Below are 72,089 nucleotides of genomic sequence, written 5' to 3'. Positions count from 1 at the left end.
TACATCTGCCACTGATGCTTTGTGTTGGCCACTGCCCCTATGTGTGATGACATGAGCAGAAGGGTATGTCGACTGAATACTATGTTTGCCTGAGCCCTAGCCTGCATATCTCCCCCAAAACAGTGAATGTCTGTTCAACATTATTCCGTCTACCCCTGAGCTGAGTCTACAGACATTGTGCATGTGACTGTACACACATGTTTGACATGGCTGTCCCTACTTTGCAATGGTGCCACAGACCAGCACAGGTTTACAGTACACCAGCCTGATGTGTGGTGTATGACCTTGCCAATCACATGCAGTATGATATATCTTCTGCTGATGTGTTGAATGACATGCATACATGTGTAACACAATGGTGTCCTTTCCAATTTACAGTACAGTAATGGTGTTGCAGTGCAGGGAAGTGTTATACTAACATGGGCCTTCAGCTGACGCAGTGTTGTCTGTCCACCCTACAAATATGTAGTGACATACTGCACATTGAGCTGATGTGCATAGCCATGACTGTGTTCACATACAATACATGTCTAATGTGGAATGTGACCCACGTCACTGAGGGGTATACACTCTAAACCCTAATGTGGAATGTGTGACACAGGTCACAGAAGGGTATACAGATGACACCCCTGAACATCTGCAACCATATTACGGATGCCTGGCAACTATGCTAACACATGGCTAACTTAGCAGTACTCTATGTCACACATGTCATTTGTGTACCTCACACATATGAGGAGCAGGCATGAAAGTGATGTCTGACACCAAGGTGAATGTACTGTATCTGTGGCCTTATGTGGTTGTATGTGTACGTTGTGCAACACATATATGTATTTGGACACTGTATAGGTGAATGCTTTCATGTCATGACTCACTCAAGATGTTCAAGACATGTTATGTGGTGGTGTCATGTTATGCCTACACAAGCTGTGCACAGGCCCGTATGATGGTTAGTGTTTCACATCTGCAATATCACCATTACACAAAGGCCATAGTTGTATTGTGTCGAGCCAATGTACAACAGGGTGTACACACAAATGTACATCACTTCTACTGTGTGTGTTGCTTCATGTCTCTGGCCATCCTCCATGGCCATGTGTACACATGTTCTGTCCAATGGTTGTGATGGCCATCTATTTAACATATCAGTGTTATCCCATATGACATACACCCATAGATGTCATATGCTCCACTGAGGACATGGTTAGGCAGACAAATGGTGGTATGTATGGGTTGTGAGATATGTTTTGCAGTATAGTTGAGCAGTGTTGCAGTCAGCCCACTACATGCCATGGACATGTCAGATAGCACATGACATTGTGTGACATTCATAGCAAGGGTATAATCCACAAGGGTGTATCCTGTGGGCTGGTCATACTCCAGCTCCAACACATTTAGAGTGTGTGCACACATATGCTCTCTGTACAGTACTGTTTGTATTCCCAACATGTGTAATGCTGATCTGTAGTACCTGTCCCTACAGCGAACCACACCTCCACCATTGTATTCACAGTTGTCCACACATCTGCAATGACAGTTTGGAAGGTTTAGTGTAGGTGTCCCATATAGTCTTCAATTGTTTCACATGGGTAACCACTGTGATGCATTGCAGGTCTGACCAGTGTCTATTAACAGGATCCCCATACATTATGTGTACGTGTGTTATGGCAGATAGCATGCAATTAATATGATATGTGCATTATCAAGCCTGGTAAATAATAACAATCTCACCTGACACAGGCTGCTGTCACTGCAAAATGCCAGAGGTACCTAAACAGGAGTGTCACAGCAGTAAGATCATTATCCACACCTGTGTGATAGCTACAGGGTGCATTATCCATGTTAGCACATAAGCCAGTACAATACTCTATACTATGGAGTATGCACATCTGTGCATACATAGAGTAGCAGACTGTAGTATGTGGCATATCTGCATACATGCCTTGCATATGATGTTACATTAAATATTGTACAGTAACACATGTAAATATAGTTGTGTTATATGTGCAGTACTGACTTACCAGGCAACTCCAGGCTCGGTGGTTGAGAGACACCCACCTCAACAATACCAGCTAAAGCTTGTGGATGGAGGTCTGCAGGTGTCCCCAAGTTGGCCAGTAGCTCCTTGGTATGTGTGAGTGGGGGCTGGGTGAGTGGCCCCCCACCTGTTGCACCTTGTTCCCTGGCGAATGCATTAGCATGCTGTTTCACCCATCTTATGAGGTCAGTGCAGTGTCGGTGCACCTGCTGATAGGTGCGATTGTGACTGCCAACATCATTTACCCTCCTGCGGAGTTTCTCCCACAGGGCATCCCACTGCTGTGTATCCTGTGGCACATGGCTGAAGAGTGTTAAATGGTTGTCGAGGAGGTATGGGATGAGGATCTCATCCTCCAAGCGGGTGTATGCTGGCAGCCTGTCACCTGGAATACCTGGAAGACATAATGATGGAGACAGGTCACAGTAACTCACAGAGAAGTATAGAAGTATAGCTTTACATACATGTGTATCACATTTATTGAGATTACAAATAAGTCTTTGCAAATCTACATGACACTAACACCACTGACATGTTTAAGTCACACACATTTAACACTTACTGGTGATGTGATGTTCTCACCATATATGTGTGTGTCATGTGATGACATTGCTCATACTCCATGTGGATGTTGTCTTGACGTGGGCATGTCTGTTTGCCTGTACTGGTATCTTTACCTATTACATGCCTGGATATGTATACATTAATACAGTAGACCTTAATGCTGTGTATATGTCACATATATAGTCATACACAGCCTTTAGGGGCATGACCTGTGACCCTGCAGACTTGCTTAAAGAATGTTTTACATGTATTTGTTTTGCCATATACATCTACATGGCACTGTACAGCTGTGTAGCATCCTGTCATGTATTGCCTGTGTTGCACATGTGAAACACATAGGACAATAGCTAGCCGGATGGTATTTGCAGGGTTGGATATCAACTATAGCATGTATGGTCATAGTGAACTAGTAGGCTATATGCTCTGGGCCATTTATGAGCCTAGGCAGAAAGGTTACCTAGCTGTAGCCAACAGACAGGTAAGTTTCAGTGGCCAGTTCAAGCAGTGCTACAGAACTGATATATTTGGTATGCGGTCATCACAACATGTCTTAGAGAGGGGCGATGTGCAGCTTCACTGGACAGGGATGCATAGTATGGCAAGAGTATGTAATGTGTATGGGACAGAGATCTGTCAGGCATGTTGTGATCCTTATACTAGAAAGGTGGATGTTCATGAAGTATGTGTTTATTTTGAATCTGGGTTGGACATGGCTTTATTCAAGGTAGGTTGCATGCAACACAGTGGAGCTAAGGATTGGGAAGGACAGTGTAGGCCATCTGCACATGGTCAATAACCCTTAAAGGAAATATGTGATCTATTATGGGTCACATGAGTGTTGAGTATGGCTGAACAATTATTTCTATATTCATGGATTGCACCCTGTCATGATTAGGGGTGCCACATATGACTACCTGACTGGTGTGGTGAAGTAACTATCAAAGGAAAGACTACTGTCCAGCTGCATCCCATACACACACAGTTGCCAGTATGTTGACCACTGCCTAGGTGGTAGTTCATGGGTACAGGGTTTTTAACATAGGGGATGACAGTGCAATACTTAGCTGTCAGATTGTGGCCCTACATCACACACCACACGTCTAACACACAAAGGACCTTCTGTATGTTGAACGCAGCACACATTGAGTCAACTATTGCTCCTAGTTCATAGTCATTTGCAAACATCAATAGGCAGATGCCTTCTGTGTTAGTCTGTGTGGTATAGATAACAAAGAGGGGGAGTACCAGGAATGAACCCTGTATTACTGCGGCTGGCACTAGTTTGATGTGTGTGTATTAGTCAGACACCTTCTGTAGTGTTGGTTCTGCCAGCAGTCCAGTTGCCAACCACTCCTGTGACATAGGAATATACACCTAGTTTATTGAGTGTAGCTGGAACACAGTATGGGTGATGGTGTCCTAAGACCTGGCAAGGTTATGATATGCTGTGTGAATCAACCTTACTGTCATCTACATTTGTACTGAGTACATCAAATAAGTTTATCACGGTTCATGGCCTTACAGACCAGACTCATCAGGGTAGTAGTGCACTATTTCCCATTATCAATGGTGTCTCCCCCTTTGCGGGGTGTGATAACTGTTGCTGTGCACCGTTCAGTGTGTACACAGCCTGACATGGAGCTATGATTGAACATGATGTGTATGTGAAGAGCTGATTGTTCTTACATTTGTGTAGGATGCGCCCTGGGATGTTGACAGGTCCCATGAAAGCTGTATGTATGGCTTTAGAGAGTGCAGCTTGTACCTGCATAGTTGTTATTACAGGGGATCTGTAGTGTACATGGATATATAACTATGTGTACCTGTTGGGCGGAGGTGGGAGTGGGTTTACATTCTCCAAGACCCTATCTGGATGAACAGGTGCTATTTCTGTAGGTGCAGTACTTCCAATGCCATAGTGCTGTGCAGCACAGCAGGTCTTGTCATTGCCATTACGACTACTGACATAGCTATAGAATGCTCTGTGGTTGACCTCATAATATGTGGCTTATTAGTTTCACAGTAGCTTTGCGTGATTTTATATGGTGTATCTGCATTTTACTGAGGCTGACCAGGGATCACCTACACTCATGTGTGTTCACTCTTGCAACAGTTACTACCTTCTGTGGTACAGTTTAAAGCATGGTACCACCAGTTTGCCTTCTTGTTTGTGTTTGGTTGAATCTTGGTTCTGTATCAATGGCACAATCACTGCATGTAAGTGACTGCTTAAAGTTAATTTGTATAGGATTCAGCATTTGCACATGCATTGTCCATCTGCATAGGTGCTATGACAGTCACCACGTTGCTCTTAGGAAGCATAACATTGGAATTGAAGACTGACTATGTGTAGCATACTGTTAGCCCTGTTTGTGTGACTATTGTGATCCAGGTTATTGGGGTTGATGGAATCCAACATGCATTGAGCGCAGGTGTTGGTACATGAGGAGTCTTCCCAGTTTATAATGGAATAGTTGAGAGTAGCCATTATCATGGTTTTCTGTCTCAAACCTAATCTTCCCCATTACAGCACATTATGACAGTTGGGAAATCTGTGGCATGGTGGGTGATCTGTCGCAAGGTGCAATTTGAATTCCACTTTGGCACAAAGGTAGTTGCTCAGCATAATGCATCTGAAGTTATGCAAGTGCAACTAGCATGGGGTGTACATATCCTTCAGGAATATGGACACACCTGCAGCCTATGTGTTCCAATAAAGGATAATGGGCAAGAGGTGAGGTATGTGTTATAACATGGTCATGCAGGTGTGCTCTCCAGAGCATTGAAACATGTCTCAGCCACTGCACAGATATGTTCTCCATGTTAGGGATTGACATATGTGAGTCCATATAGTGTTGCTGACATGTATCATTGAGTAGTGAGACCCGCAGTCTATTGCTTGGCTATCCCTGTAACAGCAGTGGATCTTCACTTGAACTGTGCATGATGAAGGCACTATAGGGGAAGCATGAGCCCTAGCCAGTATCCAGATTCCCAGGGATGACAGGTGCAGGCCCTGTCTGGCAAAGCATCATGGTCTTTCAACCATGTTATCCCAGGCAGACAGATACTGGGTACCCTTTGGCTTGCACAACTACATTAGATAATTGTGGAATACAATCCTTTTGTCACTGTACGGCAGTATCATACTGGCCAATGGCAGAATGCTACCCAGACCTTGGGACATACCTGCATGGCCTACAAGACCTGACAGTTCCTACATGTGTGTCCATGCAGTCCAGGCTACTGCATCACAGGTCCTAAACAACAACATGGAATATGCCAGAGCTATGTTAACATGCCCTCTTTAGATCATTAAGTGCACCTATCACCCTCCACCACCCCAGTCTTCAACAGATTCTGGCAACTGCTTCATTGGCTATGCTTGACAGAGGCTCAGTTACTTCATCAATGATGCGGAAAAATCTAACACACTGTAGCTATGCTTCTAATTGCCCTTGGGTAGATAGGTAGTAGGCTATCTGTGAACCTCTAAAGTGCAGGCCATCACAGCCATAATATGTGAATAAACAGACTTTCAGATCACAATATACAGTGAGAAAACACCATGTAGTCAGAAAACAGTTAAGTCAGCAAGAACATACAGAACACTGATAATTAATCACTCCAAAAGCCTATCTTGGAAGCTAGAAGACTTGTATAAGTTTAAGGCTTTCTATTGCTTACCAGTAGGTTACCTACAGGAAAGATGAGAAACAGGCACAGATGGGAAACATGCATGCAACAATAGCATACCGGCTTATGTGTCAGCCTTAGGCTTTGGAATACTGGCTAAGACTATTGACGCCCCCATGGTGCCTTTTTTTGGAGAGTCTCAAAGGTGAATACCAGCTCCTTAAACAGCACAATAGAAGAATCAATGAGGGTTATGCTACTCAACACCAGGGGTTGTGATCACAACATGCATGCACTTACAGAACTCCTCAGGATGGACAATGTCAACATCTGTGCAATAACTGAGACCTGTCTTAAGGCTCCTGAGAGCACACCAGCACTACCAGATTATAATCCATACCACACATTTCGGCCACAGAACATGGACTGACACAGACATGGAGGGGGTGTATCCATATTCATCAGGGATACCTACACCTCCAGGTTCGTGGGGCAGCATGATACCTCTGAGATCATCCATGTGCAGCTAATATCAGCCAAAACTGCACTGTAAACTGTGGCCTGCTACAGATCACCCTCCATGACCCAGGACCATGACTCCACCTACCTGTAGACAGTGGAAAATATGACAGTCCTACCGCACACTCTGTCATTGGTCAATGTCAACTACCCTACCATTAACTGGGAAACTTATTCAAGTACTCACTTTCAGGCCCAGCGCTGCCTGGAATTAATCACCTCATATGCCCTGTATCAGGTGGTAGCCTCCCTAACGAGGGGTGGAAACATAATAGAAGTGGTCATCACCAACACGGGCAACAGGTGCACCACAGCAGAGGTTAACCGGTCACTGGTTAGATCTGCCCATGAACTAGTCACTGTTTCCACACCCAAACATCTCCCCCACCCATGGAAACCAGTGTATACCTTTCCTACAGCTAAATTTACACTACTAGAGACAGGGGTGGGGGGTTTTGCAGCCCCCATGCTAAGGGGAAGCACTGCTCAAGATACAGACAGATTTACAAATGCAATCTATAAGCACCTACACAGATGTATGGATTGTGCCAACACTGGTAAACCAAGACTCACTCGTCCTAGACAAGGACACCAGTTTGCTGGACCCCTGCAATAAACAGGCTATACTACAGAAGTAGGACATTGTTCCAGACAAACAGCAAATCCCATGAAGGGCAGACATCCGTGACCACTATTAGTATGATACGTAGGTCCCTCATGAAATCATCCAAGGCTAACATCAACAGGAAAATACGCAAGGATTTGAAAGATAACCACAAAGCCATCTTTGGCTATGTCTAGGATCTAAGTGATGACACACCGATGTGCACTGTGCCGGTGACATATAGCACAAAATATGCTGATCCTACTGATATCACCAACATCCTTGAAGATATATTCAGTGCATACTTCACCCCCTAAAGAGCCCACAACACAACCCAAAAGGTACAGTATCCCACACATCAGAGACACACAGGTGGAAATGACCCTCTCTAACAGCAGAAAACAGCGTCAATGGAGGCAGATGTTGTCCCAGACTGCATCTTGCAAACTGTACAAGACAACCTGACCCCCCCCCACCTAATTAAGTTTTCAACCTCAGCCTCTCCACAGGCTACATGCCTATACAATGATGTGCACTCCAACAAGGTGGAATCACAACTGACTATGGTAATTACCACCCCATAAGCCTGACTAGCCTGGTCAGCAAAGCTATGGAGCGCATCCACATGGCACTCATTAACAAAGACATTGGTAACCTTCAAACACGTGACCCAACCCAGGTCAGCTTGGTTGAGTGCAGTTCATGCCTACTGAACCTGTGTGATGTCTTACATACAGTCATCAAGACGTTAGATGAGGGGAGAGGTGGTTCACACATACTACCTGGACCTTGCCAAGGCTTTTGACACCATGCCCAACTCATGTATTATTGATAAACACACCAACCTGTACATACACCCATACATCACAGGTTGGGTTGCCAACGGGCTTACACACAGAACCCACATGGTATGACTAGCGGTCTCCAGGTCCAACTCTTGAGCAGTCACGACTGGTGTCCCACAGGACTCAGTCCTGGGAGCCCTACTGTTTGGCATATACTTCTCAGAGGTACAGGCAAACACAGATGGACTACGGCAGACCACATTTGGCAATGACTGTGTACTGGGAGCCCTGTTTGATAGTCCAGCTGACACAGACATCCCGCAAGGGGCCTCACAGAGACCGACACAGGGTGTCAAAGTCATGGCCTCCAGCTAAGTGCCACTAACTGCTTGGTCATTCCATTGTGGAATATTAAGCACCCACATATTAACACATAAGTGGCAGCCACTTTAATATGGATGAGGTAATGGGGTAGCTGGGGACTAAGGTAGATAGTGATCTCTCCTTTGACAATCATATCTCCAAAGTAGTTAGGACATTCTTCTATGTAGGCCATCTGATTACTAAAGGGTTCCCATCTAGACATACTGGGGTTATAGTGCCCCTTTACTCATCACTCATCAATCCCATCATAGGGTATAATAACCCATGTGGGATGTACCTCAGAAGACACTTCTAACAGCTGGGAGGTCCACGAATATACTTCGCCAAGGGGATTACTGGCCTCAAATGTATGCCCTATGCAGCCAGACTGAATAAACTCCTGCTTTACTCAGTGGTGTCTCGTTTACCTAGAGATGATCTCTGCTGGCCAGCACAACCATGTTGAACTCAGGCTTAATGGATATGCTCTATCTATGGGACTCCATGTCACAGTGAGCCACACACTGTAGTGAGCTGAACCTTGCCACAACAATAACTGGAAGATGCTGAAGGGACGGAGTCCTGTCACAGACACTCCTCATACTTTGGAACAACATCCCTAACTACATTATACAGAACCCCTCACTAACACTCTTCAATAGAAACCTTGAAGAGTGGATGGGGAACAATAGATACACCTCAGGGATCCCGTCATTGGCTTTGCACCACAGAGGAACAGTTAATGAATCAATGGGGTGGCAAAAGCTGACACATTTTGGCTAGGCTTATGAATGGCCTCTGGCAGTTGGCCAAGTACCTACCTATGAACTTATACATACAGTATCAGCACATGCTGATAGCTAAATTTACTGTTCAGGTGTTGACTTACCTTGTGCCAATGGCAGTTGTGTGCACAATAGTTGACGGCTGCCCATGTTGGATGTACACAGTAGACTGCCTATACATGACAATTTACAGGTAGTCTTGTGTGTGTGTGCCATCCATTTTTACTGTGTGTGCAGGTGGAGAAAGGTGTCAGTCCCTAGGTGCCTACACTGTCAGTGTGTGTGCTATACATTCCCTCCTTACCAAGGCATGGGCATACTGGGCACGCCTCCGTCTGCCTACTGGGACTGGCTCAGGGTGTTCATGGTCTGAGTACCTCTGTGCCTGTGGGGCCCTTGGCAATGGTGATGGGCTGTGAGGGCCTTCACCATTCTGCCCTTGCTGCAGCTGTTTCCGCAGGATCATATTGTATAGCATGGCACATACTATGAAGATGTGGGCACATGTGCCTGCAGAGTACTGCAGGGCTCCACCAGATATGTCCAAGCAATGGAACCATGATTTCAGCATCTCAAACACATGCTCTATGATGATTCTGGTTTGTGCGTGTGCCTCATTATGGCATTCCTGCATGGGTGTGTGTGCATTTCTGATGGGAGTCATCATCCACGCTTCCAGTGTATAGCCAGCATCCCCTACCAGGTGGCCATTTGGGATGTCCCCCCTGGCAAATACCTGATACAGCTGTAAGGCATGCCAGATGTGTGAGTCGTGATAGCTTCCAGGCTGCCAGTACACACATCCATGATAATGCCCTGGGCATTGCACATGACCATGCAGTTGATGGAGGGGTATCCCTTGCAACTTATGTAGCGCCTACCCTGCTCACCGGGTGGTGACTTGATGTGTATGTGCGTGCAGTCTATTGCACCCAGTACCTCCAGGTATTCTGCCACATGGTGGAAGAGACGCATATTGCTGGCCAACTCTTCCTGCATTCGGGGGAAGTATATGTGCTCGTTGGCATGTGTTAACATGGCATCCAGGAACTGGTGTAGCACCCTGGATGCTGATGCCTGTGAGATACCCATGATATCCCCAGTTGGTCTTTGAAAGGTACCTGTAGCTAGTATTCTCAGACTTACACATACCTTTGTATCCACGAGGATGGGTTCCCCTCTGTTTGATCTGGCTCTGAGGCATGGCCAGCACAGCTCCACAAGTTGCTGTAGGATGTCTCTGTCCACCCTGTAATGCTCTACTATCTCCAGATCATGTAGCCCCTGGTAGGTTAGCCTGGGTCTGAACACTCTCCTCCTCCTCTGGTGCCTGAGGTGGTCGTGTGCATCATCCTCCACACCACCTTCAGTCTCCAACACATGCTGGTGGATCAAAGCTAAGGCAGCCCCTAACATACATACTAAAAGTTCCCCGTCAGTATACACCACTGGTGCAGAGTGTATGGGAATACACAAATGTGTGTGAGGTGCTTTCACACTTTATACTATTGTGCTATGGATGCTGCTGATGTCATTGGATGTGTATGAGCTATTCCAGCTGCAGAGAATCTTAATTATGAGTTTTACAATGAGTACTGCAAGTGCGGGGCCTTTACTGTGGAGCTATTCTTGCCTGCCTTCATTAATCTGTTGCCTTTTAATTCACTTTTAAACCTGGATCCCCTCCCATTATCAGGCATGCATCCACCTGCCATCTTTCTTGTTTTGTACTTTCCCTACACAGTCATGGTGATATGTGTCTTGTAGCTGATATACTGCAAATCGGCTTTGTTCTGCTTTGACACTTTACTGTTTTCTTTGCAGTACATCCCCTCCTCTTTCCTGTTCTGCAGGTAGTTGCTTGCAGCCTTGTTAGCTGTTGTCAATGGCTCACTGTAGGCTCCTAGGTGTTAATCAGTCATTTGTACTCCAATTTCCCTGCTGTAGCACTTCCTTATTTCTTTCCTATATCCCTCCTGTTTCAGCTGCAGTGCATGCTGCGCATACCCATTTACCGGGTTTACATGCATTTTCATCTTCGTTCACATGCATACTCTGTTACCTTGTATACTCTCATCTAAGCAAAGCTATGGCCAGTTCAACACACCCCTATCCTGCAGCTTTGCCTAGCTAGGGGCAAACCGGTTTAGCAATGCTCCAATGTGCTTACAGCAATGGCGACACACCCCTCTCTTGATGTCATCTTTATCTCAAGGGCACACCTCAGTGTTATAACGCTACGCTGTGAGGTGCGTCCTTACACCAGTGTGGAATCTGTAATTCACTATTACTCCTCTCATTTGCATGGCATTGCCTACTAATTCCTAGCTACTGCACATAACACTGTCACTGCCCCTTAGCAACCCTTGCGCCATAGTATGGTGTAGCATGCCTGCCATTGACTATTATGGGGAAATCATGATATGTGTTACATTGCAGTTTTATTCTATATTTTTATATTTTCCTTGCGATCCCCTTTGCACGCCGCTGCCCTGCGCTTCCACGTCGTGATAGTGCAACTATATATATTAAATGTTAATTTTATATTTTGTACATGTTTTTTTATGCCAATGGGTATATATTTAGCCATTGGCATATATTAACAATATAATACATGTGTTTGGTTGGCTGTCATGGCTCCAATTTTAGCATACAGGGCCCGGGAGCTGTGCGGGCATAGCGTACGCAGGTAGTGCACATGAGAACAGCTCATACCTGGATCGCTTGGCTGCCATATTTGGTGTTGAAATGCCGATGCTACGCATGCACCTGGCGCAAGCTTTATGAATCCTGGGGCATGTGTTTTTGAAATGCAAGAAGGATGAGGAATTTGGGGAAATTTATAACAGCAAGTTTAAATAGGAATGTTTTAAGGAAATATATATGGATATTATAGGAATATACAATAACAGAAGGGAAAGTTATGTGGGTAAGCTGGATAAAATATTGTTTACAATAATATGTTTGTATGGAAATCAAGATATGAGGAATTAAAATATATATAAAATGTGGAAAAGTGGCGTGCTGTATAATGTAAAGAAATGGATGTGGCACAAAATATGAATGGCAGAGATGTGAAAAAATGTCTTAAGATATATAGGTAATTATATATACAAATAAATTATGTATAAAAGAGGTAAACAGATGGATAACAATAAAGCACACAGACTGTTGTGTATGTGGATATGTGTGTGTGTGTGTGTGTTTGTATGTTTGTGTGCATTTCTTTTGGGGAGGGACTCAGCCCAGGTGGCTGTCTTTGCATTCTTTATGAAACAAGTGTTCCTTTAGCATCTTATCCAAAGTAAGACAAAGTAAGAGTTGTATACTTAACAAGTTGTACAACTCTAAAAATGAACACTAGTTTTAACAGAAATATGACACAATCCAAACTCACTGTGATGCAGTTAAAGCATTTTTTCCCTAGGATTCTGCAGCCGCTAACATATAAGGCTGTGTCTCCCCACACAAACATACACACTAATCACTGTACCTCTGAGAAGGAGGAACTCCACAACCTTGGACTTAGTACATATCCTACACATTCGTACATACATTCTCACTGTTCCAAGGAACACAACTTAATTCCTCAGATTCTCTTAATGGTCAGGCATAAGCTGCCAGTCAGCTGAGGTGGGTGACAGGAAAGTAGTTCTTGGGCCTTTGCCTGCAGGGGTTGGAGTTGAGGATTTTAGGTATACTCTGCCCCTTCTCTCTTTACTAGCACACAGACACAGTGCAAGCCTGTTGTGCCAGAACCATGGCGATGCGTGCTTCTACAGAGCAGCTATGCCTTACTGAAGTGCTGGAACATTCCTAGGTTGCTGATTTTCCACCCATGAGCTCCCATTTAGATATGCTGCCTGCAGCTTTTTATCACCTGCTGCATCCTCAGCAGCACCCTGTTATCAACCATCCCACCCCACTTCAAGATAGGTAAACGGACTATCCCATGCAGCCTGATGTACAAGTTGATTCTGGGTCTCTGAGGATGTATTTATGGCTGCTTCCCTCTGCACTGTGAAGCTTATCATTTATATGTTTTAAACTTACTGCTGATAGCCATTTTTTACCATTAAATCATATGGAATGCCTCTTTGCTATGAAAATTGTCCTTTTAATTTATTTATTTATATATTTATTTTTTTCATTCATTTGTACATACTTTTTCCTCCTGACTTTATAATCTCCTGAATTCTATTCAAAATAATTTTAACATGCAATGTTATTACCTGCTCAGCAAAAGGAAACATTTTCAAGTGATTTTTCCAGCCATGGTTTGTTTGTATTCCACAGTGAACTCTGTACCATTTTATGCTATGCTTAGGACATATGCATAGGTAACTTCTCTAGCAGCAGCAAATGAGTGCCTCATTTTGGACAAAAGGAAGTAGAGAATCATTTAAAAATAAAGGTAAAAACACTGGCAGTAAGAGTCCCAAGAAGCACCAGGCACAAGATGCTATGTAGAAAACTGTAGTTTAATGTTGAATAAAACCAAAAAGTAAAATCCGTGAGTGCTTTCATTAAAACAACGTTAACTTCATCAGACGTCATTTAAAAATGACATAGCACACATCAGTTAGACTTTTGTGAATGAATTAAACTACTGCTTAGCTACACAAATGCATTTTAATTCAATTTGTCTATCCTTGCTAATCAGACAGATATTTCGTTAGGTGAAGCAGAAAGTTCACTATCCTGTTTATAGATTCAAAGGTTCGTAGGTGTTTACTAGGCTAATGACCACAAGGGCCTTTTTAAGCCTATCCATGCATCCCAAATCTCTGACAAGTTCTGATACCCTTGATAAGTCTAAACAGGGGCTTGGGAGATGAAACATTTACAAGTAGGGCCCGGGCAATGAACCATTTACAAGCTGTGTTGTGTCCATTAGAGACATAGGTGCCAAACCAGGAATGAATTTCCGGTTTCCCATCCAATTGTCCAAGTTGCACTTGAATTGGGTATAGGAATGGTAATAGGGAGGAACTGTGTTCAAATGGATGGGAAACCTGTTCCAAAGAAGGGGTAGTCTGTGGGATACATACCTATCTCTCCAGCAGGTCCTATTTATATTACAGGCAAGGTTTAAGTTCTTAAAATGGATACTTTTGGTACTGTTTGATTTGTGGATATGCAGGAGATTCATCAGAGTGGGATCTGACAGTGCCCTGTATGCCAGACATAGATCTCCCCTCAAAAGCCTGTAGGAGACAGAATACAGGGATATAGCCTTGAGGGAGTCTGCATAGGACATATTACTTACACCCTGTATTCTTTTAGTGAGGAACCTCTGTGGAGGTTCCAGTTGTTGATTATGCTTGGTTAGGTACATACCAAAGGGTGCATTGTACTCAATGATAGGTCTGATGAATGCCAAATACAGTGGAACAATGATTTCCTTGGACTTAGATGCCATACTTTTGTTTATAAGTTGCGCAAGTTAGAATGATTTCCTCACCACTGTAGACACAATGATCAAAGGGTAGATTACTATGTGTGTGTGTCCCTAAGTCTCTGACTATTGAGTCAACTCTTAGGGGTAGGGTTGTGTTGTTAATATGATAGTTACCAGGGATGGATAACTTCCCAAAGGATACTATTATGCATTTCTTGGCATTTAGACCATGGCTGTGACACCAGTTATTTGTCTGTGTCAGCCCCTCCTGGAGAACATTTATGTCAGTGTGAGATTCAAAGACAGCTCCTAATTTGCAATCATCTGCAAATTTAGTCAGCCAGAGACCACTGACATTGACTGTGACGTCTGAGAAGTAAATGCCAAAAGGGAGCGGTCCAAAGACTGATCCCTGAGGGACTGCAGTTGTGACTGGCCTCTTTGTAGTGATGGACTCCATAATTCTAACTTCCTAGGTCCTGTCTGTGAGCCATTTGGCTATCTACCAGGTGACTAGACGTTAGGTACAAACCCATATGTCACCTGGCTATCTACCAGGTGACATATGGGTTTGTACCTACCGTCTAGTCATTTAGACATCATATTTGATGTCTTTGATTCTTATGATTTTAGCAGGAGGTCCAGTGGTCTTTTTCGGAATCCTGTCATGTCTTTCTTGTAATCCAGGACTACAGAGGTTACAAAAATTAGTTATTTCGTAGGTTCATAGATTGGTACTTTCATTCATCTTGTTGCATTACACTTTGCAGATGAAAGAACTGCGTTAAGTCAACTAACATGCATTATGCTTCCTGCTGAATCTTAACCTCTTCCCTGTTTGGCAGTGTAGTATGAGTCACAAATCAAGATATTTTTTCAATTCTCATGCATCATGTAAATGATACATCATCAATGCAAAAACTACCCCCCCAAAAGAGGCACACAGAAACAAATGTTTGCATTATATGTGTTTTTTGAAGTGAAACAGTTTAAAACAAAAATGATTCACCTTCAGTTTCTGGAAAAGTGAGTCAAGTAGTCATCGTATCACATCACACAGCTCCTAGTGAACCTAACAAAGTTGCTATGTCCACCCTAATTCTAGCCCTTTTCTTCACTTTTGTGTTTTCAGATCTTGCCTTCCTGTTGGACATATCTGCCCATACAGACTTCCCTGCACAATCCCAAGGAGAAATTCCCTGACATTCAGTGGCTCGTAGGGAAAAAATCAAATGACAAGGCTGAACACTTTTCTCCATAGGAAATCATTGCAAGTGCAATTTCAAATTGTGCTCCCAGTAATAATTCACTATTTATAGAACTTTCTCCATTCCTTGAGTAAATGCAATTGTGGAGCTGGTATATATGTTTTTTTTTCTCTTGTATTTATGCATTTTTTTTCTTTCTGTTGAAACTTCAATTCAGGAATTTGGCATTTCGTACTAAAAACCTTCATCTAATGCCTGTTTTTTTTTTTTTTTTGCCATGGCCAGAATGCACATCCTGTTCTAAGCAACTTTGTCTAACTAATTATCGAAAGCTGTAATGCTTGATGTGACCACAACCCAAACCATTTCCTAACAATTTCATTTTAACTAGTTTCTAGCAAACTGTAGACTTATGTGGATATATTTGCTTTCCAATCCTATTTTCATATATACCAATATGGTAAGGTGCCTTAATTGTTAGGATCTCCTTTATTTGTTATTGTAATAATCCAGTAACAGCCCTTCTCTGGCAAATGCTGACTGGCTGTACAGCACACCCTCACTGCTTCTCTGTTTAACACTCATATTTAATGCTTTAGTGCGCACCTGGAAACTATGCTGGTAGTGATTTCCTATGGAAAACAATAATCAGGTAGGTCAACATCTCAACGTGAACAATTCCAGTTTTCACTCAACAATGTGTAGGGGGCCTTCACTGTTGCAACTGATGAATTTTCACTGAATACTGCTTCACTTTTGTGATATGTAATGAATTCAGGCACCCAGAGAGAAAATTCTTCTGCATCAGTCACCAAGCAAAGTCTTGTCAGTCCAGAAGCTTGGATTACCTTCAAATGGTAATTTCAAGAGACTCTTTGAGTTAGTAATAATACCCAGTGAAGAATTTGCATGACAAGAAAGAGAAAAGGTATACAATGTGCAAAACGAATAGATGACAAAGCTGAAAAATTATGCATTTATTCTAAACGCATTAGTTAATTTGAATTCCCTAAGTCACCTGAATAGGCTTAATTCAATTAAATAGGTTTTACAAAACTAAAACAAGTGTACACAGGAGTGACCAACAGAGCTGGGTATAAAATAAAGCACGTGTAGTATCCATATGTAAAACCAGCATCAAAGTTTATTAACAAAATGTGTTAACCCAAAGCTTTTGTTCAATTAATTATTATGGACTTCCTTCAGAATAAATCCCTTTGTGACAGTTATTGATAGGTTACTGAAACCCCTGTAATATCAAGGTATACATATGCTTAAGGACGTTTGACATTTTTAAGGGAGAATGAAATCACACTTGTAGAGCAGATTCCCAAGGGCCTTCGGACATGGAAATATCTGACTGGGCTTATTAAGGACTCCCAGTTACACCGAGACTTAAAGAACTTTTTCAATAAGCAAGGTTGTGAGTTGTTAAACATTTTTATTACTGATAATAAGAAAATGGCTGCTATTTTAAAGGACATTAACAAACCTGATACTGAAATTAAGTGTGATTTATTATTTGAACACAGGTTGGTTGAATTTAACAGTTTATTTAAAAGTGTTGATAATGACTTGGTGCAATTGTAAAAAAGGAAAGAAAGAAAGCTGCTCAGGGATAAAACTGATTATGATGAGGGGAGGGCATACCCTGACTCACCCCTGGGCCAACAAGCTAGGTGGGCTGAAAGATGTGAAGAGGTTAATGTAATTAATGAAGATGATGATGTGGTAGATTCAGTGGATGACAATGCTCCTTTAGAACCACCGCCTCTGAGAAGATCCCAGCGATTGATGAATCGGGGGGGGGGACAAGGGAACGGAGAGTATGGACAAGTGAATTATCAGAATCAATGGAGGAGGGGGAGACAACAGTAACAGTATTGGAGGTGATGAATGATACGAATGAAAGGGATGGGATGTATGAATGCACCATTGTGAAGAAACTTGAGCATGATTTCAGCATTTACAATTATAGTAGAACAACTGTGAGTTCTGATTGGGCAGAACGGTTCTCAAAAGGGCTCAACTTTGTGCCAACAACTGGTAGTGACATTGTCAGTACTATTTTGTAGTTTAAATTATTCACTAGGAAGTTGAATTTGGAACTCTTTTTTTCACAAGAGGGGGCTGGACAATGCATGTTGCAGGGGAATCTAGGCCGATTAAATAGACCAAGTACTTTCATTCCCCCTATGCACATGACAGTACAAATGTATGAGACCCTTTGTGAAAATCAAGTCAGAAAAGTGGTTGCCAAAAATAATAACAAAAACCTTCTTGACATTAATGGGTCCAATAATTTAACGAGGCAAGGAATTACATTGCTCCGTGATATTTTGGAGAATGATGAAATCAGGATTATGAAACCAGATAAGGGGGGAGGAATTGTTATCATGGATGTGTTTGATTACAATAATAAAATGAGTGACTTATTCTACAGTGACACATAACAGAGGTTTCCAAAAACGAGTTGAATATATCCTACAGGCGTATAGATTTAGACATTGAACAACTTTTACTCAATGAGCAAATTACTGTAGAAACTTCTAGATTTTTGGAAACTAAGCATCCTAAGATTCCTACCATTTTTGGAATCCTTAAAATACATAAGAGTACCTCTGACCCCCCCCCTTACGACTGATTGTCGATGCAAAAGCTTCTGAAACCTTCAGTTTGGCTAAATATATTGACAACACTGTTAAGCACACCCTCGATAACAGAGACCTGGTGATCAAGGATTCCTGGGACATTCTGTTTAAAGTTAAGAACAGTATGTACCACGAGGACTTGATCTTGGTCACCATTGACATGTTCTTCGTGTTTCACTGTTGCAATCATTGCACTTGGGTTATCCTGCTGGCAGGCTACCCTCAGTCGGCCTGAATTCCAAAGTCTAGGTCCAGCGTTAGTTGCTGTCGCCTCTTCCCTGACATCAGTACGCCAGCGGTATAAAAGATGCAGCCAACGCCATTTTCTTCAGTCTTTCTTGCCGCGCGGTGCCCGAAGCATAAGCAGTTCGCAAGTGCCGGTCGGCTGACTCCTGAGATTTTCGTGTTCGAATTTCAGATCCGAAGTCTTCATTAAAAGCTAAGTACCCCGTTGGGGAAACTTTTTTCTTGCTCCAGACCGATGTCAGAAAAAGTTAACAATTGTATTTCTTGTGGGAAGCAAATACCTCATAAGGACTTTCATTCTTACTGTATTCCTTGCCTAGGCCCTGACCACAATGTTGCTAGTTGTCGGTTTTGTGCTAGATTTAACCAACGCACTATTAAGTGTCGGTATGATTTTGAATTACACTATTTTGGCAGAAGATTTAATTATATGATGTTGCTGGACAGCCATCCGACTACCGGAATTCACAAGAAATGCAAAGAAAAAGAAAAGGACAGGCATCCGAGGTCCAAAACCAACGACAGGGCTTCTTCTAACCCAGTCGCTGGTTCGCCGGTTCTCAGTGAGGTGCCTTCGCAGCCCCTGACACCTGCTACTTTAGACCCGCAGGCCACTACCAACTCCCACGTGGAGTCGCCTAGGCCGCTGGAGGCTTAAGGTATTGGACCTTCGGAGACTATTCCCTCAGATGGGTCCGGAGCCACTGAGCAGGCATCAGCTTCTGAGGATGTTTTCAGACCAACTCAATTATACATTAAAATGACTTCAGCTTCAAAGGCAAAGACTAAAGCACCCTTAAAGACAAAGAAACAAGTACAACAGCCTCATGGACAAGCCTCCATGCCCAAGAAACAGATGCTCAAAATAGCCGAAGACTTAATTACTTTGATCAGGGGTTCCCATCCCCCACCTGATAAAAGGCCTAGGCAAGAGACAGAATATGAATCTTCAGATCAGGTTTCCATTTCAACTGATTCCTCTTCTGATCAGGAATACTCTCTTCCTCCCTATGAGGATTCTGATGCTGAAGAATCTATCCCTTCAGCCTCTCCTCCTGAGGATTACTCTTTTGGGGAAACCTTGCATACCATGAGGGAGCATTTCCACTGGTTGGGCCAAGATTTTTCAGAATCTAAGAAAAGGCTCAGAGACTTCCTTTTACTACCACAACACAGGCTCCAAGCTAGTCCACCTGTGTTAGGCATTGTTGATGATGTATTTTCAGAGTCCAGTCTGACTCCTTACCTCCAGCTTCAGTTAAGCCGGACAGGTACTACAGGGTTCCTGACTCTCATAAATTCCTTTTCAAAAACCCTGCTGCTGACCCAGAAACTATCTCTCAGGGTCCCAAAGGGGTCAAGGCTTCCACTGCAAAAAACCCTACCCCCTCTGACAGGGATTCTAGGGCATTGGACAGATGGGGAAAAAAGATTTACACTTCCGCTACCTTTGCTATAAGGGCTTTAAATTGTCAGTTTCATATGCTCAAATATCAGCAATATATTATGTCACTGCTTAAACAGAAAATGTTGACAAATTCTGAATGTGCAGAAAAAAAGAAATGCAGGATTTATTGCATGCAGCTGAACAAGTTGGAAAACATACTTTGCAATGTGTTTTTGATTCTTTGGAGGCCTCCTGCAGAGCCACTGCTATGGGTTCTGTCATCAGGAGGCATGCTTGGTTAAAGGAACAAAGTTTGCCTGATCATGTCAAAGCAAAATTATTAGATGCCCCATTACAGCATGATAGTTTGTTTGTTGTTAAAGCAGAAGAGGTGTTAAAGAAAATGGAGGACAAAGCTAAATCTATGCAAATGGTTAAGGATTTCTTACAAGTTCAGCCTCCAAGATTTAGCAGACACTAGCCTACAAAGAATTGGTCCTTTCCAGTGTCAGACAAACCAGAAAGGGGCAGATACAGACACCCAAGAGGCAGATCCCAGCCCCAAGGTTCGTACAGGTCTAAACAATGGGGTGCTTCTACCTCCAAAAGGGGAGAAGACAAATCACAGCCATACAGGAAACAGTCCCAATGACTTCCCCCTGCCTGCACCAAGCACTTATCTTCTGGCAGCACCTTTAGGGGGAAAACTAGCACTTTTTTCTCAAAACTGGCACATAATAACCCAGGACAAATGGGTCCTAGACATAGTGTCACAGGGCTACAAGTTTCACTTCCATACCCTGCGCTAGCCAGACGTGCTAAAACATCAATGGGCAGAGGCACAAAAGCAAGTCTCATCCCTCATGGACATGAGGGCCATTCAACAAGTACCAGAGCAAGAGCAGGGTCAAGGATTTTATTCAAGGCTGTTCTAGGTACCAAGAAAGGACAAGACCTGGAGACCAATACTGGACCTATCTATTCTAATCACATTTCTGGATATACCAAAATTCAAAATGTTGACTCTACAGCAACTTCTGCACATGCTGGGCAAGAAGGCTTGGCTTGTGACTTTAGACCTAAAAGAGGCATACATGCATGTCCCAATCAGACAAACATGCAGAAGATACCTCAGATTCAAAGCTGGCTCAATGCATTACCAATTCTCTGCACTGCCCTTTGGCTTATCTTCTGTGCCCAGGGTCTACACAAAGTGCCTGGCACCAGTAATTGCATTCTGCAGACAAAGAGGAATACAAATATATCCTTACTTGGATGACTGCCTCATTCAAGCAGAGAACAAAGACATTCTACTACAACATCTGGCATTTGTAAAGAGATTTCTAACAGGCCTAGGGTACACAGTCAACGAAAAGAAATCAAAACTAGTACCCTCTCAAGAGATAATATTCCTGGGTGCAACCTTAAATACAACTGCCCAAATGGCTTATCTCACGCCAGACAAACAAAGGCAACTGACTACCTATTTCAACCTGTTGGCAACAAAAGCCCAGTTATCTGCAAGAACAATTCTGCAGGCTTTGGGCTTCATGGCATCCTGCATTCTACTAATTCCACATGCAAGACTGCATATGAGGAAACTTCAATGATTCCTAAAAAGTGTTTGGACTCAACATTACTACAGCCTGGAAACAATAATTGCCCTCATTCCCTGCCTGCAACAGGAGTTTTGTTGTTGGGCGAAGGCTTGTCACCAGAACAAAGGACAGCCATTCACTTTACCCCCAGCCAGGCAGACATTAACAACGGATGCATCAGATTATGCATGGGGGGCCCACATGGCAGAAGATGTATTCAAGGCACATGGTCCACAAACCAAATGCATCTACATATCAATCAGAAAGAAATGCTAGCTGTTCAGGATGCCCTGACAGCCTTCAAGGACCTACTTCATCCGGGACAACTACTGATAAAGACAGACAACACCACAGTCATGTGGTATATAAACAAGCAGGGAGGCACTCATTCTTACTCCCTTTGCAGACTAGCCATGACTTTGTGGGACACAGCATTGACTTACCAAGTTCATCTGCAGGCACAATTCCTGCCAGGAAAGATAAATACTCTGGCAGACGAACTAAGCAGAAACCTCACGGATCCCCACGAGTGGAAATTGGATCCACAAGTCTTCAGCATAACAAGGAAATGGGGATGCCCGGACATAAATCTATTTGCCTCTCCTCACAACTACCAACTAAAAAGATTCTGCACAAGGACTTATCACAGACAAGCATGGAAAGTGGACGCCCTATCTTTCAGCTGGAAAAGCTTAGCAGTACATGCCTTTCCTCCACTGCCTCTCCTCCCCAAGGTACTCATAAAGGTCAGACAAGAGAAGCCAAAGATGATACTGATTGCCCCAGACTGGTCCCGCCAGCACTGGTATCCAATCCTAAGGAACTTGTCTCAATGCCCAGCTTGGACCTTGCCTCGTATACCTCATCTAGTATCCCAACAAAACAATCAGTTCCTGCGCAGCCAACTAAAGACCTTAAATCTGGCAGCATGGTGAATAATGTAGTGATACAAAATGCACCTTTCACTAAAGCTGTAGTGGATGTCATTTTGGAGGCCAGAAGGCCTAGTACCAGAAAATCTTACGCTGGGAAATGGAAGAGATTCTGTGCTTGGAACAAGGCACAAGGAATTGACACAGCTGTACCAAATATTCCTCAGATTTTGCAATACTTAACTGAGATGCTGGACAAAGGCCTATCTTTTTCATCAATTAAAATTCATGCCTCTGCCATTTTGGTTCATTACAATACAGAGCCACCAATCTTTTCTCATCCTTTGTTAAGGCAATACCTCAGAGGAGCCAAAAACTTAAGGCCTCCAAGGAGATCACCAATACCTACACGGGACCTCAATTTTTTTTTGTAAAAACTCACTCTGCCCCCTTTTGAGCCAGCCGCTACAGTTGATATAAAGTTTTTATCTTGGCAAACAGCTCTGTTCCTAGCAATAACCTCTGCAAGATGAGTCTCAGAGCTACAGGCACTCATGGCTGTGGAATCTTTTATCATTTTTTATCCGGACAGGGTTTCTGTGAGGACAAACCTGACATTTATGCCTAAGGTAGTGTCCAGTGTGGCCCTTAACCAAACTATTCATACTTTTTATCCAAACCCACAGAATAAGGGGGAGAGAATTTTGCATTCTTTGGACATACACAGACAGCTACGCTTCTACTTGAACAGAACCAAAGCTTTCAGAAAGACTGAGCAACTACCAGTGGTATATGCTTCAGGATCACAAGGAAAGGCTATTTCAAAGCAGACTATCTCAAAGTGGATAGGCCACTGCATTCGTTTCTGCTATTCACAACATGGCAAACCAGTGCCTAAGGGCATTAGGCCACATTCAACCAGTGCAGCAGCCACTTCAGCAGCCTTCCTCAGGGGAGTACCAACCAAAGACATTTTAGAGGCTGCTACCTGGAGTTCAGTGCACACCTTTACAAAGCACTATCATTTACCACTCTACTCTAAATCCAGGACAGGCTTTGCCATTGCAGTTCTGCAGGGCCTCATAGCCTCTCCTAATGCTATTTAGCTCCAGCCTCCCAACCATAGCTTTGGGATTCAACACAAATGTAATGACTGCAACAGGGAAACACGAAGAACATAGTACAGTTGTGTACCTACTATAAATGTAGATGTTAGGGTGTATTCAGTGTTGCAGTCCAGGTTACCCACCCACCATCCCCCTTATCTTTGCTGGAACTTATCTGCACTTCTCTAATCTATACAACCTCTGTGGTGTATTTGCTTGTAGATGAAGGTATAACATGCATGTTTTATTGGAATATTTTTAGCCTACCCTTTTAGGTGCACCTGACTTCTGGGGCAAGAAAAACTGAAGAAAATGGCGTTGGCTGCATCTTTTATACCCCTGGCGCACTGACGTCAGGGAAGAGGTGACAGCAACCGATGCCGGACCTAGACTTTGGAATTCAGGCCGACTGAGGGTAGCCTGCCAGCAGGATAACCCAAGTGTAATGACTGCAACAGTGAATACACTCGAACATCTACATTTATGGTAAATGTACACAACTGTACAATCTGTGACCTCTTCTCAGTAATACCCCATGATGTTGGACTAGAATGGTTCTATGACTATTTATGCTTAAACAGTACATTGAACCATGACACTATCCTTACTATCAGGTCCTGTATGGAAATGGCCCTGGACAACAAGTTTATCACTTTTGAGGGGCATTTATTCAAGCAAGTGCAGGGGGTGGCAATGGGTGCATGTTGCGCACCATCACTTGCTAACATTGTATTAACACAGTGGGAGACCTCTACATAGTGAACTATGAATTCAAGGACATGTGGGTACTATATGGATGGTACCTAGATTATATGGTCTTATTTTGGCATGGGAGCGAAGATAACCTGAATAGGTTCTTCATTTACATCAACAACATCACAAATTTTTTAAAATTTACCATGACCAAGGACCTTGACACCTTGAATTATCTGGATGTTACTATTAAGAAAGATCACTTTAAGGGTAGGTTTACTTTGCACCTTTATAGAAAACCCACCTATTCTAACTCTTTGTTGCATTTTGAGAGTTGCCACCCTCTGCATCAGAAAAAATCCATTGTCAAGGGTCAGTGCATGAGATTGGCCAGAATGGTGTCTGACCAGGACGATTTTGTTAAAGAAATTGATGTCCTAATGGGAATGTTGCAGAAAAGAGGTTACCCCTTTAACTTTGTCAATGACATAGCTGAAGAAGTCAAATCAAAAACAGCTGGGGGTATTTATTCTACACTCTTGGAGAAGCCTGAAGGTTTGAATAGAACCTCTGGGTTGGTCAAAACTGACAGTTTTACTAGGGCATGTGTTCACTAGGGATTATTTTAACATTAGAAGCATCATTTATGATTTTTGGATCATTTTTTGTTTGGATAAGAAGATCAACAAAAGGTTGGGGGAAAAAAACTCTTGTGGTTTACAAAAAGGGCACCTCCTTGAAAGGCCTGGTGGAGAGGAAAAAGTTAAAGGCAGGCCTAGGTGGAACTTTTAAATGTGGGAGGTGTGGACAATTCCCCTATATATTGGACACTGATTCCATTAGAGTTAGGAACTATGGTAAAATTATTACTAATAAGAAGTGTTACTGTTACACCAAGGCAGTGGTATCTATTGCAACCTGTATGGAATGTGAGGGGTACTATGTGGGGAAGACAATCAGAGCCCTCAGACAAAGAATATATCAACACAACTATGATATACTAAAAAATAAAGAAACCAATGCTTTATTTAAACATATAAAGGTACACCCGACACATTATTTTAAATGTTTTGTACTTGAACAAGTAGATCTGGGTCCATGAGGGGGGCCCGATGAGGACTTCCTTGAATATTTAGAGCTCAAGTGGCAGATTAAATTAAATGCATGTCAACCACCTAGGCTCAATGACAAGTTATCCATTAGTTCTGTATTAAAACTAAAATCAGCTTTTTACATGTGATTTTATTCAAGATCTGTGTTTTAAGTCATACTTTAATTCATAATACATTAATGTCTATGTGGTTGGTAGGTGGCAACTGGTGTGTTGTAGTGGGCAGTTACTGTGATTATGTGTTACTGTCTTTTTAAACTGCTTAATTATTTTACAGGAAATTATGTTTGCTTTGTCAACCAATGGCTGTAAGGGTTAGGGTATTTAAATATGGCATTTTTTGTATGTTCTTGTTCTGATGAAGTCTTTGATTTTGACAATAGCGCTTAACTTTTTTCAATAAATCTTCTGGATTTAGTGCTGCAGTGTTGCTTTGGTGATCCTCTTCATATATTTTTTACACTTGTGGAGCAGGGAGGACCTGTTTTTGAAAATTGATGCTGTAGACCTCTTTAACATTTTCCCACGGGGGGGTAGGTTTGGTTTGTTCCATGAAGCTCTTATGTGTAATTTTCTATCAGCTACTGATATTAAATTAATTATGGAATTAATGGAAAATATCCTCAATAATAATTACATTTACTGTAAGGAGAAATTTTCAGACAAAAGGGATTGCCATGGACTGGTGTGCCATAATTTTTGCTAACATGGTTATGTTATTATGGGAAAGAAAGTTTTTGTTCAGAATTCCACAAACATTGTAGCCTTTATCTGCATTATTTGGATGAAATCTTCCTTCTGTGGGATAAAGCACGTCTGAATATTAACAATTTTGTAATTTATTTTAAAGAATGTGACCAATTTTCTGAGGTTTCCCTACTAAGTTGGTCTTATTAAAGTGAACTTTCTGGATCTATTATCTTTAGAAATGAAACACGTTTTACCTCCACAATTTATAGAAAGCCAGCTTTTTCTAATGCTTATTTGACTTTTAATAGTTGTTACCCCCACACACAAAAAAAGAAACTTAGTAAAAGGTCAGTTTGTAAGATTAGCTAGAATGATTTCTGACAAAGCTATTTTTGAGATGTAGAGGAAAGTTTATTTATTTTAAGGATTGCTATAAGTATAGATCTGTTTTAATATTTCATTTGGACATAACTTCAGTCTGTACAATGTTTGGTTTGAAAAGCTTTTTGTTTTGTGGGTTTTGCTCAACCATTTACTACCCTTATTTTATATTTTTTATCCAATGTAAAGCGTTTTTGTGTTGAGTCTTTATTGATTGTTGTTAAGGTTTTTAGGTCCTTTGTCTCGCAGTGCAAGTGTACGTTTTATTCATCTTCTTTCACTTTTGATTGGATGTCTCTGCACTGATGTAAGAGATTTTACTTTGTTTTTCATTTTTATAGGTGCTTCCTAAACTCCCAAATTTTCATTTTATATTAGTGTTTGAACATGTGATTAATTTCTGCAATTTATTGGATTGTTATTTATTTTAAACAGATGCATTATGTTTGTATATTTTTGGTCTGAAGAAGTGGTTTTTGTTTACCGTGAAAGTGCTCACCAATTAATATATTTTTCTTGTTATTCAGTCGTGGCAGTTTGGAGTATTTTATTTTTCACTGTTTGCTGCTGCTTTGCTCCATACTCTTAGTCAGCAGGCTTTGTTTGGGTATTCAGTTGTTTGTTTTCAAACAATTTAATTTTTCTGTCCTAGAGAAAATAGAATGTAATGTCCAAGGCAGTTTGTGGGAAAATAGAATTGAGTACAAAGACTTGCTATGGCATCTCAAGTTAAACGCAATAAACCATCAGTGATTAATAACTGTATTTCCTATTGCCGACAGAGGGCAACTAAATTACACTTGATCATTTAAAAAAATGTCCTTTTTCCCCCATAAATGTTGGTAACAATTGTCAAGTTGTTATGTAATGAATTTCAGCATCATTATTTTATTTTGCTTGTTTTTCTAGAAAAATACCTTTCCATGATTTACCTTTTTATGATTCATTTTATTTATGTTTCTCAATAGTAGGTAGCCTTGTGTAGTAGGTTTTAAAAGGACTTTTAAATACTTTTAAATAGACTTGTAGTTTTTCCATTGGTCTTTATAGGTCATGTGGTTTTCTGTATTAGTTTTAAATGTGATGGTATATGATTTTGTAATCTGTTCTGAGCAAGTCCTTAATAATTAATTGGATGAAAGCTTTAACTTAATGCATTTGGCTAATAAACTTTGCTGCTGTTTATACATAAGGACGCTCCACATGTTTTATTTATTTGCCCAGCTCTGTCGGTTGCTCCTGTGTCCACTTGTTTTGGATTTGACTTATTGGTCATTGAATGGATTATCATGGACCTCATTAACAAGGACATTGGCAGCCTCCAAACTCTTGATCCCACACAGTTTGGCTTCATCAAGAGGAGGTCATGTCTGCTAAATTTGGTCGACTTCTTTGAGACAGCCACCATATACATGGACGAGGGGAAGATGGTGCACACTGCCTACCTTGACCTGGCCAAAGCCTTTGACACTATTCCCCACTCTGGCATAATAGATAAACTCTCTCAACTAGGCATCAATCCATATGTTACCAGATGGGTAGCAAACTGGCTCACTGATAGAACCCACGTAGTCAAAATAGGGGAAGCCACCACAAGCAGTAGACCCATAACAAGTGGCATACATCAGGGTTTGGTCATGGGACCTTTGTTATTTGGGATATACTTTTCTGAGGTGCAGGCCAAAACCAGTGGGCTATGGCTGATCAAGTTTGTAGATGACTGCAAGCTGGGTGCTGTCATCAGTTCCCCTAGTGATGTGGACATCCTCCAAGAGGGACAAATGACTGGTGCCAGAAACATGGCCTCAAGCTGAATACCAAAAAATGCATCATTATCCCCTTTGGGGAGAGTGACATCCTCACAAATTATCATATTAATAACAATGTCCTAAGCACACAATCAGTCGTGAGGGATTTAGGCACCCAGGTTGAAAGCATCCTGACTTTTCACCACCATGTTGCTTCCGTTGTATGGAAAGCCTTCTAGATGGCCCACCTCATAAGTAAGGGTATCTCGTCCAGGGACAAGGAGGTCATAATATCCCTGTATTCTTCCCTTATAAGGCCCATTATTGAGTACAATGTCCCTTACGGCATGTACTTGCAAAGCACATGCAGCAGCTGGAGAGACCGCAGAAGTTCCTCATCAGGAGAATCCGGGGCCTCAAACATCTACCATACAGATAGGCTAAAAGCCCTATCCCTCTACTCAGTTTCATACAGAATCCTCAGAGGTGTCCTCTGTCTGGCATACAAGGCGATCACAGACCCCAACTTGATGGGACTGCTACCTATGCGCAAGTCAAGCTCCACTCGAATAACCCACATGCTCGACCTCAACCTGGTCTGTGACATCAACAAGACTTTTTGGTGGGACAGATTTGTGTCCCAGAGATTCCCCCATCTATGGAATAGACTCCCTCTCCACATGTAGCAGAGTACCTCTTTACCCCTTTTTAAGCACAACCTGGATAAGTGGATAGGAAACAGAAAATATACCTCTGGGATTCCACCTGTGTCCCTGCTGGTCAGGGACATTGGATGCTGATTTGTCTAAACATGGTCTAAACTCTTGGCTAGGCTTATAAGGGCTTCAAGGCCAGTAGCCTAGTAACCTCCTATGATCCTACGGTGGTGCATGTTCACTGGATTTTTGTTTTGTTTTGTTAGTAAAAAATTGAAAAAAGGAAAAAGGTTAGGGAAAAAGAAAAAAAATGAGTGAGTTTCCAAAAAAAAAAAAAAAAAAAAAAGATTGAAAAATAAAAATTAATTCCTATACTTTTTATTATTTTTTTTTTATTTGTTTTTTTTTTTTTTGGGCATTATAATTATATTATATATTGTTTATTTGTTTATAGATTTGTAGATTTGATGGTGATAGACAAACTCAGGGTCTGTTGTCTATCAAGGTGCTTGATACATTCGATCCCATGCTGGAATCTGCAGGTGCTCATGTTCATAGCTTCATAGATTAGTACTAGGTGAAAGGTCCTTATGGGCCATTATAAGCCTAGCCAATTACCCCATGTGAGAATCAAACCCTGCACCCTTTGTCTATAAGGTAAATACATTAACCATTATGCTAGCCTCCCACCCCATGTATTTCCTTTTAGGAGGCATGCACTAATTCACTGAGTTTAATTAAGGTGGAGAGGTTTTCTACAGGCATGGACATCTTTCAGACATGAAATAATCACATTTCACAGTATGACTGACATTAATTATATTGAGGCTGAGTGCCTTCTTGTGTTTAGGTTAAAGGGGGATATTCTTTTTTTTTTTAAAACCTTTATTGAATTATCACTTGTGACATAGAATATTCTAAGCAGTTTAAAATAGTAAGACTTCATTTTAATGCTCTAAATGCCAGTCATAGGTTTCCCCTTGTGAAGAAGAGAGAAAGGAAGACACAATTACGTCTTGCATGTGGCTCTCAACCTTAAAGTGTATTGAACGTTCAACTATGTATACTTTGTGGGTGAAAAGGCTCTATAGTTATCAAATAAAAGATCATCATCTACAAGGACTCCAAAACTATTTTGTTTTAGCTGTTGCCCATCAGTAGTGCATAAAGCTGGGGTTTTTTGTCTGTTTTTTTCCCTCAAGTCTCATAATGCTGTATTTTGTTTAAGACTGAATGCCAGATCATCTCTACTGTATCATTTATGTGTAACGTTTAGTGCTTTTTGGATGAAAGTAGTCTCTGTAGGGTTCATGACAGTGATCCCAAGTTTACAGTCGTTTGCATACTTAATAAACGAGAAACTGGAATCAGTTTTGAAAAAATGCCAAAAAAGAATGGCACCAGAATAAACACTTGCGGGACTCCACTAGTGGCAGAACTTGGTGAGGATCAAAGTCCTCTTATTCTTACCTTGTGTGTATGACCACATAGGTAGTTGTGATTTGCAGTTATGTTGACTTCATGTACCTTCAGATCCCAGTGTTTGCATATGAGTGTGACTATGAATGGTGTGTAATTACTGGGGTCTGTGTAAGGCCCTTCCTTGTAGACTCAGACCGCAATAGCATTCCTCCAGATATTAGAGACATTGACACTTTTTAATGCACTGTTAAGAATGTATGTGTGTGTGTGTGTGGGGGGGGGGGTTGTATTTGGCTATTTTTGATTGCACAAATTAGGCTTCCTGGAGTCCTATCTCACCTTAAGGATCTGGTGTTTCTAACCCTGTAGAGGGCAGATGTAACCATTTCAGATGCAGTTTTAGGTGAGATTGTTTTGCAGGGAGGAAGAATGGTTGGGGGCATAAAGTACCCCCTTTCTTTTCAATAAGCACTGTGAGATTGTTCAAATCTATCTGAGCTACCACAGTCTCTGGCAGACGTACTTTCAGTTTAACGTCTCACCTGACGGATGGAACTCCAAGGGTGCAGCATCACCTAATGCTACACTGAAGTGTCAATACTGAAACGTGACTCCAGGCACTTACTATCAGGCTAGAATTCATGACCCTCTGATATTCCTAGCATTAAAGGTGCTATTTAACTATCTCTCCATCTAACTACCTATCTAGCAAGCAAGCTAGATATTTCCATTTATTAACTGTGAAAATTCAACTAAATGACGCCATTTTTTCAGTAGTGACTTAGGGAGAAAAAGTTGTAGAGAAAATATTGTAATGTCAAGTGTGATAAATGGTTTTCACAAAATATAATCCTGAGCATTAATTAAATATACATCCGGTAGCATAAAAATGCATATACTGATGTGTACAATCATTACTTATTTTTATTTATCCTTTGTTGACCAGGCAAGTCCCACTAAGGTAATAGCATCTTTTCAGGAGAAACTCAAAGTGGAATTTATAATATTTGGGGAAATTTGGCCAAGGCTTTGGGGAACTTCCCCTACTCTTTTCGATAGGTGCCATGGGATCTTTTGGATCCACTTAAGCTGCCACCAACTTAAGTAGATGAGGCATTGGTTTAATGTCTCATCCGAAGGAGAATACTCTGAGGTATACCACATTGTAGTGTCAGTAACCGATCTACCTGATGTGATAATTGAACCTACAGCCTTCTGCACCAAAGGCTAGTGTGCTACTTGTTGTGCCACTGATATGCAAATGCATTTGTTTCAGCTAGTGAACTTACATATTGTATATAACTAGCTGTAACATGATATAATGTGTTTCGATCTTGGCAACACATAGATGGTACATCTATATAGGCCAGAGCATTCATAAGGTGTCAGATAAGGAAAGATAGTTCTAAACTTTTTCTTCTGTACTTAATGAATGTTTTATATACTTCCTATGTTATGGCTGAAACAAATCTATATTAAATAAACAAAAATATAAAAGGTAAGTTAGTTGTGAAATACTTTCCAGTAGAAACAGTCATATTGTTCAGTTGTAGTAATTACTGGAATATGGGTTAGAAAAAGAGTCACAGTAGCTGTGTAAGTTATATGAATGAGAGAGACATTTAGAAGAGATAGCATATTAATCTTCTTCTTTGTTTTGGCTTTTCCCAGTTAGGGGTCGCCACAGTGGAACTCCAGTCCGCTAATGATTGGCAGTAGATTTTTACGGTGCTGAGGTGCCAGCTCAACACCCAACCTTCAATGAAGGCACACCCATTTATGCATGTCTTTCCAATGCCACTCGACCACAGGGAGGACATGCAGACTCCACACAGAAGGCGCTCCAGCCGAGAATCAAATGAGAGAACCTCTTGCTGTGAGGCAACAAAGCTACCGCTGCACCACTGTGGAGCTAGCATATTAATAAAACTATTTAAGCTATTTCTGATATACAGTCCATTTTGGCATAATTAAATTACAGGGGGTCCTAAATTTAAGGAGAAAATCAGTCACTATTAAGGAAAGTCTGGTGAATAGATGTTACATGAAGTATATTTTTTTCTTTCCTCCCATTCCTCTTAAAACACATTCTTACTTATTTTCACACTATTCATCCTTTTTTATGTATGTATTTAGTTAGTCACTTATTGTTTGTTTGTTTGCTTGTTTGTTAACCAGGTTAGTAGGTGTATACAATACCCTTTTAAGCCACTAGCTTGGCCATATGGCAATTAGAAGAAAACACAATTTACTTTAACAGAAGAAGTTACAATAGGCAAATAGTCTGATAAAAGAAATAAAAAGGAGTCAAGAAAGAATACAATGCAATTACATACTAAGAAAAGTGTGTCAGTACAGTGATACTGCGCAGAAAAACTAATAGCATTTTCAAAGCTATCTAAGTGAGAAAATCTGAAAAATCTTATTTTCGGTAATTTGTGGTAAAGCAGTGTTTTGTCCTGGCTAAGGGGCAATTATGGGTAAAGCATATTCAGGTTTTGGGATTAACACATTGACTGTAATTGCATGATGAGCTTCAGTGATAAGTAAATGTTATCGTAAATAAATAAGTTAGAGGCTCTGTAGACTACCTTCAGTTTGCCAGAGAACCTTCGTTGTGGTGGAGTCAATGTGATTATGAAATATAAGAATATTGTCTGTTATAAGTCCTAAATTTTTTTCTGGTTTAAAGGGAAAATGGGTTCCAGAGAGGGCAGTGATTTTTGTGGTGGGATTAGCCAGTCTTGGCTGTGATAAAAATACCAGCATATTTGTTAGTATTGATAGAAAGTTTATTATAGTATAGAGCCAATTCAAGATTAAGAAACATTACGTAGCATGGATGACAATATAATCTGTGTCTGGCAGCACTGTTAGTAAGATGGCTTGTAACAGAGGGAAAGAGAGAGAAAATTTTGTTTGGAGACAGTACAAATGCTTCTGGATAAATAGTTCCTAAACCATGTGGTAACATCCAAAGAAGCAAACATAACTCTAAGTTTAATTAGCAGTTGGTTGTGATTAATTGTTTTGAACACTGTGTTTAAGTCTGGAAAAAAGTCATCCATTAACATGCCCTTTTTCTTATTGGTATAAATTTGTGAAGTTAGTGCAAACGCCCTGTTTGGTATGTACCTCTCCAAACATCTGCAGCAACTGGAAAGGCCACAAAAATGCATTCGAAAACCTGTCTTATGCAGACAGGCTGAAATCACTGTCACTCTACTCGGTATCATACAGATTGCTCAGAGGTGATCTGTGCTCGCCTACAAGGCAATCTCGGGCCCTGTAAGTCTAACTCCTCATGCATTACCACTTGAAAGGTCTGAATCTAGTATGTGACATCAACAAAACCTGCTGGAGAAACAGGTTTGTCTATTAGAGGCTGCCCTGTCTTTGGACTAGACTTCCCATACACGTCAAACAGAGTATCTCGCTGACCCTCTTCAAGTGCAACCTTGATGAGTGGATGGGAAAACACATATTTGTCCCAGGGATTCAACATGTGTCCCTCATTGACAGGGACAACAGATGCTGACTGAGGTTTCTTTTTTGGGGATAAATTCTTAGCTAGGCTTGTAAGGGCCCCAGGGTCATTAGCCTATAGTAATCTACTATGATCCTATGATCCTGTAAAAGATAGCTGTTTAAGTATTGTGTTTTTACGTGGAAACTCTGTTGTTTGTCAGATAGCAGGTCATATCTCAGTATGTATAGTAATAGTTGGTCATAGAGTTTCTGTAAGATTTTGTTACTAAAAGGCAAAGGTAGACGATTGGTCTATAGTCTGCAGCAAAGGTACGATGAGGAATTTGGGGAGTGGAATAATAAAAGTATGCTTGAAACTAGGTAGTAATAAATTGGTGATGAGAGAAGGGTATAATATATGTGCTAAAACTTTGGAAATTAAAGGAAAGGCAGAACTCAAGATTTTCTGGGTCAAGGTAATGAAAAATGGGGTTTGTACCTATTATCTAAAAATTGAACAAGTTCTTCAATTTTTTTATTGGATAATGTTTGGAGATGGAAGGGAAGACATAGTCATTTGAGTATATTAGACGCAGTGGTGTAGCGGTTTGCATTGTTCCCTCACAGCACGAGGTTCTCCAGTTTGATTCTTGGCTGGGGTGCCTTCTCTACAGAGTCTACATGTCCTCCCTGCATTCATGTGTGTTTCTTCCGGGTGATCCAGTTTTCTCCCAGGTTACAAAGACATGGAACTGGAGTGTTTCTCCCTGGGCCTCCAATTAAAATTGGCTTGTTCTTGGACTCTCCTAGTAAACAAATGTTAAATAAAATAAATAAAATTTGACACAGTGAAAAAAATATTAGGATTTGCTGAGGATTAGGAGATGTTAAAATATAAGGTTTTGTCATGTCAGGTATAAAGTTAGCTGTGGACTAAGCTTTTTAGAAGATTTTATTTGAACTAATAGAATTTATGGTATTCCAGAATAGCTGCGGGGTCCCAAAATGAAGTACTTGATAATTTTGTATTACAGGACCATGGCTTTATTAGTTTGAATTCTGGTAGTACGCCCTCATTTCTGCTAAACCAGGAATCCAGTAATATTATGGAAAGGTTTCTTCCATTCTTTAGAACCAGGTATTCATATTCTTAATTAAAGTCCTTAAGCTTGTAGAGATCTAAGCTGCAAGGAAGGGCGTTACTAGTCTTCCGGTGTAAGCAGAAACTTATCTTGAACTGAGGTCATGAAGTTATGAAACACTTGTACTGATGAATAAACTGGAAATAGTTGCTTTTCCAAGAGTCAGTCAAAGTTATTTGGCAGTGAGTAAAAAAGTGCTGGAAGGCGAGGGTTCTAAAGGACCAATAGAAAAGAACGTTTTTTTTAATGCTCTTTCTTTCTTTTTCATCTCTCCTATATTGGTCATGCTTCCTCGCCAAAGTCTAATTATTAGTAGGATGATCATATGACTGCTATTCTATGGTCAAAGCTCTACACACTAAGCCATTATACCTACCGCTGGGTCTTTTTAACTGGTTAGTCTGATTTATTTTTATCACTTACAAAACTGTGAATGCTTGCTTTTTTTTCATTTTTGTGATGTATTTTGGTAATTAAGTATGCCTGCACATTGAAATGTAGGCCTAGTAATAAATTAATAAATAACATATTTTCCTAAGTAATTCCTTTTCTTCTCTGCATTTCTTATAATTGCTAACTAGAAAGTCAGTCTACCTTTACTGTTACAAACAGCCAAATAAATAAATAAATACATTAACGTATCAATATAAGTATAGATGAAGAGTTCTTTGAATCAGTCCACCTACCCAGATAAAAAATAGTGAATAAATAAGAAATACCACAGGTAAAAAGTTTGGGTTTTATTTTATTTATTTACTATTTTGTAACCAGGCAGGTGGGCTGATACAAACACCCTTTTCATCCACAATGTGGGTTGCAGAACTGCAGTTTGTAAATTTAAGTGCCATAGCAGCAGCCATGGGGGTTCATTTTTAAAAGGAATAATACTCATATAATAAATTGTTAATACTGACTGTGGTATGCTGATTTGTTCAAGTGGAGGGAAATAATGTCAGCTGCCAAGTTACAAATAGTTTCCAAAATACTAGGTAGTTTTGTTCTTATCTAAATCTTTTTTGTCTGATGTCTCTCAGCATGCCCTGTCTGTATATAATCATTATTGATTAGAGATCAATATATATTGGTATATAAACGATAAAGTGAGAGATATTGATCTGCATCATTATGCATGTTCATAAGAATTAAAAAAAGGATAAAACAAGAAAAAAACTTTCTATTTCCATGTAGTGCTTTGTCAAACTGAATTATTATAATGAGGACTAAATGCAGTTAAGTATTTAACATTTTTATATGCACTGGGTAAAAACACTCACACAGAAAAGGGAAGCCTGACAAATACTCATGCAGGATAATTCAGAAGTGCAGATAGCAGAGAAAGGCGCCCACCAAGAAACTCAGTCCTGACTAGTATTTAAATAAAAAGTTGTTCAGCACTTATTTTTACACCATAAAACCATGCTGCTGTTTGAACTATATAATGTAGTGATACATGTCTGTAGTTCTGTGCCAGCTCAATGACACATCAATAGCATTTTCCAATTTCTAAATGTTTCTGTTGAGAAAGTTGCAGTCCAGATGCTGGCTGTCATATTTCCTAATCCATAGCTGATAGAGAAAAAAAAATTTAATGTATTACAGGAAATATATTTGTTGGAGATGCAGGACAGTAAACTCTGGTTTTATTGATATTTTCGCCCAGTCGTTATTTTTAAGCACCATCAGTCAGTGAGTGGTACAAATAGCACACTCACCTTTGGTTCTGGAAAACCAGAGAGCTGTGGGTTCTATTACTACTCAGTGCTGTGTATGTCATCTTTGGGATGAGATGATAAACCAAGGTTACATCTGTTTGTGTTGGGGGTAGCTCAGGTGGAAAAGTATTGTAAACTGCAAACCAATTAAATTAACCGATGAAGCTTCAAATTCAGAGAAAAAAAGTGTAAAATGTAGAAAATATACATAACTCACTCAATACATATTCAAATAGCTGGAAACAACACAAAATCTTCTTAAAAATCAGTGCAAGCAGTAAAATGCTTTCAATTAATAGATGTAACTTCATATACAGAGAAAACAAAATAAAATACAGACACAAATGACAGGAACCACTGAAAACTGATCTAAATAGTTTGATTATTTTAAGTGTAGCAGACCACATGTACTTTGCCTGTTTTCAGGATGTAAAATGGAGTCAAAATAGGACATTGCTTGATTTTAGCTTGTGTACAGGAGATTCAACTTCTGAGAGTCTTAGAACAAGACAGAAATGGCCGACTATGTAGAGTAAACTAACATGGAAAATGAAAGAGCCAATGAAAAAGCAAATATCTCTAACCAATAGTGTTTATCCTCTAAGAACTGCAGCAATCACACCCTCTCTTACTAGGTTTAACCACCACAAGTTCTGGATAACTCACACACACTGGCCAAAATTGTCTATTTGCTATAAGATTGTAAAGTAAAAAAAAAAAAACAAATATATGTAGTAATGCTGATTAATCCAATTAATAGTACATAAACCACTCAGAAAGCAGTGCAAACTGTAAAACCAATTCAATTAATAGCTGTAACTTCAAATTCAGAAAAAAGAATAAAAATGCAAAAAACATAAATGACACAATGCACTGAATAATGATTTAAATAGCTAGGCACAGCACACTACCCACTTGAAGAGCTATGCAGGTAGTAAAAAGCCATCAGTTAATAGCTGTAATTTCAACTTCCATGAAAACAGAATAAAATACAGAAGAAAATGTCAGGAACTACTCAAAGGGATTTGAATACCTAGACAACTTTAAATGGAATAGAATAAATGTACCTTCATGTTTCCTGGCTGCAAAATGGAGTCAAACTGCTACTTTGCTTTGTTTTAGCTTGTGCATGGACAGGAACCTTAACTTCCAAGAGTCAAGCAGTATCACAGTTCTGATTAGGTTCCAGAAGGTAGTGGGCTTGGTTTTAAGGTTCCAGGGATATATCAGTTGCAAAGATGATACCAAATTAATATTCATTCTTTAATAAAAGAGTCATTTATCTTTCACCATGGCAAAGGATGAACATTTCAGATGTTCATTATACATATTTTTTTGTTTTACTTTCTTTATATATTTTTTTTCTTCCAGGCTACTGACCATCAGTGCATCCCTGCACTTCTGTACTTTGTGATGTCTATATACTCCTCCTAATCTGCCCCAGACTCAGTCCAATAGGGTCAGGGCCAAAGAGGAGCTTAAGACTTCTGGAGACCACATTTCATATGCTGTTGTGGTGTTTTGTACTCTTTTTACCTTACCCCAGTTTTCCCTTATGTTCACTTGTGATGTCCAAGGAAGGGCTTGTAAAGGGAATGTACTGGTATATCACCCCCACCTCCTCAGCAACTCAGCCAATGTCCACCCTACCTTTCCCCTCTCTGGACTATGTTATTCTCTACAGCTCAGCCAATATAAGAGATTGTATATGGAAACTGACCAGGCAACTATGCTCCCCCAAGATGGGCATTTCCAGCTCTCCCTCCCTGCTAGTGCCTCAGATACTTCAGTCATTTATTTGTTTGTTTATTTATTTATTTATTTATTTATTTATTTTATTATATAGATTTGTTTACTGGACTAGTGCATTGATGAAGTTTGGCCAGTGTTTGGTTTAGCCTAGTTGAAATACAAAACGTTCCCAAACAAAAAAGCCAGAAATCTAACCAATAACAGAGTAGTTCAGATTATTTACACAGAAGGTTACACAGAAGAGCTGTATTGGACTTGGATCATTGGGCCATAGTCAGGGCTTTATTCCTCTATTCCACAGCATTGGCTAACGGTTCTGTCTGGACCTCCTCAAATCTGTTAAGATTCAACCCTAGACCCTGATCCTGGGTGATTTTAACAACCCAACCAGTGACTGGAAAAATTACTCGAGGCAGAACACAAATGGTCAGATTCCTTAACTTCATCAATGCCAGTACCTTGGACCAGCTGGTTGACACCCCTACAAAAGGTGGCAATATCTTGGGCTTGGTATTAGTCAACATTGGAAACCACTGCAGCACCCCTGTGGTGTCATTATCCCTGGTAAGATCAGACCAGAAAGCGGTCACCTTCAAAGTCATCATCTCCCCTGACCCCCCCCCTCTAAGCTAGGGTTAAACAAAAAAAATTATCCAAAGCTGATTAAAACCTCCTGAGGGAAGGTCTAAACAGCTTCACAGCCCCCTCCCCCAACAGTAGGAACTGGCACTAATGTCCAAAACTATACCAAAGTACTATATGACCATGTATATAAATGTATGGATTCAGCAATACTTGACAGGACAAAATCCTCCTTCTCAAGGAAGAGTAAGCCTGTCTGGTGGACATCAGCTATAAATAAACTCTACAACAGAAGAAATAAATTGCTGTCCAGGACCAAGAAGGAACAGGTGCCAAACTGGAAGCAATCTCTCCTTGGCCTAAACAGGCAAATAAGAGTATCAGTGAAGTTCTCCAAAGCTACCTTTGAGTCCAAATTGGCCACATCTACTAAAGACACTCATAAGGCCTTCTTTACATATAGCCACAGTTTAAGGGGAAACACACTAATCTGCTCAGAACTGATGCTCAAGGACACCACATACACAAATGCCATGGATATAGCCAGCCTGCTCACAGACAGGTTCAGTGAAAACTTCACCCCTCTGTCCCTCCATCAGTAATCCAAAATATCCCCAGCACCTGCCCTCCACCCCTTATCTCTAGGGAACAAGTCATTGCCGCTCTTTCAAAGGCTAAAAACACAGCTTCCATGGTACCCAATAACATCCCAGGCTGCATCCTGCATCAACTCAGGCAGGGACTCCTAACACCATTAGGCACTCTATTCAACCCTACGCCTGAGTACCGGTTTTGTCCCAGCCGGGTGGTGGACAGCCACTTTTATCCCTCTACACAAAGGTGGAGCATCCACTGATCCAGACAATTATGGACTCATCAGCCTAACTAGCCTGATTTGCAAGTTCATGGAATGCATTATCATGGACCACATTAACAATGACATCAGTAACCTCCAAATGCTTGTTCCCACACAGTTTGGTTTTATCAAGGGAAGATCATGCCTGTTAAATCTGGTCAACTTCTTTGAGTCAGTCACCAAAGCCATGGACGAGGGGAAGACAGTGCACACCGCCTACCTTGACCTGGCCAAGGCCTTTGACAGTATTCCCTACTCGGGCATAATAGATAAACTATCCCAGCTTGGCGTAAATCTGTATGTGACCAGATGGGTAGCTAACTGGCTCACTGATAGAAATCGCTTAGTCAAAATAGGGGAAGCTACCTCTGTAGACCTGTAACAAGTGACGTACCCTAGGGGATCGGTTTTGGGGCCCCTGCTGTTTGGGATATACTTCTCCAAGGTGCAAGCCAAAACCAGAGATCTATGGCTGACCAAGTTTGCAGATGACTGCAAGATGGGCATTGTCATCAACTCCCCTAGTGATGTAGACATACTACAAGAGGGTCTCACCCAGACAAATAACTGTTGTCAGAAACACAGCCTCAAACACAGCCTGAATCTAAATGCCAAAAAATGCATCATCATCCCCTTTGGGGAGAGTGACATCTCCACAAATTATCACATTAATAACGTCCTAAGCATGCAAGCAGTTGTGAGGGACCTGGGCACCCAAGTTGACAGCAATCTGACTTTTGACCACCATGTTACCTCCATTATATGGAGAGCTTTCTACATGGCTCACATCATTAGTAAGGGTATTTCTTCCAGAAACAAGGAAGTCATAACTTCCCTGTATTCCTCCCTTATCAGGCCCATCATCAAGTATAATGCCCCTTTTGTCATGTACTTCATGAAGCATATGCAGCAGCTGGAGAATTCCTGATCAGGAGAATCCAGGGCTTCATAAATCTATTTTACATGGCTAGGCTTAAGTCATGCCCCTCTACTCTGTCTCATACGGACTCCTCAGAGGTGAGCTATGTCTGTCATACAGAGCAATCACTGACCTCTATATACTTCAGACCAACTTGAAATCTCCTAAAAGAAACATAAAATCCACGATCAGGAACACCACTGCAGGACAAAGCAAATTATTTTATTAACACGTTCTGGTACCTTGGCTTCTTGCCTTATGCTGGAACATTTTTACAATACAATTTTGTCCCTATATATACCCCCTCTTCCAATTATTTAATTAATCAATTATCAAATAAAACAATACATAAATCAGTACTTTAAGCAAACATTATCAGACTTTCAAGCTATTGCACTTCCCTATGTGAACCAAATGGCTTTAAATATTTAAACAATTAATATAAATACATCCTTGAGCAATATTAAATGCATCATTATTATGTAACTAAATTTCTTATTAATTGCTATCTTAATATCAAAAAATATTTTACCATGTTATAAAGTGCTATTACCTCTGACTTCCTTATTACAATTTCAAAAGACAAGTTACATCTTACCGTATTGTGTTTTACAGAATCCAATGGCTGTTCAACATCCTTAGAAGATTTAATATAAACCAGTAACTTATACATCTCCTTATTGGTTCATGGAGTTAGTATTGTTTTCAAGTCTTCATCTGAAAACAGAAAGTGGCCAAAAAAGGTAACGTTTTATTTCAGCATTGTTTCAGATAGTTGTAATGAAAGCTGCCTTATTTACCCTTACAAGTTTGGAAAGTAGATTTTTTTTTCTAATTCAGTCCAACTTGCTGTACTTCATACTGTTCTGCAGATGGAGCTTCCTATGTTCTGTAAACAATGTCTTTAAGGAGATTTGATGTCTGTTTGAATTAAGCTTATTGTCTTTACAACTTTTAAACCATATTGCAATACAGCATGAAAGCCGCACATATTTCCACTAAAAAGGGATGTTCTGTTCCCTTTTAGCTGTTTGTTAAAGCCCCACCTTGAGTATTGTCTGCATTCTAGAAACATCATTATCATTGTCAACCACAATATAACATCAATACCATCAACAGCAGCAGCAGCCTTTTTCCTATTTTTACAATGGAGTTTCACGTCAACTGTAGCCATCTCTCTTGTCAGAGCTAATCTCCTGCCTTCTTTGACAGTCATGCCTGTTACAGATATTCTCTCTTGCTATCAGTTCATCTCTTGGCTAGATGTTTTTGTATGCTTTTCTTGTCTTCCTGTCTCAGCCAAATCTGCTTTACCAAGGCAGCTTCTGCTTTCTAGCACATGTGACTGAACTACTGTAATTTATTCTCTTTGACCTTCTCTGCAGCTCGAGCTGCTTTGGCTTCCACTCTGGTGTCCTGATTTCTTCATCTGTTACACAGTGTACATCCTACTTGTTGTTGTGTCTTTTGGCTTTTCCCAGTTAGGGGTCGCCACAGTGGAACGTCGGTCCGCTAATGATTGGCAGTAGAGTTTTACGTGCCGAGTTGCCAGCCCTGATGCACAACCTTCAACGAAGGTACATCCATTCACGCATGTCTCCACACAGAAGACGCTTTAGCTGAGAATCAAACAGGACAACGTCTTACTGTGAGGCGACAACGCTACCACAGCACCACCATCCTACTACCCATTTCAGAAATTTCATCTTCATCTCCTCAGCTTTCCACACCATCCAGAAACACTGGTAGCTGCACTGTTTTGCACCTTTTTTCCTTTTCATCTTTTTCTGGCATTTTTCTGTCACACACTAATCCTGACAATTTGTGCCACTTGGTTGCAGCACCTCTGATTCTGGCTTTGACCTTCTCATTCATACTTCCGTAGTCCACAACCACACCTCTCTGAAACTGTTAACCCGTTCCGCTAGTTTTCCTTCTATCTCCATTATCAGGTTCCTTGGAATTCCCATTTCCTGTCACAACCACTGTCCTGTGTTTATTCAGTTTTATCCCGTGTACACTCAGTTTTACATTCCAGACCCAGCCTTCTTGTAATGTCACGTTATCTGCAGATTTGTTGATGTTTCTCCTCCAGCCTGTTTGCTAATGTAGTCCATCACCAGTATTAACAAGAGTGAGCTCAGAGCTGAACCTTGAGCACATCCACTCCCACTACATCTCCCTGTGTGAGTCCTAATACTGTTCACACTTGTATCATTAGGTCCCTGTACATAACCTGAACTAATTCTCTGAATGCGCCTATGACTTTGAACCATCACAAAGCTGCCAAAATCAGCTTTCTTTGAACTTTATTACATGCTTTCTCTTAGTCTAGGAATGTCCTGTTGGACTCTTTCCTCATCTCCAGGTTCTTCTCCAATGTCTATCTCACTGTAAACATTGGGTCAGTTGTACTGCATCTCTCATTTCTCATCATACTTTCTGCTTCATTTATCAGTTACCACCTCCAACACTTTCGTACTGAGTGACAGGATATTGTCCCCATTTGTGGATGTCCCCTTTGTTCTTCTACACACTGGTAATAGAATGCTTGTTCTCCAGTTATCTGGGCTACACCTTTCCCTGTATGCCACAGTGAGTATCTCTGGAGCCATGTCTCTTTCCATGTGCATCTAGCATCTTCATCATATATGCCGTGACTTCATCTGCTGCTTTCCCTTACTTTGTTTACATTAATAAAATTCAAACATCTTCTAGGCTGAGTTCTTCCTCCTCTTTCATCATAGCCTGTTCATGTGGTAGTACAGATTCTATGGGACTTTCTTCATTCAGAAGTATTTTGAAGTACTCATTCCCTGTGACATTAAGGTTCTCTGAACTGGTCAGCAAATTGCTGCTGGCATCCCTTATGACTGCCATCTATTGACTACCTTTCTGTCATTGCCTTGCAACCTGTTAGAGCTTTTTTGTGCTGTTAGCCAAGTCACTTTCCAGAAGCTGGTAGAGTTTCTGTGATGCTTTGCCCTTTGCCCTTTGCCATTGTGACTGCCATCTTAGCCTCTTAGTTAGCCAACCAGAATTTCTTCAGAGCCTGATCCATCTTTTTTTGTTGATAACTTCCTTGAGTTCTGCATTCCACCAGCAGCTTTTCTTATGTTTATTTCCGCATCTATCTCGACCTGGAGACCTCATCTTTATACAGAGATAAACAGAATAATTGCACTTTAGAAGAGTGAAATGGTCCATGACCTTCAGCAGAAGTCTTCCAAAGAGACATTAGAAGAATTTATTTTGTGCAGTTTTGAAGAAAGAAGGCAGGAGTGGGCTAGGACTGAAACAGAATGTGTATGATCCAAGTGAGTGTTGTGTTTGAAAAAAGGAGATACATGAAAACAAAAGGAGACACTTTGACATGCAAAAAAATAATATAGTATTACATAGGTGTATGTGTGTGTTTGTATAGAGGACAGTATGGGCGAAATTCAGAAAGGTTACTGCAAGGTGTACACTATGTGTACATCTCATGATAACCATTTCTAGTTCAGAGACAACCCTACCATGGTACTGCGGCACGAAGATATGCACCCCCATGGTGGGCTGAAACCTAAGACTGTTCTAAATGCTAATGAGGCACTCTGGGAAGAGGCACATGTGAATTAGTTATGGACCTTTGCTCAGAACTGCTTGTTGGAAGGCATTTATGCAGCCGAACAGTTCATGAAATTACTCGACTGCATAACTGCTCCTGGACTCTCGCAGTAATGAAAAGCCATGTTCATCTATCAATGTAGAGTTACGTCCTGGGGAGTTTATTGGTCAGGTAGTGTTAGAGGGGTATGTGAGTGGCTGTATTTATGAGTGTACGTTTGATTGCATGATTGCCTGGGAGGTCACAGTAGTTTGGGATTAGACGGGGTTAGTTTGTATGTGTGGGAGGCTAAAGTGGTTGTCATACTTCCACACACCCTTCAGCCTAATGAACAAATCCTGCAGCTTTGGGTCTGTACAGATTCATAGATTGTTAATAGGCTAATGACAGGCCTAGCCACGTTTTCATAAAAGAATAATTATGTCCTGTTTCCAACAGGACTTTCAGAGCCTGGCGTTTGTAAGCTACCTCTGTCCATAAGCAACAAAGGTGCCAGGCCTGGTGTAAATTTAGTATTCCCCATCCACTGATCTAGGTTGCTGTTAAACTGGGTAATAGACAAACTCAGCTTCATATTAATGGGAAGCCTGTTAATTAGGTGGGGCAACCTCTGAGACACAAATCTGTCTTTCCAGCATGTTCTGTTTAAGTGACAGACACAATTTAGGTCCCTAGACACTGTATTTCTGGTACTCTTTGACTTACAAATATGTAGGGGATTTGTAAGTGTAGACTTTTTGAATGACTTGTAAGCCAGGCATAGATCACCCCTCAGCAATCTATAGGAGATGGAGTAAAAGGAAAGGGTGTTAAGGCACTCTGCATAAGGCAGGTTTATTATGCCTTGTATTCTTTTAGTAAGGAAGCTCTGTGGTTTTTCTAGTCATTGCACATGTCTGGTCAGGTACATACCAAAGAGAGCATTGTAGTCTATGGTTGGTCTGGTAAGAGCAGAGTACAGTGGGATAATGACCTCTTTGGACCTAGATGCCATGACCTTACTTATAAATTGCACAACATAAAAAGATTTCCTCACCACTGTGTCCATGTGGTGGTTGAAGGGAAAGCTACTGTCCATGTGCGTACCCAGATCCCTGATCACTGGGTCAACTATTGGTGGGTATTATCAACATGGTAATTAGCCAGGATGTTTGACTTCTCAAAGGGTATAATTATGCATTTCTTAGCATTGAGTTTAAGACCATGACTTTAGCACCATTTCTTAGTCAGAGATAGACCTTCTTGAAGAATGCTAGTGTCTGCGGTGGAGTCAATAATAACCTCCAGCTTTTAATCATCGGCAAACTTAGTCAGCCATAACCTTTCAGCATTTGCTTGCATTTCAGAGAAATAGATGCCAAAAAGGAGAGGGCCCAGTACCGAGCCCTAGGGTCTTTGCTAGTGACTGGCCTCTTGGTGGAGATGGTCTCACCTATTTTGACCTCCTGGGTCCTATCAGTGAGGGTCAATATTAGATCACTGAAAACTTAAAAAAAAGCGAATGGTGATTAATCGACCCTATGTAAGCGAAAGCTTACAATTTCGAACTGTTAGAACAGCGAAATTGCTGTTCAGACAAAAAAAAAATACTTTAAACATTACATTAAGTGGGGGCTTCACCCCCACATCCCCTCCTACTTAAATATACCAACTCCGAAACCACACTACAGTGTCGAAAATGGCAAAGTAATGAAGCGGCCAAGCAAATTCTTTCCCGGAATTAATGGACATGCTCCACATCAAAAAATCCAAATCCACCAGAGCCACGAGAGCAAGAGACTTAAACCTCAACACGGATATAAATAGGATGTGCTGGAGGGACAGATTCATCACCCAGAGACTCCCTACACTATGGAACAGAATCCCAGTCCATGTGAGGCAGAGCCCCTCACTGACTCTGTTCAAGAGAAATCTTGACGAGTGGATGGGAGACCGTAGGTTTACCCCGGGAATCATCTCTGTATCACTGCTGGACAGAGGCACAGCAAACTAATGGGTATAGTATTCTCATCCTAAGGGGTGGTGAAAGCCACACACACTCTGGCTAGGCTTATAAATGCCCTAGGGCAGATAGCCTAGTATGAACCTATGAACCTATGAATACACTTAAAAACCACTTCAATGTTTTGCCATTTCAGGTTTTTGAGTTCGACCAAGACGCATTTGAAAGAATGTGTCTTCGGTCTTCTAATAGGGAACCTATCAATGAGCCAGTTGACTATCCAGTGGGTGATAAAAGGGTTTAAACCTAAATTAGGGAGCTTGTGTATAATGCCTGAGTGGGATATTGTATCAAAAGCCTTGGTCAGGTCAAGGTAATCTGTGTGCACAGTCTTTCCTTCATTCATTGCTTTGGTGACCCTCTCAAAAACTTCCACCACATTTAATAGGTATGGCTTTCCCTTAACAAAGCCAAACTGTGATGGGTCCAGCTTTTGCAGGTTACCTATCTCCTCAGTTATCATTTCCATGATGATTATTTCCATGGCTTCACATATGAGGCTGGTAAGACTTACGGGCCTGTAGTTGCCAGCATCAGTGGTTGGACCTCCTTTGTGCAAGGGAATGACTGCAGCCATCTTTCATTCCTTGGGCACAAAACCTGACTGAACGCTCCAGTTGCAAAGAAATTCAAGTGGACCATCAAATACTGTACCCCCTGGACTGACACCAGAAGCTGAGCCAAAATCAATCATTTTCTGTTAGAAACATGGCATCGTTCTTGAAGGTAGTATGGTGCTCAGTACTAGGCTCATACCTGCCTGAGACATGTAGTCAGCGAGCTCTATCATGTCTTGCCTCATATAGTCAAGGGCGGTACATCTCAGGTCAACAGCCACATAGACTGTGAGGAGTCATACTGGTACCTGTGATTTAATGGCCTGAGTGTCTGTTCTACTTGCTGGATCCTACCCCCAGAAAGGCAGCTAACTGTGACGCTCTCCTTACTCCTTAAGGGCTTAGCAGTAGAGGCATTGGATACAGTGTTACTATTTGTAGCTGTGGGTGGTGTTTTATCAGAGTGTTTATGTGATGGCTGAGGACCCTTTCTTTGATTGTACTGTGCAGGAGGTCTTAGTGTTTTAGGAAGGTTACCTGTACGTACCTCAGCATAAGTAGTTTTATGTGTAAGGTCTGTACCCTGTACAGTAGGCATGGTGCAAGCATCACTGACAGCCTCTACAGGACTAGATTTAGTTGTATGAAAGACTTTTGCCTCTAGTGTTAGTGTATTTATACTTATCGTATACTTTATCAGTTTTATTAAGAATGATCATGGTAACAAGGGTAAAAATTGGCTAGGCTTGTAAGGGCCCTTGGGCCATTAGCATAGTAACTTCCTATGATCCTATACATGGGTTGTCAGTGTACATGAGGCAATTAGTACAGTGCCTTAGAATACCCATCTCAACCACTCTGGCCACAGAGAGAGTCAATAAGTGCATATCCATGGCTACTGAACTGCTAGGGAGAAGTGAGGGGAAATTTAAATATTGAATAGGTTAATACGACAAGAAACTTGATGAGCAACACTCAGCTATCTGTAAGCTAGATGCTCTAGTAGTTTAAAAAATTTGTCTAAACAATAATGTCACAAGAGTATAGACCACAAAACTTCCTATTGTAAAGGCTCGTTTTCCTATCTGCATTGTCCATTGGACAAGTCATTGATTCATATGTATGAGAATAGCCGAATGTTTATTGACTGGCACAGATAGATTCCATGCCAATAAAATTAGTTCGTAACACCTTACATTATATATGTTCCATTCCTATATATATTCTCAAAATTAACTTTATATTTGTCTACATTTACAAGTAAACTTTTTTAAGAGCGTAAACTTTTTTAAGTGCCAGGTAACATTAAAACGTATTATGAGTAACTCTAATGTGCCAAGCACAATATTAGTTAGGATTGCTTTTACATTATTTTCATTCTGAGCAAGGATTTTGGATGGACATTAATGCAACTGCTAAATGTATGCACTTGGGCGTAATGTTATTATGTACCTAAATGTATTTGAATATGTTGCCACATTTGTTATCTATACAGTCCAGGTGATTGGCTCCTTCTTCTTGTTTTCTCTGCCCATTGGCCAAGCCATTGATTGGTTGATTGAAATCTAGCCAAAAATTCCATTGGCCTCCTGTGGATTGGCCATCATACTTGATTAATCATTTTGATTAACCCTAGCCGCGAATGTGGAAGGTTTGTCCTGAGATTTATGATTGGTTCCCTTTTTCTATTTTTCTTTTTATTGGCCTATCCATTAATTCACTACAGACTAGTAAAGATTCGATTGGCTCTTTATGGATTGGTCATAATCTCCATTATCTTGTTTTGATTGGCCGTAGCTGCGAATGTGGACGGTCTCTATTTTTAATTTTACATAGGATTAAATATAATCTTTGGTGAGCTTTTGATTGGCTGACTGTAATGTAGCCAAAATCCATTGGCCTCCTGTGGATTAGCCACCAAATATAATCAATATTCTGATTGGCTGTAGCTGCAAATGCGTACGTTTTTTGTCCTGAGATTTATGATTGTTTTTTTCTTCTTCTGTTTCCCTTTTGACTGATCCATTGAATTGTTCATTAGAGACTAACAAATAGCCGAACGGCTCTTGATGGGTTGGTCAAAACATCCATCATTTTGCTCTGATTCGATGCAGCTGCAAATGCGGATGGTCCCTCTTTTTTAGTTTTATGTTTAATATAAGATTATTATATAACTTCTGTCTGCAGCCGCAAAAGCGGGCAGACTTAAATATTTACATATCTGTACAAAAATTCAAAAAAATACAAAAAACAAACCATACATCTTCATTAAATATTAACTCTGTGAAGACTGTATTCATAAGACTGGTTTCTAAGCATTCTATGTTTCCCTGTTTGTTATATTTTACACATGGTTTCCCATTTTTTTCTACCCTAATTCTGAGGCTTCATTTCAAATAGTTCCTTTTATATTGTATTATGAAAAGAGACACCCTTTTGTTATGGTTGATGAGTTTTTAACCATATTTAATATATGTATACACTGCCGAGGCAGCAGCAATATATGCTTTACGCTTATATATGCTGTTTAAACTTCATAAACTATGAAGATTTAAATTCTTAACGTTTTTATCGTTTATCAAATTATGGGTAAAAATGCTGTGGCGTAACTAGGATTTGACCGAATAAGAATTAACCCATTTGTATAATACGAACACAGACTTTTACTGATTATTTTATAAATTTTTCATGATATGTTGCTTTCAACTAGGAACTATGCTTTGCTTAGGCCTTTTACTATTGGTCATGATCAGCAGGCTGGAAACCTCTCCTTAACACAGGACTGGTTAGATGTGCATAGTGTCATCACACTTCCTGGTTTTACATCTGGTACTTCTGATTTGTTAATTTTTGTAGGTGTGTTATTTGAAACTAGTATGATTGGCTATTCCTTGTTATTTTAACCAATATGGACCTCTGTACATTATGATCTGATGAAGGCGAAGTCTCGCCAGAAGCACTTATCACTGTACTCAGGCCTTCTTGTTTGTTTCCTTAAAGTACACTTTACTTTTAATGCTACCGTTGCCTTTCTATACAGTCTCAGCCGTGGTGTCACTTCAGGACTTTTTACTGCTATTGTAAAATAGCTGGTTTGGAACACAAGTGTTTAAACCAGAACAAAATAAAATAACAGCCACAATAAGCCTTCACCAGCAATTCCCAGCTCAGAAGGGTGCAGGCTCTACTCCCACAGAAGTGTAGACCACAAACTTTCATAATGTAAAATTACTGGTTTAGAGCCCAAGTACATAAACCAGAACTAAAACACTTTTAGAATAATGGACACAATAAGCCTTCAACCAGCAATTCACAAGGCAGAAGGGTGTAAGCCACCTCACCTGCTACAAGAGTATAGACCATAAACTTTACTTAGTAAGGGAAGAAGGGGAGAAAAAGAAGATAATTCAAGTTTAAGAGACTTAGGGGAGGATTTCCTCGATGATATTTCAGTGCTCAGTAGAATGAGCTGGGAGGAGTTTCCAAAATCAGATGTATAGTATGGGCGGGCAACACAAAAGCCATCAAGTTTAAAGCAACAACAGCAGAGGAGCAGGTAGGTGGGAAAAATCAAAGGCAGACAGAGATCATCAATAGTTAGGCAGAGAACAGCAAGTCAAATAAGCACTACAGCTAAATATAGATTACACTAAATATTTGTAGTTAAATGAAAAATGTTATTTCTCAGTTTCTCCCACTAATTATCCAGATGTTATTCACTGTCTACAAAATAATTATTTTCTAACAAACAAACAAAAAACAAAACAAAAAATGTGGTTTAAGAAAAAGATAAAAAATAGAAGTAACCAAACCTTAAATGAATAACTTCAGTCTAAAATCAAATGCAGACACAGATCAGCAATAGTCAGGTAGAGAACAGCAAGTCAAACAAGCACTACAGCTAAATATGGGTCAAGGGGAACACTAAGCACCAGGGAGAACCTCTTAGAGACTGTAGCATCACTTAAACATAATGAGGGTGGGGGAAACACTAGACACCAGGCAGAACTGTGAGGGCGGAAAAAAGACTCTTGCAGAGAGCCAGTAGACAACAGGGATACTATAAGTAGCTTGCCTTAAAGGTAATGACAGGAATTCCAACCCTGTACCATCTCGCTGAGTATATTATTCCTCTGAGCCACCATTAGACTCCCAGAATGCAGTGAATAAATAAATAAATAAATAACAGTCTAGCAAAAAAAGTCAAAAATGAAGGGAGAGGATTCAAACCCTGCACCCTTGCAATAGTAAACCTTGGTGTTAATCCACTAACTCATAAGCTAGTATAGCACTGTTTTTATTTTTTAAATATATTGAGGATCTTTGGCATTATTTAATACTACAGATGTTAGTGATGTATGAGGGACAGGGACCTTTAGGTACACCTTTCAACCCTGGAGCACAAAAGTTAGGGACCGATTTTAATTATTCCTCCTACAAACTTAGAAAGTTGCTAGTTTAACAACTTTTGCACTACCGTGTATTTTCTGCAGGATATGAAGTGTGAATGTCTAATGTCTGTCATTAATGACTGGATGAAATCATCCATGATTTCTGAGGGTAGAAAAAAGGAGACACTGGGGACGTTCCCACAACACAGGGACAAATGTGAGGTATATGGTGTGTGTGTGTGGGGGGGTGAATGGTGGGTGCTATGCTAACATGTTGTGGTAGCTGCCACTGTTAACTACCACACAAAAGTATTGATCTGCACTTGTAGTAGTTAACGGTGATTCAGAGACATAGAAATTTGCCATTAATGAGATATTTCCTCATTGCAGCTAATGTGTGTCTAAGTCACAAAATACCTATTTACAGAACAGGGCCATTTTACAGCAGCCCTTAACATGATCCTAAGTATGATTGATTGATTTGCAAGTTCTTTGAAGTGCAGTGCAATGAAGAAAAAATAAATATATATATATATATATATATATATATATATATATATATATATATATATATCAGGTCCCAATACATCTGGTGAAAATGGTAGATTTTTCTAGATTCAGTGGGATTTTTTTTTTTAGCTGCATTTTGGTGATCTTGAAGTCTGACAAAACTATATGCAGATATGCACATACATGTATATATATCTTTACTTATATCTATATATACAGAAAGACATACGGATACATGCATGTTCATGGTTTCACTACAGAATCTCGAACTACTGAAATATCGAACTACAGTAGCTAGAGAACAAATGTCAAAACTGCACTTGCGCGAAAGTGCAGAATGCCGAATGCAGAAATGCCAACTGTGGAAATGTCGAATCCGCGGTTGTGGAGGCTTGTGATGTGATGTGGGATTCTCTGTGTTCATGATGTTCGGTGTGGTATGTGGAAGTAGCTGGAGATTCAGGTAAGTGATGTTTTACTAGGGGTTTTGGGTAGGGATTTTAGTGTGTGTGAGTGTGTTTGGAGTTTTGAGGTTTGGATTAGGGTAGGTGGGTAAGATTGTGAGTGTGTAAAAGTTGAGATTGGTGGTATTTGTACGTATGTGATGAGTGTTTGTGCAAGGAGAGTGTAGAATGTGTAGTGGTGGCTTTTGTGTGTTTGTGTTTTTAGTGCGACCTTGGAGTTAGTATATATAAGTAGTGGGGGGTGCAGGGAGGCTAGCCCCCTGATTATATGTAGGGTCCACTCCTGTGTTTGTTTTGTTGTGTTTGTGTGTGTTATGTTGGTTTGTAGTGTAGGGAGGAAGGTGTATGTGTGTTTGTGTGTGGAATGTGTATGTGGGTAGTCGAAATTTTGAATTTTGCGCTTTTGGGGTTTCAGGTTTTTAGGTTTTTGGCTTTACAGTCTCAAGATACTGTATTTTGATATTTCAGTATTTCGGGATTGTAAAGTGAAACCATGTACACATATATATTATGTAATGAGAGAGAAAGAAAGAGACAAAGAGAGAGAAATGTTTCCCAGAAAGGGTGGTGAATTTACCGATCTAGTATTCATGGAAACGTAAGGTTCAAGAGATTGAAAGACAGGCATAAGGCAGTCTCAATAGGAGCAGGATAAAAGGTATACATGTGTTATCAGTAAGCCAAATTACTAAGAAAATAAGGAGATGGTGCTTCTACAGTGGTTTCCAGGAGGGTAGGGAAATGGACTGCCCGTGTGTGTCATGCACTCATTATATGTTATGTATTTTTGTTTTTTTTTTTAAGTAGAATGACTTTCTCATATGGAAAGCATGGCCATTATTACCATATCATCCTGTATTTTTTATGGTCACCCCCTTGCACTTCTCTCGCAGAGCGAACTTTTAGTAAGGAATTGTTTTGTTCTGAAGGTAAAAGAACTAATAAGAAAAGTTATGGAACTGGCATTATTAAGAGGTTTTGCAGTTACTGCTTGAACAGCTCTTTCATTAACTTTCATTTTAATTTATTTATTGCAGTTTTTTTTTTTATATGTCCATCTTTCATTGAGAGCAAGAAGCACCATCTGATTAAGTGACTTCTTCAGAAACACATTGGGAAAATAGAGACTGGGGAACCAAACCCAGTACTACAGCATGAAGCCTGTTAGTGGCTTGTAGCCTTACTCCATTTAGTTAAACTTCCAAACAGAAACTTTAAAAAGTTTAATTCAGAGATGCTTATCTTTTTTTTTTTTTAATGAGATGGAAAAACAGTTCTAAATCTTCTCTTTTAAAGCATGCCAGTAAAGTGTAGATTCTTCCTATGCTCTCTTGTTAATATCTTCACTCTGGTTTTTGTTTGAAATTATGTTTACCTACTTCTTAAATCTTTGTTTTAGTACATCAGTTTTGCAGTCTATGAGAGTCAGTGTGTCTGGTTGCTCCGTGTTTCTTCTGTGCTCTTCCATTTTAGGGCATTTTAGAGAAGTAGCTTTATCACAGTCTGAAAACGTCTAACTTATTTCAATAGCTCCTTCTTAACATCTTTCAGAGATATACAAATATTTTCTGTTTCATGAGAACTGCTTAAAGTGAAAGCACCTTTTTCCATAGCAGTAGTCTAATGTAACTTTACGATGTTAGGTCTGTCTGATTATTTGTAATGTTAAGAGAATTTTGAATAGTTTCTTTCCATTTCTAACAAGTCAGTTTTGCTACCACTCTGGCATATTAACTTCTTTTACATGAACAGCAACCTGTAGAAATGATAGAAGACTGTGTTCCTGAAAGACAGACACTTGCTTCTTTCTACCTGTCATCCTAATCGAGGAGTGGAAGATGTCTTGAGTTAACCTGCAGTGGGACAAGGAGTTAGCAGCATGGATGAGAGTCAGTGTTTCTCCTTTCAGTTGAAAGTGACTGGCTGTGAGTAAGTCATCACTAAATTATCTGGGGAGTATAGTATAACAGAAATGGCAGCTAAGCTGATGGTGGCAAAAGGAAACGTAACCATTCACCCCCAAAGTTAAGACATTCTGATTATGTTGAGATGTGTGCTAATTTCCTTTTACCTGAATTAATATGTTTCTGCATTTTTTCTTGGCTGTGCATTGTAAAGATGGTTTTGAAACTAAAGCTATCAGAGATTTTCTCTTTTTTCCCCAGTGAGTACAAAAATGCAAACAAATAAACAGTCACTCCTTGGTCTTCCTCCTCTGCCAGAGTAGTATTTTTTTTCTTTTATAGTTCTGTACTTTTATGTTTCTGTTCATACATATCACAGTTCTCCCATGTGCAGTCTGTCCGTGTATATCCTGAAATATTCACAGATGTAATCACAAGACTTTTTGTGTCTGATAGAGCTAGATTTATCTCACATACAGATTGTAACAAACACACAGCACTGAGATGTACAGCACATATGCATAGCTAACAACAGAAACATGTACAGATGCCGATGCAAAAACGTTTATTCACCTCTAGTGCCTCGGCAGATGCCTTCAAGGAGTATGTACAAATCACAGACATACACAAGTTATATACAAAAATCAATAAAACAAATTTTTTTTCAAAAATTAATGGATGTAATTTTTGTCCTAATGAAAGATTCTTTTGTAATACTGTTGGTGTTATTTATATTCTTAAGTGCCGTTGTGATAAATTTTATGTGGGGGAAACGCAAATGTTTAGGGTGAGATTTCAAGAACATGTTAGGGACATAAAAAATAAATTTAAAGATAGCCCTATAGCCCTTCATTTTAAAGATTTTCATAAGAGTGATTTTAAGCTTCTTAAAGGAACTATTTTGGAACATGTTATTGTACAATTAGGAGAATTAGCTTCTTTAAAAGATAAATTGTTGTATAAAAACATTATTTATATTAAAGTATGGTACTTTAATTCCTAAGGGCTTGAATACAGATTGTAATTGGAAGTACTTAATTAATTAGCTTTTGTGTTAATTGTTTAATTGATTGTTGTACATAACTTGTGTATTTCTGTGATTTGTGCATACTCCTTGAAGGCATCTGCCAAGGCGATAGAAGTGAATAAATGTTTTTGCATCTGCATCTGTAGCTGTTTCTGTTGTTTGTTTTCCTGCTAGTTTTGTGGTTCTAAGTATGGATAGCTGTCTGATCTTTTTTTGTTCTGGGGAGTTTTGTAAATGAGGCATGCAGAGAGCTATCAGTTTCAGTTCCACCACTGATATCCCAGGCTGAGAAAATAAAGAGGGCACGCCTTGCTGTGACATATATAGGTGTATACTAGGCTACTGACCACTAGGATCTTTATAAGACTAGCCATGCAACCCAAATGTATCCCTCCTGTTGTCGTGCATTAGAGGTTATTTTATGTATGTTAGGACATGATTTAATGTCTGCCTTTGTCCATCAGAGACAGAGGTGTTAGACCAGGGGTGAATTTCTGTTTTCTCATCCACAGGTCCACGTTGCATTTGTAATGGGTTAGGGAAGGGCTCGGCTTCACAGGGATTGGAAGCCTAAAGTTCTCTAGGATACATACCTGTCCCTCCAACATGTCTTATTTAAATTGAAAGCAAAGCTTAAATCCTTAGAACTAGTAGTTCTGGTTCTGTTTGTTTTGTAGATATGCAAAAGGTCTATCAGAGCAGGTTCTAGGAATGCCTTGTATTCCAGGCATAAATCACCTCTCAGCAGTCTGTAGGAAACAGAGTATAGCCCTATAGACAGGGCTTTGAGACACTTTGCATAGGACATAAGTCCTGTATTCTTTTTGTGAAGGGCCACTGTGGATGTTCCACTTGTTGCATGTGCCTGGTCAGTTTACTAAAGGGAGCATTGTACTCAGTGATGGGTCTAATGGCAGGATGACTTCCCCGGACAAAGATGCCATATCCTTACTTATAAGTTGAGTGAAACACAATGATTTTCTTACATTCTTAGGCACATGTTGGTCGAAAGCCAGGTTACTATTCACATGAGTCTCCAAGTCCCTGACTACTGCTCCTGCTTTTAGGGGGTGTTTTATTAATGAAGCACTTTCTTTGGGTAGCTACTTCCCAAAAGATACTATTATGCATTTCCTCACATTCAGATTTAAACCATGGCTTTTGCAGCAGTCATTTGTTTGTGTTAGACCTTTCTTTAAGATGTTAGTATCTTGGAGGGGTTACTATGATTCTCCTAGATTGCAACCATCAGCAAATATGGTAAGTCAGACACCCTTAACATTGGCCTTGTCTTCTGAAAAATAGTTGCCAGAAAAGAGTGGACCCAAAACAGAGCTCTGGGAGCTGCACTGGTGACCAGCGTCTATGTGGAGGTGGTATCTCCTATCCTAATTTCCTGGGTTTTTTCTGTGAGCCAGTTGGCTATCCAGGGAGTTGTTACACAGGGGCTTATTACTAATTCCCTGAGATTAACAGTGCCAAGTGGGGTATTGTATTGAATGCTTAGCGACTTCAAGGTAGAAAGTATCCACCATTTTCAATCATCCGTTGCCTTGGTGACCTTCTCAAAGAAGTCCACCCAGTTCAGTAGGCATGACCTGCCTTTCATGAAACCAAACTGGGTTGGTTCCAGTGTCTGAAGGTTTGATATGTCATTGTTAATCATTTCCATGGTAACTCTTTCCATGGCTTTGTATATGAGACTGGTCAGACTAATGTGTCTGTAGTTCCTGGACTCCACTGATGGTACAGCCTTGTGTAGATGTATGACCATTGCAGTCTTCCATTTGCATGGCACAAAGCCTCTGCAGAGGTTACCATTGAATAGTGACACCAGTGGCCCTGCCATTGAATAGTGACACCAGTGGCCCTGTCATTGAATAGTGACACCAGTGGCCCTGATACTAATATTTCAGGCTATTTAGTTGGCAACCTGGGATATTACCTGGGCCTACTGATGCGTTATTCTTGGCCTTAGAGAATGCATGTAAGACCTGCCCTGTACTGATATTTGGATGGATTATGTTAGATGGTATTTCCTAGGGGGCAGCTGGGGGTGAGAGCGCAATAAAGTTGGCACTGAATTTGTCAGCCAGAAGATTTGTTATATCTCCTGCTTCCATGAACATGATTCCTTTTACCAACAACTCTGCACACTGTTGTGTGAGGTCTTTGAGGTTTTGTGCATAGCTAAAGAAGGCCTTATGGGGGTCCTTGGCCTGGAACGTTATCTTTACCTCAAAATTTGCTTGTTGGGTTTAATTAGTCCCGTTTGTTGCTTGTTAAGTTTGATGAGAGTGTTTTTATCTTTTTTGGTGTTACACTTTCTAATTTAACTATTCTTTTTTTTCTTTTGTTATACAGTCTCTTTGATTTTGGATTCCACTAGGGGGGTTTCTTTCGGAGTTAGTTTTGTGCTTATGTCTGGTATGCACAGCAGCCTCTGTGCAGTTATTGACATGATTATACAGACCTTCTGTGAATAATTCCACATAGGCTGCTGTTTTATGAACGTTTGGAGGTACATGAAATTTTTGCAATTTATCACTTAATGTAGGTGTAGGTTCTAACTGTAATGGGATTTGTTTATTATTTTGAAGAAAACTGCTTTATGGCGTGACCTTACCATTGAGGATATGGCACTGGGGGACGTGCAGTGTTCCCCATATTGATGGGTACCAGGTCCAGTAGGCATATGTACTAAGTAGTCCAGGGTGTTTGTGTTTACAAGATCTAGGGATCCCTGTGCTTGCAAATGTGGGGTTGTGTAGGATTCCCAGTTTTCCCATACTAAATTTATGACATTTAGACTACAGCTTGGGTCTGTCATGCATGAACCTGACAACAAAAATTATCAAGGGTCACTGTCCTGTCTTGAAACCCTGATAACTTGTTTTCACTCCATAGTAAATCAAATACAAGTCCTCCCTGGAACCCTTATATGTTCATAGGTACGTACTTGGCTAGTTGGACTTGGGAGCTGTTAAGTCAAGCCATTTCTCATAGAGATGAGAATCAAACCCTGTACCTTGTCTCTGTAAAGTAAACACTATTATGGCAACCCCTATCCTTAGTATATGTTCGCAGTTATCCTTCCTTTCTTTTACATTGAGTGCTTTTCTTGTGTAAAGAGCTTATTGATTTGCTCTTTGTACTTTACTGAACTTAACAGACTTTGCACCTTTGTGTTCTGATCCTGAATGGCCCACAAAAGCTTGACAGAAGTTACCTCTTCTAATATGAATATCCTTGGTCAGTGTGTGAGACTTGTATACTTCAGACTCATAGACGAATGCAGAAGTAAAGGTCATGGTTTGGGGTTTCATTGTGTATAGTATAAGCTCTAACTATTTAGTCATGTTAGAAGCTAGTTGAAGATTTTTTATCTCTGGTTGCGATGTTATTTTATAATAAACTAAAAGGCCAACTGTGGAATCACTTGCAAACTGAATTATATTGGCCAGACCATAATATAAAGGTCATGTGATTAAGAAGAATTGCAGGAGTCATTGAAAACAACTTTATAACTGTGGGGTCCTAGTAGTGAGTAGAAGAGGAGGTCTATCCTAAGATTCCTTGAAACTCATAGTATAGAAGGTTCTGGTAGTCTGCAAATAGCTACGTCAGGAAGAAGGATATTGTGATTTACTATATTAACTTTAATCAGTTAAATACATGCCTGCTCTGTGAAATAGTAGGACCCCTTACTGCATTGGCTACTGTTTCCTTTTGCTTGACCAGTAGACTATATTGCATTTGCAGGTATTTAGTCTCATGAAAGTAAACCTATTTTACTTCCATCTCTTCATTAATTGCTTTGTAGTGGCTATAGAGTGATTGCACTCAGTTATAAATTGACCTATAAACTGACTTGAGGGTGAGTAGCTATTTATATAGCCCCAGGTAACAACCCAGGCATTATTGAAGACTTTCTTTGTTGGTGTGCCTCATCTTTTAGTCAGGAAGCAATAATAATGAGGGATTTCAACAAGGACTGGTGCACCTGCTCCTCAGAAAATCCTTTGTGTTTTATTAACCTCCATGGTTTCTGTCAAATTATACAATAACCTGCTAGATATAACAAACATAACAAAAAAGAATCAATCCTAAACTGGACACTTACAAACAAACCCTCTTTTTGTCACCAGTCTGGCTGTCTGCCTGACAGTCTAAGCAATCACATCCCACTTACATTCTTAGGCACTGCATTTGCCCTATTAAAAATATAATTTACAAACTTGTCCACGACAAAAGACAGTTCTCCCCTAAAGTCTTCAAATCCCTCCTGATGCAATGTGACTGGTCCCCTTTAAAATATCTGTACCTTGACTTGGCTGCTCAATATTTCAGTGACAAATTCCTCAATATCCTAATCAACGTAGCTCTCTTTAGAAAGGCCTGTTCTAATGCCAAGCACATATTGTGGCTTACCAATGACAACAAGCAGCTACTCAAACAGAGACACAATGCAACAAAAACACCAAAACTATCCCCAGAAATTTGGGGGAGCCATAAAACAACTACTATAGCCTGGACAGATCATAACCCCAGCTCCAACCACAGCAAATTACACAGATAGCATTGCCTCATGATTTAATTCACACTTTATCAGCTCTATACTCTCCCTAGTGAAAACAACAGCAAGAACCCTCCTCTGTTCTTAATGAGTTATACAGAAACCTTAATTCCTTTTCAGTCAAACTAATTCAAACTAATGCCATCAAAAAACATTTTTCCAAACTGAAGCCCTCCTCCCTCTCAGTTGACCAACTCCCCCAGTGAAGTTCTAAAGCCAGCAGCATATACCATCTTCTACCCTATATCTCTGCTAATAAACACTTGCATTGCTGAGCAGGACATCCCCAACTGCTGGAAAGTCTCTTATGTCATCCCTCTTCACAAAGGTGGTTCCTGTAGTGAGTTCTCAAACTACAGGCCAGTTGCCATCCTCCCAGCCATAGACAAGATTCTTGAAAAATGCATACACAGACAACTCCTCGATTATCTACTAAGCTATAATCTGCTGTCTGCATTCAACATGGCTTCAGGCCTAAACACAGTACAACCATTGCCCTTGTTAGTTTTACAGACTCAGTCAACCAATTTAAAAATGACAACCAGCTCACCTTGTCTATCTTTCTTGATATGTCTAAGGCATTTGATACAGTATCCCACCAAAAGCTGCTAAATGAGCTATAGCTTATTTACACCTTACCCAGGCAGCCCTCTTCTGGCTTCTCAGCTACATAACTGACCACCAACAGGCAGTTAAGTGGCAAAATGAATTCTCCACCCTATTACCAGAGTACCCCAAGGCTCAATTCTTGGCCCATTGCTCTTCACCATATTTGCCAAAAGACTCAGCACAGCCACCCAGGTTGCAATCATCATTCAATATGCAGATGACCCCTCCCTCACATGTTCATATCCCTCCCTACCAGAACTTGTACAAACAACCCAACGATCTTTCCAAGACACTGAAAAATACCTCTCAGACTCTCAACTTATATTCAACCCAAATAAAACAAAGCTTATGCTCTTCACTAATAGCAAACTCCTCATAACTCTCCCTCCTTCACTATCTACCCAGTAAAACTAAAATTGAACCTGTCTACCACACCAAACTCCTTGGAGTCACAATTGATAACAACCTAAAATTTGACAAACACCTCGCTCTAACTATCAAAAAGGTCTACATTAAGCTCGGTTTACTATACAGAGTCAAGCCATACCTATTTGAGGCCACTAGAGATTCCATAGCTAGAGCCCATGTACTCTTTACCCTTCTATATGCCTCACCAATATTCAGTAATCTCATAAAATCAGATTTAAACAAACTGTAGGCCTGCTACAACAAAATTAGATTCGCTGCTAACCTCCCTTACAGATCACATCACTACACAGCACCTCATCGATTAAATTGGATTGAACTACCCAATCTCCAATCCCACCACCAACTAACTTTTATTCATTAACAGACACACTTTATTACGTGAGCTTTCGAAATTCAATGAAAGCAGAACTTTTTTATTATGAACTTTTATTCATTCCATCTTCCACCATTCAGACAACTGTCCAGGACTCAAGAGCTTAGGGCAGCCCAACTCAAATGGCAGGCCACTAAGATCCTCCAACAAACTACTAATCAAAGTAACTAAATCTAATAATTGCTACGGTAACCCTCTCTTCTCCCAGCAAATATCTAAGTCTTGGAATTCCATGTCTCAGACAATACTAAATTCTAGCAACACATCCAAATTTAAATTACTGCTTAAAGAACACCTAACCAAAAATTGGCTTTGCTCCTGCACTAATCCAGGCTGATCATTCTGTCCTTCCATGTTCTTACAAAAAAAATATCTCTTTCCTTACTAAATTCTAACATCCAAACTATCCCTTCTCTCATTGAATTCCAATTTCTCTCTACCTATCTCAAGGTCATTATTGCTCATAGGTTCATTGATAGGTACAAGGCTATTGGCCCTAGGGCCTATAGAAGCCTAGTCAAAAAGGTACCCTGGCTTTCGTGCTCCTATTTTTATCTACCTATCTCAGGCTTCCTACAGTTTCATCATATTCCCTCCTTCTTGTACTTCACCTCAGTATTGCCTTAGCAATCACTGTTTAGAACAAGTATCACTAACATAGCAACAGTCAGCCATATTCTTGTTCATATACCATACATATATTTCAGAAATATTTACCACCAAAACCGTGATATTAATCTACTGATCAGTCACGTCTCTATAATGGCACAAGCTATTTCATGCTAGTTTATTTGTTAGCTTTCCTTTTTTCCACTTTATATTACTCTCTCAAGTTTTTATTATTTATGTATAAAACTATTTACTATCTATATTTAGGTATTCTTGATTGTTATTAATTTCTTGTACTGTTTGGTTTGTAATGTGTTTTTGTAATGGAGCTTTGCTCCCCAGGCCTCCACTGAACAAGGGCCACTGGCCCAGTCAGACATCCCGGGTAAACAAATGTAAACTAAATATATAAATGCTTTAGAAAGTTCAGGAAATATGACTGCTATGGCATAACCTATATTTAGCTTAGCATGAAAGAAGAAAGTAAATAATACAAGGTTGTTCTCAGTACTATGTCCAAGAGAAACAAAAAGTAGGTAGAGACACATGATGAAGAGGTTGCAAGAGAAATTATTTTCTGAGCCATTTTTAAAGACGATACAGTATTGCTTTAGGACAGAAGTTGTTGTAGGCACAGGAACAACCTCTTTTATGAGCAGAGTGAAATAACCATGGCTGTTTTCTTGAGAGTAAGGATATATCATTCCCATATAGACTGGTTTATTGCTTCTGCAGACAATTTTAGACATTAAGGGAAAAGCAATATGTTTTCTTTCACTTATTGAGAAGCTTCTAGATCTCAGTACTTGACGCTGAGAAAAACATTAGGCCAAAAGGATGTACATTTCATAAGGGAAGGTTTTTTAAGCTTATCATAGAAATATTAAGAAGCAGCATTAGCCACTATTATGGCAAAGAGGTGTAACACTCTGGTTATGAATGAGCTGACCCTGTTTCAATTAGCGACTAGGACAACTGATGGAGCAGAAGGGAGTCATGGACAGACCTAGGGGTGTCTACTGGGTCAGTCTCTGTTGGAGCTCTGGAGAAGGCACGTTGGTAGGCATGTCTAGGAGAGGGGACTAGGGTGGAGATATGGCTGAGATGCCATGGAGGTGGGATGATACACTGCACATCTCCATTGCATGCCCACCCCCAGGCATACCATTAGGTTCATAAGGGTGTGGGGAAAATGGGAAGGTCATAAGTAACTCTGCAAGATGGATGCATAGATGTACCAAGTCCCCTGATGCCTGGGATCCATGATCGGCCTCAGCATCATTGGACTGTAAATCCGGTGGGGACAGGGAGATTGATGGTAAATCTGGCATGGACAGGCAGCAGGGTGCTGGGCCTGTATGATGACAGAAAGAGAAGAGATCAAAAGAAAGAGCAGCATTGAGTTAGGAATGACAAAAATGGTTTTCCGACTGAAGACGAGAGGTGTGGTATCTTCGATTAGCTGGTATTAAACAAACTGAATTGTTTTGGATTGGGCAGTACAGTGTTTGTGAAAATGAGACTTCATTCTGTGATCGGTTTAATTTGATTTTAATGTCGTTAGTGATATCTGCACTTAGTGATATGCTCCTTATTCTGTCCTGATATTGCTGCCTTCATACCATTTTCTCTATCATTGAGGCCCTTGTTTAGAGCCAGTTTAATGGGCGGCCGCGGTGGTGCAGCGGTTAGCGTTGCCACCTTACAGCAAGAGGTTCTTCAGTTCGATTCTCAGCTGGGGTGCCTTCTATGCGGAGTCTGCATGTCCTCCCTGTGATCGCGTGGGTTTCCTCCGGGTGCTCTGGTTTCCTACCACATTCCAAAGACATGCTGTAGGTGGATTGGACACTCTAAATTGGCCCTAGGTGTGAGTGCGTGTTTGTGCCTTCTGTGGAAGTTTGGGCGCCGGGCTGGCAACTTGCCACCGTAAAACTCCACTGCCAATAATGAGCAGACAGGTGATCCACTGTGGTGACCCCTAGCTGGGAAAAAGCCGAAAGAAGAAGAAGTTTAGAGCCAGTTTAACATCAAGTGAATATAAATGTGACCAGTTTATCATGTAAGCATGAATATAAAAGTTACAGCATTGAATGTCTCAATATTCCTATAAAAAATAATTGTGATGTACTTTGTCAGCTTTGGACTGTACCCAGACCAAGAGGCAAAAACTAGAAGGAGTTTACTCATCGCTTCAGACAACACTTCTGCACACAGAGCAAGGTTCAGACATCACTCCTGTATGCAGAGCAAGCTTCAGACATCACTCCTGCATGCAGAGCATTAACCTTTAACAAAGCACTACAAAATAATGTCTCTTCTGAATTTTATGAGCTGAGCTAAATCACATCTACCTATGTTGGTGGGTTTTATGATGGGTATAGTAATCTTGGGTATCTTTACAATCTACTTTAAAATCAACTATGAGTAAAAGTCCACCAGTGATGTTAGAGGAAACCCAGCAAAAGATAACACCAGGTGAACCAGGAAACACTCAGGAACATGCCACTGGCAGATATTTCATCTTGCTGATTAGACTCTTATTGTGTACTACTTGATAACTGAGCAGTAGAAAGATAAACAGATAATGAAGTGTCATTGATTGCTGCAACATCGCCTGCTCTTATCACAATTTGACATTTCTGAAATGTAGCGAAATGGTGGAATAATTTTGTGGTCCTTAATAAAGCATGGAGCAACTTTCAGTGACAGCTAGAATGTCAGGTTTGTAGTGAGAGAAGCTTCTTTGGAGAGAGTTTACTTTATTATGGATGCTATGTGCATTAATGTGTGCAATTATACAGCTGTTAGTATTTTTTTTTTGTGTCATGTCATGAACACTAAATAGTTCTTTATTATTAGCAGCAGGAGCAGGACTGGAATGGATCTTCAATATTTGTTTCCCTTAAAACAATATGATCTTTGAAGATGTTTTAAACAAGCCATTTCCCAGTCACTGAAACTGTAACTGTGACAAAAAGTTATTAGTTAAGTTACAATGATTACAGAAGCATCCAAGTCTTTCAGTATTGTAAGGTCTTTATTTTGAGTGTTACATTAATTAGTATAGGCTGTGCAAAATAGTCATGGTAGCTACATTTGCTCCCCATGGGTACTCATAAATGATAACCCTGCTGCTGCCACTGCTTTTATTTAATCTTTTTTTAACTTCACCACCTAGCAACACCCCCATGATTAATTCTAAAAGGCTACTTGCTAGCTGTCACTTGTCTATTGTCCTTAACTACTTAAGAAATTTACAGTTTATCAGCAGATTAATACTGTGAATTATGAATCTGAAAAGGGTTCCGGTGTGTAGCTCGCAAGACATTTCCCTGCGAGCTACATCGCCGAAACCAATTGGCTACTGCAGCAGCAATTTGCCGTAGAGCAAAATGGCTGAAAAGCATAGCCATTGCAGCTGTACACTATGCAAAGTAATCCTACAACTGGTGGCGATCCTTACAGACAGCTGGCCGGCCGTATTCTAGCAGGGACAGTCGTACTAGATGTGTACCACGTTCTGTATTTTCATGGAAGGAATGCATTTATTGCATTATTTATTTATTTTATTGTCAGACGTCTTTCTCTGTTGTTTGCTGGCATTTTCAGTTCTCTGCTTTGCCCTTTGGCCTTTCTACTGACCCAAGAGCCTTCAACAAATGCCTTGCTCCTGTAATTGCTTTCTGCATGCTAAGGGGAAACAAGTTTTTCCCTCTTGGATAACCTGCTTCATCAGGCCTCCTCTCAAGAGGACCTGCTTCAGTATCTGCACGTTAAAATTTCTCTTTTGCAAAGCCTGGGTTTACTGTAAATTTACAGAAGTCATTCCTGACTCCTTCTGAGGATCATGTTTTTTTCTGGGTTGCAGGATCCAGACTGTTCCAATGCTGGCATCCTTGCCTCCTCCCAAGGCCTTACCTCTCATTGTTTTCTTTCAATCCCTTATTCCTCTGGCTTCAGTCATAGTCAGAGGATTTCTGAGGGCTCTGGGCTGTATGGCTTCCACCATTCCATGCTACCTCTAGCGAAGCTCCATGTGAGAAAGCTTCAGTGGTTTCTAAAGTCCTCATCCTTTAGATTTTCTAGTCCCTCTAGTTCCATGCCTCAGTCTGGAACTTCAGTGATGGATTCATCAGTTGTGTCTCAAACCAGGGCTTCCTTTTGAACCTCTAATCTCTTTTCAGTAGGTTTTCACAGATGCCTTGGATGTGGGATGGGGAGGGCCTCCTTCAGCCTTCTGAAGGTACAGGGCCTTTGATTTCTTCTACAAAAGAAAAGTCACATCAGTGTCAAGTGATGTGGCTCTTCTGCTGGCTCTTCAGGCTTTTCATTCTCTTTTTCTTCTGAGGCCCCTCAAGATTCTCACAGACAATACTACAGTGATTTGGTATGTCATCAAGCAAGCGGAAACAAGGTCTTATCTCCTATGCAGGTTTGTCTTTCAGGTTTGGGGGATGGATAGACGGTATCAGGTGGCCCTTTAGGCAGTTTACATTCCCTCAGATCAGAAAGTACAGTTTTGTACCTACCATAAATGTAGATGTTCGAGTGCTAATACAGCTGCAGTCATAACAGATGGGTTTTCCTGCCGTCAGGCGGGTCCTCGGTCGGCCGAATTCCAAAGTCTAGGTCCAGCATCGGATGTCGTCGCTTCTTCCCTGACATCAGTGCGACAGGGGTATAAAAGAACCAGCCGACGCCATTTTCTTCAGTTTCTCTTGCCCCAGATGTCAGGTGCCCCTAGAAGGAAGGCAAAACATAAATTTATGTAATAATGCAATGCAATATAATCAAAAAACAGTAGTTGCAAGCAAATACACCATAAAAGAATACCCCAATGAGGTTGTATGAGGAGGTGTTAGCCATTAGGCCTGTCCCAAGAGGGGAAGGAGGGAGGGAAACCTGGACTGCAGCTGTATTAGCACTCGAACATCTACATTTATGGTAGGTACAAAACTGTACTATGTTCATCGTGCATACAGCTACAGTCATAACAGATGGGTAGAATCCCAAAGCTAATAAAGGGGTGGTAGGCACTAAGTGGAACTAGGAGGAGCCAGGATGCCCTGCAAGACTGCAGTGGCAAAGCCCGCTCTAGTTTTGGAGTATAATGGTAGGTGATAGTGCTTGGAGAAAGTATGTACAGAACTCCAAGTGGCTGCTTCCAAAATATCTTTGGTAGGAACCCCCCTTGTTGAAAGCAGCAGAGATAGCTGTGGCCCTTGTGGAGTGAGATCTGATGCCTGTAGGTACAGTTTTACCATGAAAAGAGTAACAAAAGTGTATGCAGTGGGCTATCCATTTTGAGATTGTCTGTTTGGAAATAGGCTTTCCTTGAGCACCTGCAGCATAGGACACAAAGAGTTGCTCTGATTTTCTGAAAGGCTTTGTTCTGTCCAAATAATAACGGAGCTGTCTGTGAATGTCCAAGGAATGTAGTAGTCTCTCCCCTTTGTTTTGTGGATTACGGTAAAAGGTAGGTAAGTGGATAGCCTGATTCAAGGCTACCCTGGATACTACCTTTGGCATAAAGGAAGGATTGGTTCGTAAGGAAACTCTGTCCTGATGGAAAATGATGAAAGACTGCACAGCCATGAGGGCTTGTAGTTCCAAAACCCTGCGTGCTGAGGTGATAGCCAGAAGGAAGGCTGTTTTCCATGACAAATGTTGCAGTTCTGTTGAAACAGCTGGCTCAAAAGGAGGCAGGGTCAGTTTTTCTAGAATGAAATTGAGGTCCCAAGCAGGTACTGGTTGCTTCCTTGGGGGTTTTATATTCTTAGCCCCTCTGAGGAACTGTCTTAAGAGATGGTGAGAGAATAAAGGAGGATCAGTGTTGTACTCTGCAGAAATGGCTGAGGCATGGATTTTGATGGAGGAGAATGAAAGTCCACTGCTTAGCAGCTCGGCTACGTACTGTAATATTTGAGGTAAATTCAGTATTCCAGGACTCTGACCCTTTTTCTGATTCCAGGCACAAAACCGTTTCCATTTTGCGGAGTAGGCTTTTCTAGTAGAAGGCCTTCTGGCCTCCAAAATGACATCCTGCACCTCCTTGGAGAGTAGGGTCTGTTGTGAATTTAAGGAATCCTCCATGCGGCTAGATTGAGTGTTTTCAGCTGACTGTGAAGAGTTTTAAAGTTGTGCTGAGTCAGTAGAAGAGGCATTAGAGGCAGGATCCATGGTAGGGAATGCATCAGGCTCCTCAGGAGTGGGTACCAATGTTGTCTTGGCCAGTCTGGAGCAATGAGAATCATCTTTGGTCTGTCTGCTCTGGCATTTAATAGAACTTTGGGCAGCAGTGGAAGAGGTGGAAAGGCATAAACTGTCATTGTTGTCCAACTTTCCAGGCCTGTGAATGAAAGGTCCTTGAGCAGAATTATGTCAATTGGTAATTTCTGTGGGTGGCAAAGAGATCTATGTCTGGCCTTCCCCATGCTTGAATTATCTTTGTAAAAACTTGAGGATGCAACTTCCATTCGTGTGGATCTGTCATATTTCTGCTCAGGTTGTCTGCCAGCATGTTTTCCTTGCCTGGCAGGAACTGTGCTTGAAGTTGGATTTGTAATTCCAGAGCCATGTTCCAAAGAGACATGGCTAGCCTGCATAGGGGGTATGAATGGGTTCCTTCCTGTTTGTTTATGTACCACATCACTGTGGTGTTGTCTGTCCTTATCAATAGCTAGCCTGGATGCAGTAGGTCTTTGAAAGTCATAATAGCATTTATTACTGCTAGCATTTCCTTTTGATTGATGTGTAGGTGCTTTTCTTTTTGTGACCATTTGATCTGAATGCACCGATCTGTCATGTGCGCCCCCCAGGCGTAGTCCGAGGCGTCTGTTGTGATGACTTGATTTGCTTGAGGCTTGCAGAATGGGAGACCTATGTTTCTTTGGCATGCTTGAGCCCACCACAGAAATTCCTTTTGAAGACATGGAATCAGTGGTATGATTGTTTCCAAACCGTGGCTGTGTTGAGACCATAAGTTTTTTAGGTACCATTGAAGTTTCCTCATATGCAGCTTTGCACATGGGATTAGCAGGATGCAAGATGCCATGAATCCCAGAGCCTGCAGGATTTTCCTTGCAGTCAGTCTGGTGAAGTTTGCCAGTTTTCTGAAGTATTGAGTTAATTGCCCTTGTTTCTCTGGCGTGAGGTAGGCTATCTGGGTGTTTGTATCCAAGCTGGCACCCAGGAAAATTATTGTTTGAGAGGGTATTAGTCTTGATCTCTTTTTGTTGACTGTGTATCCCAGAGATTTCAACAACATTATTACAAACGCCAGGTGTTTCAGAAGAGTGTGTTTGCTGTCTGCTTGGATCAGGCAGTCGTCCAAATATGGGTATATTTGTATCCCTTGAAGTCTGCAGAAGGCAATTACTGATGCCAGGCATTTCGTGAACACTCTGGGCGCAGTAGATAAGCCAATGGGCAGAGAATTGATAATGGGTTGAACCTGCAAGAAATCTGAGGTATCGTCTGCAATCTTGTCTGATTGGGACATGCAGGTATGCCTCCTTGAGGTCCAATGTTACCAGCCAAGACCCCTTGCCCAGCATGGGAAGAAGCTGCTGTAATGTGAGCATCTTGAATTTTGGTACGAGTAAATATGTGTTTAGGATGGATAGGTCCAAAATAGGTCTCCAATCTTTGCCCTTCCTTGGTACCAGGAATAGTCTGGAATAAAAACCTTGACCCTGTTCTTGTGCAGGTACCTCTTGAATAGCTTTCATGTCCATGAGATCTGAAATTTGCTTTTGTGCCTCTGCCCTTTGATTGTGTGGCAGGTTTGGCATGCCTCTCATTTTTGGAAGGGTGTGAAAGTGGAATCTGTAGCCTCTGTCTATAATGTCCAGGATCCATTTGTCTTTTGTGACAATATGCCAATTTTTCAAAAATAATGCCAGTTTTCCACCTAAAGGTGCTGCCATTTGAGCCTTGCTTGGCATGCAAAGGGGAAAGTCATTGGGTCTGCTTTCTGAATGGCTGTGAACTATCCTCACCACCTCTTGGTGTAGGTGTTTGCCATTGTCTGCCTCTAAATGATCCTTGAGATTGCCCTCTACCCCTCGGGTGCCTGTATCTACCTCTTTGAGGTCTGTCCGTGGCTGGAAAGTACCAATTTTTTGAAGGCCAATTTCTACTGAAACGTGGGGGTTGTACCTGTAGGAAATCTTTCACTGTTTGCATTGATTTTGCCTTTTCCTCCATTTTTTTTAATACCTCCTCAGCTTTAACACCAAACAATACATCTTTTTGAAGAGGTGCATCTAGTAATTTAGCTTTGACATGATCTGGTAAGGTTTGCTCTTTGACCCAAGCATGTCTACGTATGACTGATCCTGTAACAGCAGCTCTACATGAGGCCTCTAGAGCATCAAAACCACATTGCAAGGTATGTTTACCCACTTGCTCTGCACTATGCAACAAATCCTGCAACTCCTTCAAGTCTGGTTGTTCAGGTTGTGACATTTTGCTTTTCAACTGAGATAACAAAAACTGTTGATACTTTAACATATGGAACTGACAGTTTAATGCCCTCATGGTTAAGGTGGCCGAGGTGTATACCTTTTTCCCCCACCTTTCTAAAGCTTTGGAATCTCTCTCTGAAGGTAATGGATTTTTGGCAGTGGAGGCCTTAATTCCCTTGGGACCCTGTGAAATAGTTTCTGGGTCAGCCGCATGGCTTTTGTATAGGAATTGGTGTGAATCAGGAATCCGGTAATACCTGTCAGGCTTGACTGGAGCTGGAGGTAAAGAATCTGGGTTAAGGCTGGCCTCTGAATACACATCATCTAGTATGTCTAAGAAAGGAGGTATAGCCAGAGGCCTGTGCTGAGGGAGCAAGAGGAAATCCCTGAGCCTTTTCTTAGAGTCTGAGTACTCTTGGCCTTCCCAGTGGAAGTGTTCCCTCAAGGTATGCAAGGTTTCCCCAAAAGAGTAATCCTCAGGGGGGGGGGGAGACAGAGAGAATGGACTCCTCTGCATCAGAATCTTTGAAATGGGAGTATGAATGTTCCTGGTCCTCAAAATGTTCTGAAGTAATGGAGGCCTGGTCCGAGGAAGGGTATTCTTTCTCCACTCTGGGCCTTTTGTCCGAGGGGGGTTGAGACCCCCTGATAAGAGTAATCAAATCCTCAGCCATTTTGAGCATCTGCTTTTTAGGCATGGGGCCTTGAAAGGGGCCCTATGGAGCTTGTCTTTTAGAATGCATGGCTGCTTTAGATTTAATGTAAGCCTTAATGGAAAAAGAAGAAGAAGGCCTGAAGACACCTTGAGAGGTGGCAGGCCTGTCTAAACTCTGAGTTTCCCCGCCAAGAGTGGCTTCGGTGTCTGTAGTCGGGGTGTGGGCCAAAGAGCCTGCGACCTCAGGCACAGAAGACACCGCTAATGAAGTGTCATCGGTAGTCAGGGGCTGCGTAGGTGCATCGCTGAGAACCGGAGCACCTGTAGTCGGCTTTAGCGTGGTGTCAGTAGAAGTCGCGGACCTCGTATGTCGGTCTTTATCTTTGCGTCATTTACTCAAAACTGGAGTCTGAGTGTCTGACGACATAATGTAATTAAACTTTTTGCCAAAATAGTGTTGGGTGAATTCCGCTCGACGCTTAATCGTGTGTCTGTTGAATGTAGCACAAAAACGACAGGCCGAGACGTCATGGTCTGGGCCTAAGCAAGGAATGCAGAGGGAATGGAAATCCTTATGCGGTATTTGCTTCCCACATGAAATGCAATTATTAACTTTGTCTGACATCGGTCTGAGACAAGAAAAGTTTCCCCAATGGGGTACTTAGCTTTCAAGAAGTCTTCGGTTGAAAAATATTCATAATCTCAGGAGCTGGCCGACCGGCACTTGCGAACTGCTTCTGCTTCGGGCACCGCTTGGCAAGAAAGACTGAAGAAAATGGCATTGGCTGGTTCTTTTATACCCCTGTCGCACTGACGTCAGGGAAGAAGTGACGACATCCGACGCCGGACCTAGACTTTGGAATTCAGCCGACCGAGGACCCGCCTGACGGCAGGAAAACCCATCTGTTATGACTGCAGCTGTATGCACGATGAACATCACTGTGGCAGATTCTCTAAGCCGGTCCACAACACTATGTCACGAGTGGATGTTTCACTTGGATGTGTTTCTA

The sequence above is a fragment of the Protopterus annectens genome, chromosome 2.part1 (assembly GCF_019279795.1).
Source record: "Protopterus annectens isolate FY-2018-M chromosome 2.part1, PAN1.0, whole genome shotgun sequence".
Lineage (NCBI taxonomy): Eukaryota > Metazoa > Chordata > Ceratodontiformes > Protopteridae > Protopterus > Protopterus annectens.
Note: the sequence above shows the minus strand (reverse complement) of the source record.